Genomic DNA, 72,089 nt, shown 5'->3' with positions numbered 1-72,089 from the left:
CATGGGGCGGATCTAACTTGTCTTGGAGGTGGGTTGCTTCTCGCTTGAACCATTGTTTTTAGCGTGTTCATCGGCAGGTGGTCGCACTCCCATAATGTGTTAATCTGCATGGTAGTGAGATTCTTTGGGAGGCAATGGTTCCGTTTTTCGCTGGTGGTTGGAGTGTTCGTTGCAAACGTACTCTCCATTTTGTCGTGGTCCTCTCCCAGTCCTCCACCTTCCATGGGTGTGCTTTCCTTCTGGGGTGGCTCTGCTTAGATCTGGCTTCCGTTCCACGGTCGATGACTTGTTGTCGGTAGATCTTTCTTTTGTTTAGTTGTAATAAAGGCGTTGTCGTTTCTGCCTCTTTGGTGTCTTTTTTTGTTTTACTTTGGTGTTTTTGTTTCGGTAATAACAAGGGATGTCCTCCACTCGTGTCTCCTACATATTTATAAGCATTGTGGTGTATGATTCTGGGCTAGAGTTCTCTCTATGTCATGGTGTGATTGCCCCTATTACGTGGGAATTGATCTCAGTCAATTGGGCCAGTCCATCAACTATTTTGGTATTGTTTAACGAGCAATGGTTAAGCTCAAAGTTTTTATGTTGAGTGGGACTGCCCCTGTTTGAGTCTCGGTACTTGTATTCACTTTTATACTATTATGGTTTTTATTTGTGAATTTAGTCATTGATTTGGTGTCAAATTTCTTTATATTAGGGGCTATTTGTGTCTTGTGTATATTGTTTTATGTGAAATGAATTTTCCCATTTAAAAAAAAAAAAAAAAAAAAAAAAAAAAAAAAAAAAACTAACCCCTGTGAATAGAGTATTTTTCTGCATTCTATCATAAAAGTCTGTTTAAATGTTCATTAATTATTTGCTTCTTTTAGATTCATGGCAATTGACAAGCAACGTTGAGGTTTTGCCAGAAATCAAGTGGAATGTGTAACTTGTCAGTCGTATCTACATCACATTCACACACTCATAATTTTCAATGTATTTCTTCCATTCCATGCATTAATATCGTACAGCACTCCCACATTTGGGTCTACCCTGTCGCCAGCTGCCTGCATTATCTCCTACTTTATATTAAATTAATTCCCCTGAGCTAACAAAATTCAGTCTTCACAATACTATTTTCATGAGAGAATAATGCAAATAACATTTTTACAGAAAATAATTAAAATAAATAATAAATTTTAAAAATATTTAAATAAATAGCAGTAAATAAAAAATTTACGTGATAAATTATCTGTTTACTAGTTGTGAATAGAAAATTTACTTGATAAAATCTATTTACTGTATTCACTTCAAATAAATACTTATTCTTTAACAAATATTTCAAATATTTTTACATCTCCTATTACTTATTTTAATTTTGTAAAAATATTATTTATTAGAATTCCATATTTTCATTAAAAAAAACGAATTATAAATTGACCAATACATTTAATGGGTAATCTAATGCTATGGCACATGAGTTTAGAACTAGTGTAATTAACTTTTTTGTAGGGGAGAACTGTAATTAAGTGTACTCCAACGGAATAGCATGATCAATTTTGAACCACTTAGACACGATCGATCAGAGAACTTGGTTAATATAACCGCAACATAAATTTCAATGAATCTTCTGAGGAGCTCAACCATGTTGAGCCATCCTTGCTGCGAGAAGCAGATATCGCCCCTGCACAGCCGCAAGGAAGAAATCGAAGATCTCCTCTGGCCGGGGAGATCTGTTCTGGAGGATACATTAATCTGTTTCTCCCCACCAGAAGCTCCACATTCTACTCTCCGACCTCAAGAGACAAGAGCCTTGTCTTCAACCATAGAACCAGATGGATCATAACTTTTCTTATATGGCTCCATGTTCACCTCCCTCGTCATGAACGTCTTCCTCGCATCCAACACCCCCGCGTCATGAACGTCTTCCTCGCATCCGACACCCCCACTTCTTCAGGTGCCCTATGGCTAACCAAACGTCTTTAGAAACAGCACTAGCAATAGCAATCTGGGAAAGATTGAGAATTTCTTCTGTAGAAAACAACCATTTTTTCTAAATTACAGAGGTACGGGTAATTGACTAAAGCAGCGGATACCTATTGCAATTTTCAGTACATAACTGTGAGATAATCCACATTAACCCAAAATTTATAACTCAAAAATTAATAACAAACCCATCCTTCAACAGTGAACCATTTATAGCAAACATGAATATTAACACAAAATGAACCGCCCATTTCAGCCTTAATGCATTACTTGTGACTGGTTCCACGTATTGATGAGGCTTGTTTCCCATGAGAAAATGGTGGCGGGGGGGGGTTTTTTGCCAAGAAAAAATGGGGGAAAAGGGGGGGGGGGAGGGTACATGGGGGAAAACGACCAGAGACGAAGATGCGGGGCACCCTAATTTCTAATTCACTCAAATACGCCTGAATGCGCAGGCTACATGAGGAAACTGTGATGTTTTGATAGGACCTTCCACGGAAAACCCGCAGGGACTTACAGATGCCAATAAACTGGAAAGCTGAAGATCTAAATGCCCTTAAAAGACCAATCTTCATTAAAGTAAGTTTAGTTATCTTTAGGCTAAACCTGCAATGACTTGAACTTGTGACTATGGCCGTTAATTACTCTATCAACCACAACTATGGCTCCCTGGTTACCTTGCTAAACAACATATAAAAGAGCAACCGAGTATGTTAAACTATTCAGAAAGTGAACACTTCGTGGTCGCAGTCACCCTCGACTAAGAAAAACTGTGATTTAATGTTCAACGACAGATGCTTGGGAATTCTATTGCTAGACTCATTAAACTTTAATGTTGTACCTCAAGCTTCAACAAACCATGACTACATTTCTTCAAACTTTAACAAACTACAGTCATGAAGCTTTTACCGTCGAACTATGACTACATTTCTTCGAACTTTAACAAACTACAGTCATGAAGCTTTTACCATCATATATGTTCCTTCTGTTTTTCTCCACTTCATTCTATTGGCCATCACAACTGAAGTTCATCTCGCAAATGCAACCAAGTTTCTGCAAATCCTGAAACGTTCAAAATCAACAAAAACAGGACACGCGGCAGAGAATACAACTTTCTTTCCATCTTATGTAAAGTGTATTGACATGTACATGGTGATCAAACAAAATGAAAACATGGAGGCTAAAAGCAGAAGTTAGGATGCCATGCCTACAGTACATATGTTGTATCCTGTCACACGTGATGGCACCCATCCAGGGTAAAATCTCATAGCTTCCATCATCGTCAAAATATTACTACAAGGCATGCTCTAAGCTAACTTTGTTCCACAAGACTGTTTCAATCAGCGCCATGTCTAACAGCACGAATGCTCGGTCTTGATCTCGGCATAATGATAGGTCTACAAAAAACTAGAGTACACAACACCAGAGTCATGAACGACGCCATTGTAATCCATATAAATATGGTTTTCTTCCAATACCACAGTATCCTTCTAAAGAAGGGAAGTTCTGACGAAATAATTAAGGATGCATCATATAATTCAGGAATGCCAGCACCAGGCGGGTATTCTGCTCGTTGTTCAACTGTCACCTTTAAGCACGCAGTGGGAATAGCACCTTCGCTAAAACCTTTGAACTTCACATTCAGTGTTTGAGATTCTGATAAATAGCCAGCAAGAAGTGGAGCAATCTTAACAGCAGTTGACAAAAGGCGGATCGGCTCACTTCTGAACTGTATCATGCAAGGACGTCTTGAACTGGCAAGGATTTCACCGTTGCCAGAGAGAAAATCCACCCTCACCTACGTTTTAAAACAAAAAAGCCTAAGCATTACCCATATCCAAAATAAAAGTAAAAGAACAGGGTACAGACTAGTTAAAGTTGAGAAGAAATGGAATATTCAACTGCTTGCGGGAAAAGGGCATTGGGGAGGCAAAGAGAAACGATCAATAGCCCATTTCATTGACTTCTTTAAATATAAGGAACAGGGATCAATAGCCCATTCCATTGACTTCTTTAAATATAAGGAACATGGTATTCTTCATTATTGGATTCTTCTGCTAAAGAGTTCAATTAAGGATTTCCATTTTTCTTAGATTGTTCTTGCTAAAAAGGCTTTTCGTTTCATTGATTTATTTCGATGTTTCTTCTGATTTACTTTCTTGTGGAGGTTATCCTATCCTTTAATTAGCTTCCAACGTACTTCTTTACTGATATATTTTATCACTAAAAATATTTGTTTTCGAGACCCATGAGTGATATAATCTGAGCTTAGTCAACCAAAATATAAGAGTCTCCAAAACATTTTGGGGGAAAAAACTGAAATTCACTTCACCGGATTAAAGAAATACCTGAAACATCCAGGATTTCTGTTGTACTCTGACTCGAACTTAATCAACCGAAAGATAAGAGTCATCAACAAAATTGTGGATAGAAAAACTGAAATTCACTTTACTGGGTTAAAGAACTACCTGAAACATCCCAAGGTTTCTGTTGTACTCTGACTCGGGCAATGTCATCGAGACAATAGCCTTCACTTTGTGACCAGAAGGTATGGCCCGAAAACCGGTTCGCCTCCGATCTTCCATTTGTTTTTCGCAATCTATGTCACAACCGACACTGGCGCAAGACGTTATCGGCACATATGCTACCGGGCGATGCTTTGTGAAATCAAAGTTCAGAACTTGCTTCATCTGTAACGGTTCCTCCACAAAGTACTTCACCATTATCCCACTGATCACAAACGACGAAGCCAAAAGACCGAACAAAATGAAGCAGACGTAGCACGAACACAACAAACCCCATCCCCAACGCAATGCCACATTCGAAATCGCCTTGTGCTTCTTCAACCATTGGTGTATGTATGGACTAATCAACCCAAATGCCAATTCACACAATTTCCACAGTTTCCGAATAACACAATCTCTGCTACGCCTCATCAGTCGGAAAGGATCGGTCACAAACATGTAAACGTTATAAGTACCCCAAACGGGAAAAGTAACAAATGCAATTATCAAATTAATCTGAAATCCAATTGCTTTAATCACCAATACAGCCATAAATATGAGCAAGTTGTAGAGAGAACCGCCGTCGCGTTCCGCGGCCGAGTCAACCGAGTCGCCGACGTAGATTTGACTCGCGGTGGTAACAGCCGAATGCTCATCGTCCTGAATCGACTCGGATGATTTGTCCCCTTTCTTCTCGAAACTCCGATAATCTCTTCTCTTCTTGTCCTCAAAATCCACCCTTTTATCAACGATAGAATCAACCTCGGTAATAACGGACGAATCCAATGTCGAATCCTTCGATTCATTGACGGAGATTATAGTGGAGGCGGAACGCCGGCGGCGGAGGGTGACGGCCGTGGGAGGAGTCTCCGGCGAGGACGCTGAATCGTCGGAGAAGAAGACGAGGCAATCAGAGAAGGGGAATTCATCGAGGGCGTCGAAGAATGGTGCGTCGTCGTCGTCGTCGTTGCGGTCGGTGGAGGTCGGAAGGTCCATGGGCGACGGCGAGAGAGGGATCGAAGCTGATGGCTAGGGTTTCGTGGCATTCGAGGAGCGAGAGAGAGAAGAAGAAGAAGAAGAAGAATGAAGAATGAAGAATTATGGAAATTATTGTTGGCCGTAATAACAGAGGAAGACTGAGAATGGTGGGAATCTGTCGTACTGGATTTTTGGAGTTCGGATTAAGCAACTTCAAAGGCCTCGTGATTGTGGGACACCTAACTAAACTGATTTATTTCTTTCTTTTTTTTTCTTTTTTTTTCTTTTTTTTTTTTTAGAAAATTAACCAAATGGCTGTTTTTTACTCTTTTGTCGTATAGACACGGGGACTTTATCGTCTTTAAGAATATGGTTGTTTTTTATTTATTAACCGTTAAATTTATATTAAATTTAATTAAAAATTAAATTAAATTTAAAAAATAATACTGTTTTAACGTTGATATGTAAAGAATACACGTGTTTTTAATAAAGAGAAAATATTAAAAGATTGCCATAATTTTTATTTTTTGAACACCAAATTTTTTTTTATTTTACAAAAATGACCATGTTTTTATGGTAGTCAATCAATGATTGACCCACGGTCAATTAATAATTGACCGATTCATTATTAGTTTTATCAATAATTTATTATTAATAAATATGTAATTTATTGATTGAAATTGATTGATTATTAATTGATTATGATTAATTATTGATTAATATTAATTAATAATAAAAAATCATCAAATTAATCAGTATTAAATTGAAGTCAATAAACAATAGACCGTTAAATTAGACTATTAAGTTAATAAATTAACAGCCATTTTGATAATTTTATAAAACATAGACTATTTATGGAAAAAGAATCTCTAAAAAACGACCATTTGACTCTATATCCCTTTTAAGAAAAAGGAAATTTTAATAGTAGGAATTGTCCCTTTTCTCTTTTTCTTTACATGTTGGAATTACTTTTTAATCGTTAGTTTAATTTTTTAACCATTTTATTTGTAATTAGAAATATTTATGTATAGCACACTCAAAATTATACACATATAGACTAAATTAATGGTTAATCAAATCGTTAAAACAACAATTTTTACTAGTAAAATTTAAAAAAAAACTCAAAAAAGGGGGGAAAATGAGGGAAATATCAGTTTGGGAAGCTTATTAAACTTAATGGGAGCTCTTAAAAACATGTTTAGTTTATACAAAAAAAAAAAAAAAAAAAAAAAAAAAAAAAAAAAAAAAAAAAAAAAAAAAAAACATGTTTAGTAAAAAGTAAATTTTATAAAATTAGAATCATTCTCATCTCTCCTCCATCTCTCCAACAACCACCGTATCACTTTAAGAGAAAGATCGCCAACGAGAATCTCCACCTTGGTGGTGATAGATCTCCATACATCGAGACCAAACTTCTTCGTAAATGCCCAAATTCCTCCGCACATGGCTGCACAGATCTTCAAAGAACTTGACCTTTTTATCTATGCATGATGGCGCCGCCGTGGAGATCGTCTTAAAGACATCGTCTGCTTCAGCTTCAGCGGCAGGATAAAGGAGATGGAGAGAGAAGAGATAGAGTGGCGGATTATAATTTTATAATGGGAAATTTCATATTGGTATCCTATGTTTTAACATAATTATTTTTTAGTACCTTGTGTTTTTATTAGTAATTTTAAATTGGTAATTTGACGTTTTAAAAAATTATTTTTTAATATTTTTAAGTCATTTTTTAATATGTAAAATGTCAAATTTATTTTTTTCATTATTTTACCAAAAATTAATAAATTTAGAAAAAAAAAACTCTAAAAAATTATTTTTATTTTTAAATGTTTAAAATATTTTTTAGAAATTTTCTAAATTTATTATTAGTTTTTTAGTTAATTAATGAGAATGATAACTTTGACATTTTACATTTTAAAAAATGATCTTAAGATATTAAAAAATAATTTTTTAAAACATCGAAGTACCAATTTAAAATTATTAAAAATGTAAAATATTAAAAGATAATTATGTTAAAATACAAGGTGTCAATATGAAATTTTTCTTTTTATAATCAGAAATGGTGCTCGTAGAAAATAAAAAATAAAAACATGATAAGTGTTATTTACTATTTAACTAAAATAAATATGTTATTTACCACCTCAACTTTTATGAATTCTGATATTTACTACGAATTCTGAAAAATAAAAAAAAATAAAAAAATAAAAAGGAGAAGATAATGAATCTGTCATCCGTGTTTAGGGGATTGTTTTGGACCAAGAAAGCTTTGAGGTGGGCCGTTTCATCTTTCTGAGTCTTAGATCACAGGTGATATGGGCTTCTGTACCCGGAATGGAGAAAAATGTATATATAACCTTTTGTATCGTAATTTTGTATCTAGCAAGTAAAGTGATTGTGTTGTTAAAGGTGGTAGCGGTAAATTTAAGCTCATTTCAATTCTCAGAAGGGAGGAGAAGTAAAATATCATAGGAAATAACATGGTAGAAGGAGATTTTCTTTTTATGTTGTTTAGTAAAAATGAAAGAAAAGAGAAAAGAAAATGTAGTATTTAATGGGTTTTATAATTATACTCCCATAAAAATAAAAGGATGAATGAGGAGTGATTAAAGTTAAAATAGTTTTTTTACGTACTTTTTTTCTACTCAAAAAAGGGGGTCTGGCCGATAATTCGGCAATCTACTCAGATGACGGTGGAATGGAAAGGAATGACAATGGGAATTGATCATTGGTTTTGTTAAATCTCCCCCTCTCTCTCTTTCTTTCCAAAGTTAAAGAGGATTAGAAAATGGCCCCATATATAACTTTTCTTTCCCAATTTCTTCTCTATCAAACAAATTAATTAAGATATTTTTTTTCTTCTCTAGAATCTCTCATTTAATTTCTTTACTCTTCATTTTCCACTCTACTAAACATGGACTTAGTGCATGTTTTGTTTGAGAGTTCAAACCACCTCAGTTTTAGTTCAAACAATGTTTTTTCTCACAAAAAATTTAAATTTAAAATGTTCTACTATAATGTTTCTCTCACAAAGTTTAAATTTTAATTCAAACCACCTGATTTGAACCCTAAAACAAATAAGAAATTATTAGAGTTTAGATTTTAAATTCCGCTCCTTGAGTTTAAAATTTATTTAAATAAATTTAAACCACTTATAGTTTATTCTCTCTCTTTCATCTTCAATTTACTCGAATAATTTGAGAGGCCTTCAAATTGTTATTGTTAGTATTAGTCCACTTATAGATATGATAGTTAAAATTAACGATAAATTTTATAAATTTCTCCTGATTTTGTCACTTGTGTCAACATGCCTCTTGAATTTTAAAATGTGCACGTTTGCCCCTGAACTTTGTCACTTATGTCAACATGTCCCTGAGGTTAACTCCGTTAAGTTTTTTAACAGAAATGCTTATAAACACCCCTGATAATTGTCATTTGTGTCAATATGCCCCATAAACTTTAAAATGTACCTGTTTTGCCCCCCGAATTATGATGTCTCTAACTTTTTTCTCTCCATCTTGATTCTATCAGTTTTTTGAACGGAAATGTTGATATGGCCATTAAATTACTAATTATCTATGATATTTGAGGTTTATTGAATACCTTCTCTTCTAAAAATGTTAGTTAAGCACCAATTCCCAAAATATTAGTTTATTAGAGGCAATAAAGAGAGAAAAATAGGAGCAAATATGTATAATGTAATGAATTTTGTTAATCTTTTTTCTTAATATTTCACCTAGATAGAAGTGCTCGACATAAAACATGTTTATGCATTATATATATAGCATTTCTAAACTTAAATGCGTTCATGTCATTTATTTTATTATACATTTTAAAAAAAATCAACACAAACTTTGAGAAACCCATTAACTTAACAAAATTTAATGGTCAAAGATAATTAATAATTTAATGGTCATATTAACATCTTCTTTCAAAAAACTAGTAGAATCAAGATAAAGGGAGAAAAGTTGGAGATATATCATAGTTCGGATGGCAAAACATGTATATTTTAAAGTTCATATGGCATATTAACACAAGTGACAAAGTTCATGGGGTTTTTACAAGCAATTTTGTTAAAAAAAACTTAACAAAGTTAACCTCAGAGGGCATGTTAATATAAGGGACAAAGTTCAAGAACACAACATGCACATTTTAAAATTTATGGAGCATGTTAATACAAGTGGCAAAATTCATAAAAAATTTATAAAATTTATCTTAAAATTAATTCCGACGTTACCGAAGAAGACTTGTTCTAAAGGTACGGCAAAACAACTTATCACGTAGAAATTTACTTCTCCTATTTAATTTCTCTCTTTGTTTCTCAACTCTCTACTCACAAGTCACAAGGAAATCAAAATCTACAAGAGGCAGGTCACAGAGCTCACTGACACTTCTCCGCAGCTAGCTAGGTTAGGATGTTTAGTAGAGGGATTCGTTCCCTGATTCGAATCATGATTCGTGGTTCGCTACAGTATTTTTTCTCACAAAAAATTTACGCAAATCGAAAATGGTTCGAATCACATGGTTTGAATCCTCCAACCAAACGTCTTAATTTATGCTCGCCGTTACGATGCTTGTAATGTCCCAACTTGTTGGATGCCTATCAGGAGATATTTTGGACATCACAATGTGCAAAAAGTGGCTCAAAACGAAAACGAAGGACAAATAGTAAAATGGAGAATCTTTTACGTGTTATTTTGTTTCATCGTAAAAACAGTTAGTTTAATTATTACCGTCAGATTTATATAGATTTATATTAAAAATTTATAATGTGCTACAAAAATTATTGTCACTGTAAATTGTTAAAAACTTAGTCTAATAGTAAATACACTAGGTTCTTAAAAAATGATAAAATAATGAATTATTTTGCAATCCAAGCTCCACAAGAATGACACAAGCATGCAGTCCTGCAGCAACTTTAGTAACTAACTCACAAGTCATGTGTCCGTGGTACGAAGTGAACCCAAGTGAACCCTTTAAAAAACCTCTTTAGACTACATGATTAAACAGAAGTACTGTCTAATTAATTTCAAAGAGCTGTATATGCAGGGAACTTCCACGTGAAGTGGTAGAAACGTTTCTAGTGTCGGGAAAACTCACGTTTCCCATATTTGTGAGCCACATATTTATTATAACAATTATGTTGGGCTAGTGGGCTTTTATAAGTGGTCAAATTATCAGGGTACATAAGACTTATAATTGAGTATAGATTTAATAAGTGAATACTCTGATCTAATTAGATTTAATAAAATTCTACTGAAATAATATATAAAGACATATATATTATGGTCTCTAATAAGTTAAATTATTTAGCCGTTTTCTCATCTATCTCATCTAGAGAAAAATACCCCGTCAAGAAATTTTAAAAATTTGATTGAGGAAGACAAGATAATAATCAGTTCGTCAATTATCGTAGATTTCCGCTAGAGAATTAAATTGCTGCCATGAAAACAAATATTTATTTCTCACTTAGTTTTCTTAGTAATTTGACATGATGAATTTTATGAATATGGTGGTTAAAATCCATGTTTATGAATTAAAGCTAACATCTAATAATGAGAATTTTTTTTTTTCCTGAATGTTTCTAATAATTAGATTAATGCCAGAACATATACTTTACTCCAGCACTGCTTGCATAATTCACTGGACTGGTGGGGATTGGTTAGGAAGATCTCCATTATTGAACGAGGATTACAAAAGGTGGTACATGTGTTTGATGATTTGATCGTTGAAATTTATGCTTGGAATTATTCAGACGGCGTGCAATCATAAATAGTGATCTGTTTATAGATATATATATTTTTTGCTGAATCACTGTTTATAGATATGAAATTCTTTCAGTTCATTTCACCGATTCGAGTTTAAAATTTGAGTTTTGCTACAGTAAAAAGTTCTTATAAACAATCACATCTAACTTTTTTGCTACAGTGAAAAGTTCTCATATAAAATTACATCTCAACTCGAATCAGTAAAGTAAACGGGTCACTTTATAAGAGTTAATGATAAAATGATATCATCTTTTAGTGTTTGGAAATTCTAAAGTAATTGTACTCAGAAGTAGGTATACTCTATCAAGTAGTTACTGTATCAGTGACTAAGTTGATTCAAAATAGTAATTTAAATTAGAGTTTAAATTTTATGAGAAAAAACACCATAATAAAGTCTTTTAAATTTAATTTTTTTTTTGTAAGAAAATCCTGTTTAAATCACAGCCAGGTGGGTTTGAACCCGTAAAACAAACCGGCCCTAAAAATTTTACAAATGTGTGTCCCAGGCAGAAGAAGAGAATAAGAACAAAGATTATCATCTTTTGATTTAAAGCTCTATATTAATTTGGAAACAGTACTTGAACTTTCAGAATTGATTTTTCAAATAGGTATACTAATTAATGATCATACTCTAATACTTGTACCTAACAACATGAATTAAAGAATCTTAAATCTTATGAAAATTTTAAAAAGTACACTATACATGTTAGTTTTCTCAGTTTTTGCTACAAGATGGTTCGTGTCTTGTGACATGCGAAAGAGCATGTTGCTTGCTGATTTTTCTATCTTTTAGACTTTAGATGCGACTCTTAACGAGATTTATGAGATGTTTATTTTAAATAATTGTTCTTAATTTTGAACTATAATTCTTAATTTTTTATAACATTTTTCTTTCATAAAAAATTAAAATCATAAATTATAATTTTAAATATTGCAGGAGATAAGAGCCGGCTAAAGATCGAAAAGGGCAAATATTCTGTTATGACGTAAGCATTAAGGACCACTAGTGACCAGTTCCGTACGCTGATGGGGAGATTGCTTTCATATCTGTATCTCTATATCTCGATCTATATTGTTTTCACTTTCCACAAAACGTCACCGTTTTAGTTAGAAGTTCCCCCTAGCCTTTTTCCTTTTTCTTCTCTTTTCTTTTGCTTCTTTTTATGTTTTGGTTCTCCTTTAATTTTTCCTTTTGTCTTTTAGTCCCTTATCTTCTATTATTTCTTTCTTGCCCTCCCTTTTTTCTAATCCTTTATTTTACTCTTTTTTTGCCTTTTCCCCTAATTCTTATTTATTTTTTACTTTGGTCCTTTTTTAACTTTTTTCCTCCCTTCCTTAAAACTCTATTTTTTTTTCATTTTTTCCTTTCTTAATTTTATATTCAAAATTTATATGCTTTTAAATGCGTCTCATTTTTAAGCTTTGTTTTGAGAAAAAAATTATGTCCCTACGTCTATGCCTTATTTAGTTTCTTTAATTTGATGTTATTATGTGATTTTAAAATGTGATTTTCCTTTAATTTGCTTATGTTATAATTTCTTTCACATGTACTCGTGCTTAATTTTTTTTTCTTTTTTATTTTTGTTTTGCCAAAAAATTCTCTACAATGTAATCCATTTTTTAATGTACTTGTAAATACATTTTCACCGAGTGTTCTCATTAAAATATATTTTTTCAGTTGTGTCTTCATTTAATTTTTCTCTGTAATTTTTATTATTTTATTGGTGATACTTTTAAAGATGTTTTGTGTTATTTGTGTATTAACTAACTAAGATCTTTATTATTAAATGAATTAGAAAATAATAACATGGTAATCAAGACTTAACACACAAATTACTCTCTACGCACGTGAAATTTAACTAATAACCCAATAAGTGACAAATTATTCCCCTTCATGAAAATTGAGAAGATTAATGTATACATCAACAGAGAGATGCCAAGAGTAGAGAAATATTTCCTTTTTGTTTTGATTAATTAATTTAGTGCCAAGTGCTCATAGTTCTCGGTATCATATACATTTACTACTGCCCTTTATAAAAAGACAAGTATATACTTGTCAACTAACACAATCTTATTCCTTTAGTTCTATCAAACAATTGCTATAGTTGTCTTGGCTTATAGTTTACTCTCTCATACCCATCTTTAATTTACTAGAACGAACAAGTGCAACATCTTGTTTGGACTATTCTTATTAGGGTACCCGTTTTTCTTTTCGTGTATATTTATTTTCTATAGTAATTTTTGGTTATATATTGTACTAACAGAGTGTTACTGAATAGTTTAAAGCTGACCAAAGAGTATTTTATTGCCTGTTGGGTCTTACACTTTGGGTGCATTTAGAATTGGTTTTAAAATGATTTTATTTTCAATAAAAAGTAAAAATGAGATTGTTTTGAGAATCATTATGGGACCGATTCTGAAATTGTATTTGATTGATTTTTTAAGAGATTGTTTTGAGTATAATAAAAAAATGAAATCATATTTATTAATTAATATATTATAATATTATTGATAAGTACTAAAAAATAAAACAAAAAAGTGAAAATTTTTAACTATTTTTTAATTCTTTCACAAAAACCATTCTCACTGTTTTCGTTTTCAAAACATTTGCTAAACAAATTACATCGTTTCGTTTTCATTTTCATTTTTTGCTTATCGAAATACGTGAAAACCGTTTTTACGAACATTTTCAAACACGCACTTTGTATCTCTCTCTTTATTTCACCTCTTTCATCATTCTCTTTGTTTCTCACTCTCATCTCTCACTTATTACACCATCAAAACATATAAGAAGTAAATCACAAAGCTCACAGACACTGCTCCGCAGGCTGGCTATAAATTTTTTCTTCTGTATCTGTGTGCGGAAGAAAAAGAAGTGAATAAATATTACACTTAAAAAACAATGGCGTGCGCATCACATGCATGGGGCATTCAAAATGCAAACTTTAAAAAAGTAATTTGAAAATTCTAAACAACTTTCCCATTGCGTATATGTATGCTACAAGAACGTGGCTATATAATTAATTATGTAACTTGAAATAAACTAAGGACGTTCTTGTGCAGTTACTTAAATAGATTACAGTTATATTTTCGTTTTCCCTTTTCTGTCCACTGTGTAACATTAACATGCATTGTTCTTCCACCCAATATATATATATATATATATATATTAACACGTAAATACGAAAGGACATATATTATAATTTTTTTTATTTAATTCAAGAATACGGTAGAGGATTCACAGGAGAAAAACCGAAAGATTATTGGTCAGAGTACTATATATGTGTGTATTTTTGGTCACACACGAAAGTTTAATTCATGTATCGTAGGAAATTAAGGATGGGATAATATTAATTCCGGCCCCACGTAACGTCTGCCCAATGTTTTGTTCAGCTGCCATTTATGACTATAAACTATAGTAATGAGAAATTGACTTAATTGCAAAAAATAACATAATAATAATAGCTAATTACTTTGCTTATCGCATATATATATATATATATATTGTTCCCGTTGAACGTTGAACTTTTGTCTGCATGAATGTTAGATAAAGTGTCGCTTTAACTATTAAACAATGCAGAAGAAAAGTCGAGCCTCATGATATTTATTGGTCAAAAGCATATGTAGCTTATATCCAATAGCGTTACGTACTCATATACGTAGGTTTGTTCATGCAACTTATTTGAAAATCATTTTCTACCCAAAAGGAAACAAAAAAAAAAAAAAAAAAAAAAAAAACCCTTATTTGAAGATCATGAAGTTGAGTGATAAATCTCTCTCTCTCTCACACACAATTATGGCTTGGATTTGTGATTGATCAAATATGTGATATCTGATAATATATATATATACACACACAAATACATATACATATATATATATATATCTGTATTTGTGTGTGTTATACTCTTCAATACCGGTGGGAAACCTTTTTCTTTCTATAAAGTGTGGGCAAATATTTATGCACCCAAGCGTTGAATAGGAAAAAAAAAATTAATTAATTTTATAGTTTGCTCATAACACGAGATAAATCAAAAGCGTTTAGAATTTTGCAATCAAAGCCGAATGAGACATGACCAATGTTTGTTCTCGGAATAGAGTCTAGATAAAAGTTAAAACATGCATTAGCAATTAAAAGTGTCAGTCGCCGCCTAATTAACCTTATGGCTTATACTTTTTGACTAAAGAATATATATATATATATATATATGTGATGTGTACTGATAAGTTGTCAATATTTATTACAGCATACTTTTTCTTAACAAATAGGATAATTAACACATATAGTTCTTAAACTATTTATTAGGTGTCAATTTGATCTTATATTTTTAATTTTGGCGAAACAAATTCTTTGATATTCATATAAGTAACCGTACACAATTTGATTTGTAATCGTGCTTCATATAAGGCATAACAAATAAGGCCCACTATCATGGAAAACCTTGTTCCTTGATATTCTTTTTACATAATTTTTTGGAGAGATTCTTTAGCACGCCTAACGTAATAGTAGGTTAAATTTTTTTAACCGTTGAACCTGCATATTTTTTTTTTTTACGCGTTTTTATGCAGATTTAATAGACAAAAAACCTGACATACCAATATATTAACGTATCAGAGAATGTCTCCATTTTTTATTAGCCCAGGGAATTCTTTGTAATCGTGCTTCATATAAGGCATAACAAATAAGGCCCACTATCATGAAAAACCTTGTTCCTTGATATTCTTTTTACATAATTTTTTGGGGAGATTCTTTAGCACGCCTAACGTAACAGTAGGTTAAATTTTTTTAACCGTTGAACTTGCATATTTTTTTTTACTTTTACGCGCTTTTATGCAGATTTAATAGGCAAAAAACCTGATATACCAATATATTAACGTATCAGAGAATGTCTCCATTTTTTATTAGACCCAGGAAATTTAAATTTTAGCTCACAACAATAAAAGAGGAATGTGGATTTTTTTAATCTATTTACATTCTTTAGTACTTAAATTCAGAGCTCGACACATTAGAAAAAACTCATACATCTATTAAATACCAAGTGAGTTAACCTTAATTGGTAAACAAAAATATTGATTGAGCGCTACGTTATGCATGCAGTCCTCAAGTGGAAAGAATAAACAATTATGAATGTTATCGTTATCTCCCAATAAATTTACTCTCATCGCAATGCAAAAGTAAGAAAATTACCCATAGAGAAATATGATGAGTTTTTATTTTTATTTTTTTTATTTATATAGTATGAGGTCTATGACGTTTATTATATTAAAAAAAGAATAAAATTACTATGATTCTAACTTTAATTAACACATGGACACATTTATGCACCCAATCACATGAGTTATTTATTTATTTATTTAATGTGCATACTCATTATTGAGACTTTGTAAGGGAGTCTTATTAAATTGTAGTCTCATTACTTTGTTTTAAGGGAAACTTCATTCAGATCTGTATTATAGTTTCGAACTTATCTAAACATGTATAAAAGAGCAAAAAAAAAAAAAAAAAGTTAGTTTCTCTTTTAGCCACATGTCAATATCTCATTTTTACTCTTTTATTTTATGTTAACTTCTCTTTTTTACACTTTTGTTTTTATTTCTTATTTTTTTTCTTTACTTTTTCTTACTAATCTGTTTCTTATCTTTTTCGTAATTAAAATAATTCCTTTTAAATACATCACTATTTAATATTTTTTTAGAAAAAATACCTGAATAACTTTAATTTTTATTTATGTGACTTTTTTAAATACTTTTTTTCTCCTTTACTTCAATTAATGTACTTAGCTTTTAAAGAATGTCACCTATTTTAATATAGAATCAAACTGACAAAGTTATTTCATGTGTGTAACACATGACTTAACTAGTAGGCTCCAAAGTATTTTTAGTCTGAGACAGCCTAGCTCAAAGTTATTTTCTTTGAATTATTATTTCTTTAAAATTACCCTTAAAATGTTCAATTGAGTCGGCCCAACCTTGGACTGTCAGGCTTGAGGACCAGACTGAGCCTTCTTTCCTCCTTTTACGGTAAAAGTCAGGCCGACTCAAAAATCCTCTTCGGACTGTTAGGCTAGGACCAAAAGGGTCGAACTTTCACCTCTTAGTAAGTTCAGTGATAATATCCCGAATACCTAGTTTAGTTTTTTTTTTTATTTTTTTATTTTGGAAAAAGAATACCTCGTTTAGTTTTTAGTTATGAGGAAAAAATGATAAAAAAAAGCCATGCTAATGTAAATTACATTAGGCTTTATTCAGTTCGCCGATTTAAATTTTCAATTTGAGATGATATGTAACTTCATGGGAGAATTTTTAATTGTAACAGAAAAAATTAGATATAACTTTTTGTGAAAATTTTTATCTATAACAAAATTAAAATTAAAAATTAAAATCGGTAATTTAAACGAGGCATTAATATGTTAGGCCCCGTTCATTTCACCGATTTGAGTTTAAAATTCGAGTTTTGCTACAGTAAAAAGCTTTTAGAAACAGTCACATCTAATTTTTTTGCTAGAGTAAAAAACTCTCACATAAAATTACATCTCAACTCGAATTAAAAACTTGAATCAACGAACTAAACGGACCCTTATTTTCTTTACGCGTGGGAACGTAGATTTCTTTACATGACGAAAAAGAAGGTTAAATTCAACCTAAGTCGTGACATAAGGCATTTGGACCAGCTGCGATGTCTCAAGTACAATTTTTTTAATCACGAGCTTAATTATAACAAAGTTTTGGAATCATACCCATCGTACGACTTTCCAGGATGTGATTCAATCTTTGACAAACATTTTCCAAGTAAAAAAATAAAAAATTCACAAATCGACATTAAGCGATAAGGATGTGATCCAATCTCAAATCTCAAGTCATATTCTAATAAAAACTACCAAATACAATAGAAAATTACTCGACAACTCATCGCCACTAATACATTAAAAAATAACAATAATAAATAAATAAAAAGGAGAAGCATGTGTTCCAGGTGAATAGACAATTTCCGCATCTGGGTTTATTGAATATTATTATTCAAAGGTCAAATTGTGTACAATTACAGTGACCTTGCAAACCAACTGCTTAGCTCTAACCAGCTATTGGGTATTGTTGTGAAGATTCACCGTATACTAGAAAGTACATTTTTTAAAATATTTTTTATTATAGCTTTGGTATCCAGTTTTCTTCTGGCTTCTCTCAGAAAAGCTAACATTTTGTACTCAAAAGCTTCAATCTTTTTGCCATGGCGGCCAACAATCTTGTTGTTTTCTTCATTCTTGCAATGGCCTGTTTCGGGTTACTGAGATTTTGCGAGTCCAAGCTTCCCCAAGATGAAGGTGAGACCTTCTTTTGTCGTTTATAGTGCGGTGGTAAAGAAAAGAAAACGCTTGTTTTTTTTTTTTTTTTGTCGTTTATAGTGCGGTGGTAAAGAAAAGAAAACGCTTGTTTTTTTTGTGTGTGTGTGTGTGTGTGTGTGTGTGTGGGAGAACTCTGAACTTGGGTTGTTGTTCAAAGTAATCAATGGCTAATTTATTTTGCTTATACCGTGTATTTATTTTGGCCCGAATTTATGTCGGTCAAGTTTAAAGTTAGTGGTCACACGTACTCATATGGCGTATATTTGAACTATATATAACTATGAAAATATTATTCTCCTCAGGACTCTAATTATGTTTGGATTGCCAATTTTAGTGTTTTCACATTAGGCTTTTAGTAACTCTGAAGTGGAAATGTAATTCTTTTTCACAATTGGTAAGTAATCTCATAAGACATCAGAGCAGCTTGCTCTAAAGTTAGTAGAAAGTAGACCAGATTTGTGATTCACGTTTGGATGCATAATTATTAGGTTTTGAGTATCAATCACTTGGTAAGAAGATGTCCTTTAAAGAAGGAAAAAGAAAGAAAAGATATGCTAATACGTGTAGAATGGGTTCCTGAGATTCTGCAGTTACACTTCTTCACAAAACGCAGTTGTAATATGCTCTAAGTGGGCCAATCGCCCATCTAGTATTTTTGTTACTTAGGAAATGACCTGCTCTTTTTTGTTTGGGCTGCCCTTTGTAATATTGATGAGTATGACTTTTCAAACACTCACAATAACCTATTATGTGGATTTGTAACTTCTGGTTTCAAAATTGTAGGCAATCATGTTGATTAGTTTTATTGATGATGGGTCGTTTCCTAGTAGCTTAAGTTTTTAGGAGAATTTCCGGTGGTTCGGAATTCGTGCCTCCAGAATCGTACTCTCTAACTTATTACACGTTGGGCTGTGTGAATTTACATCCTTTTTGCATTCCTTATAGTTTGAATTCACATTTCACTTTCCTTGTTTTGGAATTTGGGCATTGTTCAAGCCCACAAAGGGATTGGGAGTATTAGAGTATAAAAACAGATTTTGGACCACTTCCTATCAAGCTTAAGCTTTTGAGAGAAATAACAAACCAACATAATTCACTAGTCTAGGTGGCTTCCTTTGCTTTCTCTGAGACTTGCACTTTGTCAGAGGTGGCGGTTTAGATACATTGCCAGTGTTGGACCACCTCTTTATTTGTTTAAGCTTTTAAGAGAATTGATGAACAAACATATATTTACTAGTACACATAGTAATTCTCGTTGTTGATGTATTCGCTATATATATTTTCTTTTATATGTTGAGTTATTCATGTTATACGACTTTGTCATCTAATGTAGCTTTTTTGGTTTAATGATTATGAATAGTTGACGCTCTTGCTCAAATAACTAGTACAATGGGTTCAACATTTTGGGAGTTTAATGCCACCACTTGCGACATTATAGCGGTTGGACTAACAAGAGAGCCACCCCAGGGATCTGAGGGTAACATTGGTTGTGATTGCACCTTCGAGAACAATACCGTCTGTCATGTTTTAAGCATGTACTGTTCCTTCATTGTTTACGACATAATATTACATTGATGAGTTATACATAATCTACATATTGTTGAGGTTTTTGCTATGCGTGAAATTTCTGTATCAGTTTATACTGGTTAGATATTGGCGTGCAATGAATGAACTCTTGTTATCTTTCCATATCTCATGTAAATTTAGACAGACTCTGCATAGTTTCATGTCCAGTGTAACGCCTCAACCCCCCACGGGGTCCGCCTTGCGGGACTCCGGCATAGTCGGGTCTTGTACTCGTTACTCATACCAATACTTGACTGAAGAACCTTATAAGGAGGGAGGTCTTGGGTTCAACTGTTGGGGGACGTGAAGAAATCCCTGAGGGTTGCTAAGTGCCCAGAGGGGACAGTACGTATGAGTAACGAGTATAAAACCTGACTATGCCGAGAGTCCCGCAAGGTGGACCCCAAGGGGGGTTGAGGTGTTACATCCAGTAAGTGCAAGTTATGTCAATTCATACAATTTTTGATGATGATACATTAGTTTTGATATAGATTTGCTCTAAAATGCGTTAGTGATAGTCATGAGATATTAGGAATGAGAGTATAGTTTGTTTTAGTCTTGCTACAATATGAGAGTATTCTATAATTGTGAATGAAGGCCGCCACAAATTCATTTCAATACAGAGTATATTCATTGTGAAGTATGTAATATATTGCCCTCTTCCTAATGTTAAAAGTATCAAAATCCCATCTTTGACAGAGTACTCAAGGGTTATAGTCTACCTGGCAAGCTTCCACCTCAATTGAGTAAACTTCCTTACCTCAAAGAAATGTACGAACAGTTGGAATTGCATTTTAATTTTTGTTGTCTATTTTTCTTCAATTATTATTTATCTTTAAGTTATGTACTCTTTTCTCTTTTCCTCTTTGCTCAGCGATTTTGGTTTTAACTACCTGAATGGTACGATACCACGTGAATGGGGTTTGACGAAATTGACTAACATGTAAGCTCTTTCATCCTTTCCTCTGTTATAGTTTGATTTAATTGTTCCATTGCAAGTGAACCAATATAATTTGCAGCTCTATCCTTGTTAACCGCTTATCCGGAGAAATTCCAAAGGAGTTGAGCAATATTACTACCCTCACATACGTGTAAGTTCTTAACTTTCCTTTTGCTCCGTTATTTGCATCTTTCAACCTATGGAAATTAGTTGTAATGTTGATTGAGGTCATTGTGAGTCATAAAACTAGCTTGTTCTCTCTCTCTCTCTCTCTCTCTCTCTCTCTTAAATGATCTGTGAAATGCTGACATTTTTCCATCTGCTGATCGAGAAATTTTCATTTCCATGTTCCATAATCGTATCATTTGTCACTTTGATAATTTTTTCCTGTAAATAATCAATCAGATGTCTGGATGCAAACCAATTCTCTGGAACTATTCCTCCTGAGCTAGGGAGATTGCCCAACCTGCAAAGTTTGTATGAAAATTTTCTCCTTTCAACTTCTTCTTCCTCTTTTTATTTTTTATTTTTTTATACAGTCAACAGTCAACATATTCTAAAGGATAAAATGAATGTTATTCAGTGGCTTTGGTATTTTAATCGCAGGTTGCTATCCTCGAATCAGTTCACTGGAAACTTGCCAACGACATTTGCTGATCTAGAAAATCTGACAGATTTGTTAGTACTTATCATATCTCAGCACCTTTAAGGCCTCTGGTTAGTACACTTATCTAGTATGTGCATTTGTTGTCCAATGCAGGAGGATGAGTGATAATAACTTCAGCGGAAGCATACCTGATTTTGTACAGAATTGGAAACAACTGCAAAGATTGTAAGATCTTTAGTTTCTTTTCCAACATTTTTCTAGTGAAGTATATTTGTTTTAAGTTATTTATATTTATGCTTAATTCTTTTGGTGGTGTTCAATGTTGCAGAAACATGGAAGCAAGTGGACTTGAGGGACCCCTCCCGTTAAATATATCTCAGTTGACCAAGTTGGAAGATTTGTGAGTAAAACATATTTTTTTTAATTATTTTTCTAAAAAAATTTATTCATTTCAGTTACAAGCTTTATACATTCTTTTTATCTGTTTGTCAAATCTAGTGTTTCCCTTTTCCTCTTATGGGGTCATATTCTATCTTTGAATGTAGGCGGATTAGCGATATGCGTTCTCCAGGGCAGAACTTTCCGATGATAAGAAGCATGGGAAGCTTGACAAGATTGTATGTTCAGGGTTCATATAATCAAATATCAAGAAGAGTGATTTTATGCCATCCACATTCATTTGTGGTTTATATAATGCAATTTAGTTGTAAACTTTAGGGTCTTGAGGAACTGCAACATTTCTGGAGAGATCCCATCATACTTCTGGACAATGAAGAATCAGGATACAGTGTGAGTAAAATCTAAGATCTGATGCGCGCAATTTTTCCAGATTTTAATTTATACGTCATGGATATATACGTATAACACCATGCAAGCTCCTTATCTTTTTGGCTCTCCTTATAGTCTCATTAAAGCATGTTGTTCAAACTATTGAAGTTTTAATGAGCCTGTACGAGAATGATGTTGCTATTGTTTATCCCTGTTGTTTTACTCTCTTATTATTCTGTTTTGCTTCTTGTTGGGTTTAGAAGATGTTAGATGATGTAGTTCATGTTATTACAAAGTTTCTTTTCCAGAGTAAAACTGTCTTCAACATGCAAATTGAATGATATATTACCGAGTATAATCTTTAAATTAGGAAGATTTTAATTCTATGCAATTTGGATCTGTCATTAACAGGGATTTCAGTTATAACAAGTTAGTTGGTGAAATTCCTGAGACATCAGACTTGGAGCGTATGCAATTCCTGTAAGTGCCATGTTTTCTGATCGCATAATAAATATGATTTGGCATTACAAACTATTCATGCATCCACTCAAGTTTATTGCTTGCATTTATACCTTGCGTTTTGTGCTTCATTTGTTTAGTGTTTTGTCTTCTACTTCAGATTTTCTAGAATCTAACTACAATTAGGTGTTGCTTTTTGTTAGCTTTTTGACCGGCAATATGCTAAGTGGAAACATTCCTGATTCACTCTTGAGGGATGGAACCAGTATGTATGTTTCTTGTCTATATTTCTTTTGATGTATTTCAAATTATTATTCTTTTGCTTTAAGTATATATGCGTTACCTTTTATTCCCACCGACATCATTTTTCTGGCCAATATTGAATTAATATGCGTTATGCTACTATATCATTTTTTTTTCCTGTTCTAATAGATAACATTTAACATGTATGGTTCCATACAGCGACCTTTCATACAATAACTTCACATGGCAGGGACCTGAGCAACGTACTTGTCAGGGTAGCATGTCAGTATTTTATTTTGATACAATCATTTGTTGTATTTGAAGATGAATCTGCATATGGGTTTTGAACTAATCGTCATTTCATGTCTTACTTAGGAATCTAAACCTCAATTTGTATCATAGCTCTTCGACAGAAGATAACTTGTAAGATGCTCTTTCTCTTAATTTTTGTGAGTTTCTTTTATGGTCTCATTGTTTCCAAGGTTCCTCCAAGGATGCTGAGGCTCAATGGGGTCAATTTTCAACAAGTGCTTGGTATATATTTTGAGACTAATAGATTTTTCTTTTTCACTATCTCAGAAGAGCTCTTCCATGCTTGAAGGATCTTGAATGCCCACGATGTAAGGAAATGCTTACATGTTCATAACATTACAGTCTTATGATGCATACTTTCAAAGTCTCATTGGAAGTATTCTTGATTTTTTTTTTTTTATAGTTATATTTATTATTATTATTTTTTTTAAACTTTCATGAAAAACTGAGAGGACATTCATATACGAGAAAATGCATTTCAATGGTTTTGGTTAGTTCAATAAATACTGCTTGAAGCATTCTGACCTTTGCTTCAGAGAATATTTTGCAATTGAAGAAATGTAAACTGCAAAAAGTTTGGGGTCTATTTACTTATTAGTCAAAATGTTGCATGGTCATTGGTATATTACTCAAGGTTTCTTCCTTATGTAATCTCGTTGTATTTCTTTTAAGGCAGATTCAACTTGTTGGCATGTTAATAGTGGCGGAGTGGCTTCTTCCATCAAGGAAAACAACAAAGAAGTTGTCTATGAAGGAGATGGAGAAGTTGAAGGTGGCACCGCAAAATATTTTCTAAATCAAGGGAGTTATTGGGGATTCAGTAGTACTGGAGACTTCATGGATGATAATGATTACCAAAATACACGCTATGTTGCTACTCTAACGTCATCGAATCTCTCTGATTTATATAGAACGGCGCGGATATCTCCAATTTCACTCACTTATTTTCACCGTTGCTTAGAAAATGGAAATTATTCAGTGAACCTCCACTTTGCAGAGATACAGTTTACAAATGATCAAACATATAAGAGTCTTGGGAGGCGCTTTTTTGATATCTATCTTCAGGTGCATAACATAATCTTGAAATTATAGACATTTCAGGTTCAAATTTTGTGTAATCTGAACACGGAGCAACAATTGTTGCAGGAAAGATTAGTGCGCGAGGATTTTAACATTGAAGATGAGGCCGGAATGGCACAAAAGGCACTAGTACTAAAATTGCATAACGTCACTGTGACAAATAATGCATTGGAGATCAGATTATTATTTACCGGCAAAGGTACAACGAGGATTCCTACAAGAGGAGTGTATGGGCCTCTTATATCAGCCGTTTCTGTGATTTCCGGTGAGTCATTCTTATGGATATGATTCTTCCTAATCCCACATTACAAGTTCTAACTTCTATGGATGTGCTTTTAACATAAAGGTCTATAAATTTAACGCCGACAATAGTATTTTCTTGTTAATTAATTGACCAACTATTGGCTGCACAGCATGTAACATGATAATACCCAGATCAAAAGAACAGCAAGTCTTTTTGCTGTGTCCCAGCAGATGATTACACTTTGTGAGCAGTCTTTTTTTTTTCTTTTTCTTTTTAGTCATATACTATAGATATTAGCATATCTTCCTATGTTTCACACGTTTAAGTCTTGTCATCTGGTCGTAACTATTAAGTAGGTGTTGGTTATTATGGTAAAGGGTGTGATAGGGGATTGAGAGGTTATCAAATGAAACTGTGATCGGCCATATTTAGCCTATGCTCTTGCTCTTGTATGCTTGACCTGTTTAATTTGCGCTTTTGGCAGAGTCCAAGAAATGCTCAAATGGTGGAAAGAAGGAAACAAGTCATATAATCATCGGCGTTGTAGTAGGATCACTCTGCCCGTTCTTTCTCATCCTAGGAATTCTTTGCTGGAAAGGCTGCTTCAAAGGAATAAACACGAGAAAACAAGGTGCAGTTACATAAAAATGTTATTCCAACTAATTGATCCCCAATGATTGCTTAAATTCATGCATGGTTTATTGATCTTTAATTATTTGTTCCACAATCTAAATTTCAAGAACTGAACACGCATAAATTTAAAACTAAGAGTGAATATTTCGTCTGCATATTGATTGGATAGCCCTTTTGGGGTGAGATCATCATGCTGATAAATTTGTGTGGCATATGAGCACTGTAAAGCAATAAGTTAAAAAGAATTCTAACGAGATCCTTGATTTAGTTCTTCCTTTGTGCCACCTTGGACAGATTTTAAAGGGCTAGAAATGCAGACAGGAACTTTTACCTTAAAACAAATAAAAGCTGCCACTGATGACTTTGACTATGACAATAAGATTGGAGAGGGTGGTTTTGGGCCTGTGTACAAGGTAATTTTTTGTGAAACATTTGTCTTTTTATACTTTCCTCAATTCATTTCGGATATCTAATTCTGATCATGGGTTGGAGTGCAGGGTCAACTACCTGATGGGACGGCTATTGCAGTTAAGCAGCTCTCATCTCAATCAAGGCAGGGAAACCGTGAATTCTTGAACGAGATAGGCATGATCTCTTGTGTGCAGCATCCTAATCTTGTGAAACTTCATGGATGTTGCATTGAAGCAGATCAGTTGATGCTAGTTTATGAGTACATGGAAAATAATAGCCTTGCACGTGCTTTATTTGGTGAGTTTGATGGCCTGTACTAGACCACATAAAATTTTGAAACTCAATTCAAATAGAGTTCAGGTTCATTTCAAATTTGGCCTTCAAAGAGTAGGGATTGTCTCACTTTGTCTCATACAATTTCAAATGGTACAAAACTGCCCTCTTAACTTATCGTAAATTGAAACTTTGGTACTTCTGTCAATAAAACTACATTTTTCTAACGGTTTTAAGTGCGTGTGGGGTCATGTGAGTCGTTGGTGAAAGGCAATAGGAGGGGGTGTGCGAAGCAGTTGTTGCGAGCGAAGGAAGAAGCGACACTTAGGGTTAGGGTGTTGAAGAATTTGTGATTTTTTCTCCTAATTTCTCAAAATCTCTTAAGTTATTTTGTTTAAATTTAGTTATTGCCCTTTATAAACTAGTCACGTGATGACATACGATTAACTTTGTTAAAAAATTGACGCCACAGTGCCGAAATTAGCAAAATTATAACTATCATAAGCTCCGGGGACAGTTTTGTGGCATTTTAAGTTGTAGCGTACTAGCGTGCAAATTGAGACAACAGTTATAATTCAGGTACCAAATTTGAAATTAACCCTGGAGTTAGTCATGTTCTATGACAAGATAAGAACAAGATTTTGAGTTGTGTTAGAGGATTTGGGTTATTTCTACTCTTTCAGTAATTGGGTCCTTTAAGATTGTACTTATTGCATCATTCATAGGTCGAGGAAATCAGCTTCGATTGGATTGGCCAACAAGGCACAAGATTTGTATCGGAATAGCAAGAGGTCTAGCTTTTCTTCATGAAGAATCCAGACTAAAAATTGTTCACAGAGACATAAAAGCTACTAACGTGCTGCTGGATGCTGACTTAAATCCTAAAATATCTGATTTCGGGTTGGCGAGGCTTGATGAAGAGGAGAAGACTCACATCAGCACCCGAATTGCTGGGACCATGTTAGTTTTCATGCCTTTTTATCTCCATTGCCATATTTATATAAGATGGCTTCACATTTAGAACCAATCCCAAATTTTTGGCAAAATTAAGATCTCATGAAACTTGACTCGTGATTTGCAGAGGATATATGGCGCCGGAATATGCGCTATGGGGTCACCTCACCTACAAAGCAGATGTTTACAGTTTTGGAGTTGTGACCTTGGAGATTGTCAGTGGCAAGAACAATAACAACTATATGCCGAGCGATGATTACGTTTGTCTTCTAGACTGGGTACTTGATCAACTTCATATCCCTGCATATCATTTTCATTGTCAAATAGTTATTGAGGAAGAAATTATTGCATGACAAACAATGTAACTCCTACGGTTGATATTGAGAAAATAAGTTAATATTGCAGGCCTGCCATTTACAACAATCTGGAAACTTTATGGAACTGGTTGACGAGAACTTAGGCACTGAGGTAGACAAAAAACAAGCAGAAATCATGATTAAAGTCGCACTTCTCTGCACAAGCTTGTCCGCTTCTCTTCGGCCAACAATGTCCGAAGTGGTAAGCATGCTCGAAGAAAGAACGGCTGTTCCAGAGGTGATCCCGGAACAAAATATCGGCAGTGCTGGAGATTTGAGATTCAAGGCCATGAAAGACCTCCACAAGCAGAGGAAAGATCAGAGTTTTAGTGGAAGCCAGACCCGGAATTCGACTGCCGCTCATACATTCTCCTCTTCCTTTCCTGGTTTGTATGAAATAAACACACAGTCCACGTCTTCTTCACCACCCTGAGAGCTGTCCTTATTGTCACCCCGGGTTACTTAATTCTGTACTATAATTATTTATTATTATTATTATTATTATTATTTTCCCACTTTTGTTGTTGTAGTAGGAGAGTAGAATGTGACTTGTAAGAAGAGTTTTTGTTTGCCTTTGCCTTATATTTCAGATCAATTATTTGTACATACTTCTTGAACATAATTAGTACGATGAAAGTAGGGGCTCGAGTACTTATTCAAAAAATATTTTTCAACGTTACTGTCATTGTCACTGTGGTGTCTTGTAATCTTATGTCCTACTTTCAGCAATATTATAAATCAAGAAATTGTAGGGTAAAGGGAAAAAAATGACATGAAACCGATTACACAAAGGAATTCCTTGTATCATTGTTGTACTCATTTATAGCATCCTCAATGTAAATAAACCACGTTGCGTGGTAAACATGAAAATGAACCAAAAGCATGATATTAATTTATAATCCATGAAAGAAAAATGTTGCGGAACCTTACATTGCGTTCAGAACTGAAGCAAAACGATTTTATAATTCCGTTATTTTGAACCAGGCACAATTTGTCGTGTTTTTTTTTTTTTTTTTTTGGACATCTTAGACGGGGAATTAATTTGCTGTATGAATTTCTAGAACACGGAACTGTCAAACTGACAACTTGCAATCAAAAACATTTTCAGCACAGCAAACACGTATTTACGAGAAATTATTCAGTAAATTGAGTGTATCATTTAATTTTATTTATTTGGTATACCAAGATAAGTATTTAACGTATTTTACGTTATTTTGCTCAACATATTACACAAGATAAGTACATTAGTATTAAAACCATCAATTCGCATATTTATATCAAAAATAATTTTTTTGAAGGGCAAAAAATATTTGATATTAAAAAAGTTTGAAAAATGCAAATCTAATATATTAGCTGGTTTACGTTAATTTTACTATAATTAAAATGTCATCCAATATTTTCTATAAAAAAGTCCGTCAGTATCATTTTGCGTAGTTGAAAAAAAAAAAGGGATGGGTCACTCTATTACTCGTTGCTCATCTATTGGAGCAGGGTGCTTCTCATGGTTACCTTTTGTTTTTCTTTTCAATCCACGTTCTGCCAAATTATGTTTGGTGGAGGGATTCGTTTCCTGATTCGAATCATGATTCATGGTTTGTTACAGTATTTTCTCTCACAAAAAATTCACGTAAATCGAAAATAATTCGAATCACATGATTTGAATCATCCAACCAAACGTCCACAGTGTTCCTTTTTTCTATAATAAAAAAAACTTAAAAGAAAATGAACTTTAAGGTAATAGGTTTCCTAAATTCAAGCGTAGAAACAATGTTCATAAATAATTAAGAATATTATTATTTAAATTTAATTAACATTGAAGATTTGGTGGAGTATTTATGACAATTATAACTAAACAACAAAAGTTAAAAAAAAAAAAAGAAAAAGAAAAAGAACATTAAAAAAAAGATCATTAAAGTAGATTGATATGGATAAAATTATACAAATATCAATAATTTATTAGACGGGTGTACCACGTTAATAAAATTACGTGATACACTTAGGTCCCGTTTATTTCGTTGATTCGAGTTTAGAATTTGAGTTTTGCTACAGTAAAAAGTTCTCACAAATAATCACATCTAACTTTTTTACTACAGTAAAAAGCTCTCACATAAAATCACATCTCAACTCAAATTAAAAACTCAAATCAACGAACTAAACGGGTCTTTAGTGTACTGAATAATTCATTTTGAATAGATTAATTTTTATACCTATCCTTGTTTTTATTAGTCCAAATAAACCGAATTTTCTTAATAAACTAAATTATAAATTAACGACGTGCACGATTCTTTCTCTGCGTTTCTGCTTTTTTGAAAAGTACATGGTGGGCGTTGGTATGTTTGAAACCCAGAGTAAATAAGCATTACATTCCCTCAACCCAATATATGTTCACACTAAATATAAAATTTAACCACGTGTCATAATTGAAATTTAATCTCATTAATTATTATATATTTTTTATTAACCAACAAATTTTGAAGACGATCCAAAACACGAAACAAGGTAGGAAAACTAAGCCAAAAATCCGGAAAGACCAACGAAGTCCTCATTTATTTTATAAATTTAAATTTTTAATTTAAATTAAAATGTAATTTTTTTTAAAATTTTTTTTTAATTATAATAAAAAAATAAATATAATATTTTTTAAAAAAATTTAATTATAAAAATTTAAATTAATAAAATAAACGAGACTAAAATGATCACTTCACATTAGTTTCGATCACAGTACAGCTCCTCCATTCCTGCATGAATGAAGACGCAATTCAACACCAACTGACTACGCAACATGTCCGCTTCACATATACAGACTTTTCAAAATCAAACTGCTCGAGTTTTTTATGTGGACTTCTCAAATTATTAATTTATGCATTAATTTTCACAACCGTATTATTGGTTAGTTGACAACTTGACGTACGTAAATATCATCATGTACTAATTTGCACGGTCCTAGCCCATTAATTAATTATGAGCGTTGGTTTTGAGAGCTACGTGTTCAAATCGTGTCTACGATATTTCTCCGTATTCAATTTTGGTGGCTAGAAATTATCGTTATATATAAATTAGTTGAGCTCCAAATGCTACACGCGTGAGGAGTAATTCGCGTGTGTTGAATTTTAATTATTATGTTATTATTATTTTTAATTTACTTAATAATAAAGATCTTAGTTAGCTTAATTAATACACAACCAAACACAAAAATCTCTATAATTATCGCCATTAAAATAACGAGGATTACAAAGAAAAAAAAAATTAAATAGTACAAAAGTAAACAAACAAACAAAAAAGTTTAAGCACAGGCACATAAAAAATAAATTATGTTAATAAGAGTAAAGTAAGGGAAAAAATATATTTTAAAATCACTCAATAGAAAAAAAAATATTAGAGAGAATGCACCATTAAAAAATAATAATTACTAATAACAAGGCGTAGAGAAATACATGCCGTAATAAAGAAATAAATAATACAGAAAAAAAAAATTTTAGGGAAAAAGCAAAAAAAAAAAAAATTACAGGACTAAAAAAATGGTGAGGGCGTGTATGGTTTCGATCAAAAAGGGAAGAAACAAAAACAAGACCAAAATGAATAAATAAATAAGTTTTAGAATAAAATGAACAAAAACAAAAAAAAAAGTTTCAAGGTAAAAATTAAAAAAAAAAGAAAAAAGAGGACTAAAATAGAGAAATAAATAATTTTTTGGGCAAAAAGTAAAAAAAAAATATAGGACTAAAAAAAGAGGGGGCGGGGGGTTACGGTTTTGATCAAAACATGAAGAATAGATAATTTTTTAAGACAAAATATAAAAAGAAAAAAAAATAAAACAAAGGACTAAAAAAAAAAGGTAAGGGGGAGTTTAGACCAAAGTATTGAAATCCCTTTTTGGTCAAACCGTGCAATATTATTCACACTTATATATATAAAGATGGATTACACACACACACAAGGAAGCAGCGCTAGCTACTTAGAGCATAAATAGACTGAAATTCTCTTCATGCGTGGCTTGTTCAATCAGCTTATAATCCACGAAAAACAAGTTCCAAATATGTTGATCTTTACCAAGTGGCCGTATCTTCTCTGTTTCGTTTTGTGGAGTTGCTTTGGACTCCTTACATGTACTTCTGATAATCCTCCACTGGATCCTGACGAACGTAAGTATGAACCAGTTCTTTTTTTCTTTTTTTTTTTCACACAGATCAATTATATATCAGCTTTTAATAATTTTATATTTCAGGAACATATAATATATATATATATATATATATATGTTTCATTTTGAGAAAAAAGTGAAATAAGGATCCAGCTATTAGCGCAAGCGACCATATATATATATACATATATATATATATATGTATATATGTATGTATACATACATATATAATTCCTATACCAACTAGTTTTCCATCGATAAAACTTATTGCCATCATTTATATTTATTGTTATTTTTTATTCTTGTTTTTTATCCTCCATTTATCTTTTGTTTTGTTCATCTCTCTCTTAGCTCGGCATTTTAACTCCTTAAACTTTGTGGTGGTTCTAAATTAGTTTTCTTTACGTATGGTTGTTAAATTTTAAAATTATTGTTGGCTTATTTCTTAACAACTTAAATTTTTAGGATGTATTAGTAAACTAACATGGTCTCAGAGCGAGAGATTCTGAGTTTAAATTTCTGTAATTATACTCTTTATTCTCTTTTAAATTGACACACATGTTGGGTTTTTAATATATATCGGGCTTAAATATTTACGTGGGGCTTTTCAATTAATTTACCCATATGATTGCTCATTATTTAGTGCACACGTGAGGGGGAGTGTTAAAGAATAAAACTATTGTTGGCCAACCTCCTAATAGCTTAAGCTTCTGAGATGGATTGGTAAACTAACAATGACAATGTAAATTAAGGTGATGCTCTTAGCCAATTGCCTGTTTTTGCATATAAAATTTCCAGAGATTGCCTACCTAGTTTAGTTAAAAAAGTTCAAGTAATTTGCAATCATGAAATCCTTTCATTTAAACAGTCTATCTAATGTCACGGGCCGGGCCAAATCTCCACACCACACCATGGAGAGGCTTGGTCAACCCTAGGGGTGAGAATGGGCGGGACGGGGGCGGCTATGCTCCCGCCACCCCATTACCCTACTCCTATTTTGTTCCCTATACCCGCTTCTAAATTTGTCTAAGATCGGGGTCAGAGAATCTCCACTGAGAAAACTATTCTCATACCCTACTCATTTACTCATTAAGAAAGAAAAATTAAAAAAATCTCATAATATATTATAAAACTCAAAGCAAGCATCATTAGATTAACTATAACATTTAGGAACATACTCATTAATGTCTCATAAAATTATTTATAACAGATATTGATTAGTCAGTTGTAAATCATCAAATTAACTAATGATGAACTAAATTTTGTCAGTGATAAACCAACAAACTAACGAGTGATAAACTAAAATTAATCAAAACAAATACTATTTTATAAAACTTCGACCCCCTTTTTTTTTGAAAATAAACCCCTAAAAAACTAGCCATTCACTCCCAAATCCCTAATAATAGATAAACATCAAAATGACAACTCCACATTGTCCATATACTCTGTGTCCATCATGTCCATCATGCAAATAGATAGGAGAGCTAGAAAAAAAAATGGCAAAGGCAGTCTTCAAAGAATTTTCAATTTTGTCGTCTTCCAATTATTCCATTGTCGATCGGGAGTAAGACTATGACCCTCACGTTTATGACCCTTTTATTTATTAACAGCCACAAAACTTTCCGTGATTTCGTTTTGTCTTGAGAGTGATGAAGAACGAAAATTGGTACACGTATTGCCATACATAAAGTTAATAAGATGCTAGATATATTCTATCCAATTACATTTTTTTTTTTAAAATATAACAACATATCATGTAGAAATACGAAACATATATAACATGATATTTATCTGACATAACACACTTACGTCTAATACGACACAAAGAAATTTAGTTATCCGACTATTGTTACACATTTCTAACATTCACATTACGGTCAAATGACTAAATTAAAGGTACTTAACAATAAGTTAAGCTAACTAAATTTCTTAGTAGTGTTGCACTTTTTTAATGACTGCGTAAGGTTAAATAACAAAAGCGTAGTGCCGGAGAACTAAGGCTCCGTTCATTTCGCTGATTCGAGTTTAGAATTTGAGTTTTGCTACAGTAAAAAGCTCTCACAAATAATCACATCTAACTTTTTTGCTACAGTAAAAAGCTCTAACATAAAATCACATCTCAATTTGAATTAAAAACTCGAATCAGAGAACTAAACGGACCCTAAAGATGTTTGAGTATTCGTTGCATTAAAAACAATATCTATCTAATTAACACGTCTCATTAAAAATTAATTAATTTGCAGTGAAAACTCTCCAGCAAGTTGCCGCTACAATGGAGGCCGCCGGATCTGACTTGAAGTTTGAAAGCAACAATACTTGTGACTTCAAGAGACCCGAGACGAACAGCACCATTGAGTGTACCTGCCTCGACACTTACTGCCATATCACGGTGTTGTACGTCTAACCTTCTCTTAATTAATTTAGGGATAAAATAATTTTAGTATCTTTATTCTAAGTAAACATGCTTTTATATCCTGTGTTTTTTAAAATATTAAGGGACTGTTCGGCAGCCTCTTTTTTGAGTCAAAAACTCAAAAAAAGCAATTTGAGTTACAATTTTATTTAAGTTCGTATTCTTTTAAGTTTGAACTCGAGTTTGAGACTAAAACTCGATTAAAGTTTCCCATTCAACTCGAGTTCAGAAACTCGAACTCAAATTAATGAACAATATTTTTTCTATTCTTAAAAATGTTATAACTTTTTCGTTTTAATTCTGATTGAGATGATTTTTTTTCTATGCGTTCACAACGAAAAGACGAATAAAACTTCACCTATATATTGTATTAAAATTTTTCATCAGCATTGAGTTTTGATTAAAATACTATATAAATTTAACTTCAAGTTTTGACTCATTCAAACACAAACTAAAAAATATTCTTATCTCAAACCATAACTCAAATATACACAACTAAATACAAACTCAAGTTATAACTACAACTACAACTCAAGTCATAACTCAAACTCAATTCAAAATTTACACTCAAGTTACCTAACTCAAAAACGCCAAAAGAACATGTATCTTGTGTAATCTAACGTTATGAAAAACATTTTTTTTAGTATCCCAAATTGATTTTTAAGACATAAAATATCCTTTTTACTCTTTATTTAATTAATAAAAAATTAATAAATTTTAAGAAAATTCTGAAAATATTATAAAAGATTTAAATATTATAAAAATGGGTAGATAAAAAAAAAATTAAATGCAATAACCTATTCTTACTTCTTCTACCTCAATCCAGATGAAGAAAAACTGAAATCAACACAAACTTCAACAACGCAGATCAAATTGAAGCTCAAAACTTCAGCAAGACAAATGGGACAATGACTGTTCTTTGTTTATCATTATAAGTTTTTACTTTCGTTCATCCCCCACAAGATACCAGTTTGACAGCCGCACAACCCAGATCTACCCAGCCGCACAACCCAGATCCATTCCCTCCCTTCAGATCTACACCTTACTGTTCAGTCCATGCCCCGTCTCGCTGTTCTGCTCAATCCCATCCAATGCCTCCACTCAGACTCAGGCCCAACCTCACCGCTAAGATTCAATCCGCCAGTCTTGCCCAGCCCAAACCATGCACTAGTTCCGCCAAGATCCACGAGTAACCCCACGACAAACATGTTTCTTTTTTTTTTTTTTAGATTGTTCGATTCTTGAGACCCATTTCTTTGTGGGTCAGATGCGCTGGCGAGGGGAGGGGCTGGGACGGCACCGACGGAGCCAGCATGAGGTGGTGACAGCAGCGACGGTGGTGAGAGCCAGCATGAGTTGGGCACGATGTGGGCGGGTTGCGGGGGACAGAGGGTATGCTGAGGATGGGCCGTGAGGGGAGGGACGATTAGAAGGGTTGGTCGGCGGAATCCAGGCACTAGGTTCCGATGATGGTGGGTCGGCGGCGCATTCTCAGATCGACTTCTGTGTTCTTAGGGAAAAAAGGACCTTTTATAATTTTCTTTTTCTTAAGTTTTTAAATGTTTCAAATTAGATAAAAAAAAATATTAATTTATATTTAATTAATAAGAGGGTAAAAATGATATTTTATGTCTCAAAAATGAGTACTAGAGCATAAAAAACAATATTTTTTAAAACGTCAAAATATCGTTTAACACAGAGTATTAAAAATATATTTCGTATAATACATGATACTATGATTTTATCTCATTAATTTATATGTATTAACCTTACATTGCAATATTTTTCGGTACAATTAATGAAGAACAAAGGTTAGCATGATGATTTATTATATATTACTTCCTACTAGATCTCTGTTTGGCACTGTGGCAATATATATATATATATATATATATATATTGCAATTAGTTTCTTTACCAATTAGTGAAGATCAAAGTCAGACATTCACTTGTTGTTTCTTGGAGATCATGTATTTCTTTTTTTTTTTTTTTTTCATAATAAGATATATTTTTTTCGATTGAGTTTTATTATTTGAGGGTTTTAATGAGGCATTTTTTTTTCTACTATATATTTTGAACAAAAATCTTTTTATATATTTATGTTTTTCGTTTTTAATTCTGTTGATGGATTTATGAGCATTTTCGAACCTTTTTTTCCCTCCAGTTCATTTGGTAGAACTTCTTTTATATATGTATGTGAATTCATAATTAAATCGCTAATTTGGGAATCCATTTTGATTCCTCTTACTATATGCTCATTTGAAAAGGGGGAAAAAAAAGGTGAGCCCATCTAATAATGATCAGTTTTAGAGTACTATTTGATTAATTTACTAGGAACTCATATACATTGAAATGATCTATCTATCTATATATAATACAAGTGTGTGTGTGTGTGTATAATGTTCTTCTTGCTCAACAGATCTCTGAAAGGCTTTAGTCTAAAAGGCAGGATTCCAAGCGAAATTGCCAACCTCAAACATCTTGGAAAGCTGTAAGACCGTTTTTCATGAATGCATTACTCTTCTAACTATTTTCCATCAAAGTACTGCTACGCTAGACCACGTGAGTGGTTCTGTACTTCCTTTTAAATTTCTTCTGAAGTTTTTTAGTGAGACAAATGGGTTATTGGTCTCGGCTTGATCTTTTGGAAAGTCCTCCCCACTTAGTTTATAGTTTTTTTTTTTTTTTTTTTTTTTTTTTTTTTTTTTTTTTTTTTCTGCTAAGGCCCCATTTAGCTCTGTTTCGTTTGCAAGTTTGAATCAATCTTTTTAATTTGAACTGTAAAATATGAAGTGTAATCAAAATTGATGTCCGTAAATACAAGTTGAAAACAAGAGTATGTGAGATTCGAGTTTTCAATTCGAATTGAGATGTGACATTTTTTTAGAGCGTTTCACTGTAGCAGAAAAAGTTAAATGTGACATTTTCTGAGTGTTTTTTACTGTAAAAACATAAAACTGAAAACTCAAATCGTTGAAATGAACAATGCCTAAATAGTCTGAAATTTTCAAATTGTAAAAGGTGGATTTGGGATTCTCCAATTGGAATTGCACTTTAAAGTCCGAGTAGCATTCCTACTTTTGTTTCCAAACACCCATTTGAATCACTGGTTGATGTACACTGCAATTCATGAGTGTTTAAACCAATGAACTAAATGCACACCAAGCTAATTGGTTTTTTGGATGGCTTATTATGGATTTTATATTATTTTTGTTCAATTGTAAGAATATTAGTGGAGCGGGCTTTACATAGGGTAGAAATTTCAGTGGAGAAATTGTACTCTATTTAAAATTTATGCTAGTAAACAACCAATTTACCATGTATAAAAATTAATAGGTTTTTTATGTTTTGAATTTTGAAATTTTCAATTTTATCATTTTTTTTTCTCTTTCTCTTTAGATCACATTTTCTCTCTTTTCTCTCTATCTGTCATTTGTGAATTTACTTTTCTCTCTCTCATCGCCAGCCGTAAATTTAAAATTTACAGTGTAAATTTATGATTTACCATCAAAATATAGATTGTGTTTCTTAGTAAATCATGGATTTATAATGTAAATCTAGGATTTTCTATCAGAACACAATTTCTGTTTTTTCGTAAATCTTAAATTTACATGGTAAATTATTAGATCACATATTGTGTTTATTTATAAATTTTTAGATTTATAGTGCAAAGAGCGAAGAGATAGAGAGAGCCAAAATAAATTTTAAAATTTCATTTCCTTTTCTAATTACGAGCATTTTTGAAATATTAATTTAGTGTAAATGACCTATTAAAATTATTTACTAACTAATTATAAACCTTAATTGAAATGTACTAAAATTCTTTAACCTTACCTATTTATTTTTATTATCCCTCTAGTTATACCTATTTCTCTCAATCACCCATCTCACCGGATGCCACTAATTAATTGGAGTGTACTATAAGATTCTTTGACCTCGTAGTATTGCCCCCTTTCACGAGGATTTAAGCGCCTTTTTTATTATTTATTTATTTATTATTATTATTTTTTGCAGTGATCTGACCCGCAACAACCTTTATGGCTCGCTTCCAACAGAGTGGACTAGATTGAAAAACTTGAGTTACATGTAAGCAAAATTATATGGTTCTTGTTCAATTATGTGTGTGTATATAGGATTAATTTTATAAATGTCTCATGCTTCTGAATTTTAAAAAGGGTTATTTTGCTCATTGAAATTTGAAAAGTGATTCAAAGCATCTCTTCTTTCATAAATACCCCATGAGTTATTAATTTTTTGTCAAGTTTTTTCCTAATCTTTTAAAAAATTGAGAAAAAGTTGACACAAGTATAATAATTTAAGAGATAAGTTGGCTTAAAATTAATAGTTTGAGGGACATTTTTAAAAATATAAATAGTATCACATCATCACATTATTAGTTTTAAATATGTGGAGTACCTTGAATTAGAATACATTATTAATGGGATAAAATAAATCCTTTTTGAAATTCAGGGCGCATTTATAAAATTAATCCATATATATTTAGTGTAGTAGGAGCTAACCCTTCGAACTTTCTTTGCCCTTCTCTCTCACAATTTTTTTTTCTGTTAAATGTATGCAGTTCTCTTACTGCCAATCTCTTATCGGGAGAAATTCCAAAGGAGTGGGGAAACTTCACTAATCTCGCTTACTTGTAATGCTTCGATTGATAAAATTATCGTACCTCAAGTTTTCTTTGTTTTTGGCTTTTATCTTTATTGCCATTCACTTGAAACTGATTATCAATTTGCAGAAGCCTAGAAGCCAATAATTTCTCTGGTACTGTCCCTGAAGAGCTTGGGAAATTGGTCAACCTAACAGATTTGTAAGTCATATATATGTGTGTATCTATATATATATATATATATAAGAGTACCTTTATAGTTTCTTCATGAATAAGTTTATTAGAACTCGGTTGGTAACTTTGTGCACTGAATTTCATATATTATTAGGATACTCTCCTCCAATAAATTTGTGGGATCGTTGCCGAAGACACTTGTTAACCTGAAGAAGTTGAAGAATCTGTAAAGCTCTGATTGAATTATCTAATGCATATTTAATCGTCTTGCATGTTTTAAGATACATTGATATTGTTTATCCTTGGCTACATGGGCAGGAGGATAAATGATAATAATTTTGAAGGTAGTATACCAGAATTTATTGGAAAATTGACTGAGCTCGGAAGATTGTAAGATATTTCTCAATGATATACCTGATTAATCCTAAAATTAATAATTAGCACTTTCATATCTAATTTGTTGCATTATTACAATAAAATGAAGGGAAATGACTGCAACCGGAATGAAGGGACCGATCCCTGCTGACATCTTTCTCAATTTACCAAAGTTAAAGGATGTGTGAGTAAATTAAACTTTGTTGAACTAGCTTTATTACCATGTGAATTAAAGGAGTGATGAGAACTGATTTGTCCTTTAATGTTTTATTTATTATTATTATTATTATTATTGTTTATTTTTTTGGTAGGAGGATAACTGATATGGAGGGAGTGAATGCTTTTCCTACATTTAACAACACTAAGAAAATAGAACACTTGTATGTAGCATACAAATTTTTAAAAAAAAAATGTTTATTATTATTTTTTAATATTTACTTCAAATTATGTGCTCCAAAGAATTTAATGAGGAAATATTGAATCTGTCTTCAGGATTTTGAGAAACTTGAATTTATCTGGACCAATCCCATTTGATATCTGGCAAAAGGACACCGATGATGACAAAGATGATGATCGTGAGATGCTGTAAGTTTTTATTAGAGTTGTTACGTTGCTTTAAAATTGTGTATAATATTAACTGGGATAAATTTTACAAATTGCTCTAAATTATTTCACTTGTGTTAACACGTCTCTCAAACTTTAAAACCCCTTAATCATTTATAACTCGTCTTTAATTTATTCCTCATAAACTTTGAAACGTGTTAGTTTTTGGATTGAATGGTAGAGTTGTCTTAATTTAGGAGTTAATGCATGCTATTCCCTCCAAAAAATTAGTTAGGCGCTAACTCTTAGATATATTCTCCTAAGAACAGTTATTCAAAAGCAAGAAAACAAGAAGGAAAAAAAAGTAGAACACTAGAATTCAATTGAATTAGTTGACAGTTTTAAGAAGAATTATTTTTATAAATGACTCTTAAAATATGGACTCTTTTTCAGAGTGCTCTCGATTTTATAAAACAGTTCAAAACATCTTCAAAGTATAAAAATTAAAAGATCATTTAAGACGCCATTCTTCATCCACCCTGTCTATTATTCTAACATAATTATTGACGTGGCATGTTGTTAATGATAAATGATGTTTTGTTGACATGTCATGTATTAAAAATTAATTAAAGCCATCAAGTTCTAATTAAATATATCAAGATGACTAATAATAAAAAAAAATTATTTGAAAAAACAAAATTCTATTTTTCTCTCTTTCGTCCTCTTCTCCCTCTTCCTCTTATCTCTCTACAAAATAGGATGTCGTTGTCGTTGGTGACACACTAACGTCAGAGAGCTCAAGGAGTTGTGGCTGTCTCGATTGTCACAATGACGCTCCGGCGCTCACATGTTTGTCGGTCCGTGATAGAGCTAGCTGGCTTAGGATGGGGCGCTGGCGAGGGGTGGGAATGTGTGATAGGGGCGGCTATAGAATTATAAGCTTAATCAAATCTAGGGGTTTTTTTTTATTATTTTAATTTCAATATAAATTTAAATAGGGGCTGAGATTAGATGTATTAGATCAAAGGGTGATATTAACTAGGGTATTAGTTTTCTATTAGTATTTTTTCATAATTTTTTTAAGCCTTTAGTGGCAATGCCACATTATCACATCCGTCTAAATTACACACAGAAGTAGAAAGAAAATGTATTTTGAATGATTTTCTATATATCATGTGGTGTTTTGAATGGTTTTAAAAAATCAGGAACACTTTGAAAAAGGTACATACTTTAACGGGGTATTTATGAAAATAATCTTTTTAGGAAAATGATAAATTATACCTCTTCGCGTATATCGCCTGTGTCAGTCATGTCTAAAAAAATATTTTAAAGTTTAGAAGTTAAATTTGGAGATGTATATTATACATCAAGAAACAAAAGAGATACATTTCAAAATTCGGGATACATGTTGGCATAAATAACATAGTCCGGGGAGATTCATAAAATTTACCTACTAACTATTATGGGCGTGGAAAACTTTTAAGTTTCAATGTGTGTGTATGTATTTTTTGTTGGTATTTTGATTTAACATTGCAAGAGGGAGACAATCCATTTAAACTAACAAAATATATAGAAGCAAAAAAAAAAAAAAGAACAAAAGACTAATACAAAAGAAAAGAAAATGGAATTAGAGGTACACATCATATTGCAAAAGATCAGTAAATATATATATATATATGTAAATATATATTTTCACTGAAAAATATTGCAAGACAGACATCAGAGTACTAGGAAGCTTTGGAAGGGAATTGGTATTTTAATGGGTGCCAAATTATTATGTATTAGTTTCACTATAATACTAATTGTCTCCTTTCAATTTATTCACAAAAATATATATAGTATTACTATATATCTAGATAATGTATCATTATAAGGACATGAATTAATAACCACCTAGCTACTTGAACTTCCTTCCCCAAACATAACCCCTACAATTTCAAAAAAGAAAAAAAAAATCCAAGAGGAATATTTGCAAATGATCTAACTTCCTAATTAATTATATCCATGGACAAAATAGTTCCATATGTTGATGAGGAAAAAAAAAAAAACTGTCTGTATAATATATGACCTTAGAGTCAGGATCTGTAGATAACGATTAACTTCCAGCTAATACAACGGTTATCTATTTTTAGGAAGGCAGCCACAAGCTATTACAATAATATGATCCACTGAAGTGGTTGAATTGGTACTAATTAATTGGATCTTAATTAATTAGAGAGCTCCTAATAATGGAGAATATTAATAGCAGATTATTCACACGAGTTTACGCGTTCTTTCTTCATGTTTACATTAATATTCATCTAGTTCTGGTCACCTGATCTTTGGTTGGTTAGACAAGATTCCAGGTGATATAAATTCTTTTCTATATAATATTTTTAACGATTAAAAGTTAATGTTTTGTGATTGTTAAATTTTCCCAGAGACTTGAGTTTCAATAATCTCGAAGGAGAACTACCTGACAATGTAACCACCCCACTGAAATTTACGTAAGCATACCGATTGGAACAATTTAATCCAAGTTTCTTACATTTCTTAGAGAGGGAGAGTTTAATATTTCTTTATTCCCTTACATTCTGGTCATTTAGAGCCAATGTGAAACTATATATATATATATATTTTATTTTTTTGGGTTGAATAGAAGAGGACAATGTTAAACTTTAATTTCCCATGTTATTGTCAGATTTTTGGGTGGCAACAAGCTAAGTGGAAGTATACCAGACTTATTCCTCGTTTATGGTGACAAATATTTTGTGTACGTTTCGAACTTAGACGACGTGCTTTTGGTGGGATTCGACTCATGTTTTTATGATTATATATTTACGAGATAGCTGTTTTTATAAGATTAAGTATGGCGTCTCTCTTTAACCTGCCTCACCCTTATCAACTGGACTAACACCAGTTGGCCAATTAAAATATCATATTAATTAAGGGTCCATTTAAAATGTATACTCAAATTATGATTTTTGATTCTGACGTTTGAAATTTAAATTTTGTGTGTGAAGAAAATGCTATAGTAGAATAAATGATTTGAGTTCGAGTATATGAAATAAACATACCCTAAAATATTGTGTCAGTACATCAGCTAAAATGTCACGTAATTTAAAATATTATAATTGAAATGACATGTATGACATCAAAAGGAAGAATGAAGGCAATATGGAAGTGTTATTTTTTTAGGCTCAAATCATCTGTTTAATTTTTAATGTCTTAATTGGTGTATAACTGATAATATTATGACATGTTATTTAATATATTTTTATATTAAAGTAAGAAAAAAATTAATTTTTACTTAAAATTTTTAAATAATGTGGCATACTCTGATTAATTCGACAATATTTTTAGACACTAAAATTAAACAAGTGATTTGAATCCTTTTTGTGTTCCACAAAATGTTTCTTCTTTAACTTACTTTTTAGACATGTTCTACAAAGTTTTATGTATCAAGTGAAGGGTCTCCTTAATCTCCTTGATACATATATCCATATATACATATATACATATATGTGTATATTTATATATAAGATGAATATTAATAATTTCCATCATAGCTAAATTTTCTCCGACTCATTATATTCCTACATATTTTAAGTTTCTATACTCATTTTCATGAGTATTAACCATATTTATGGTATCATTAATGTCAAAATTTAACTGATTTTAAACCATCTTCAGCGAATGTCAATGCCAATAGACTTTTTACTTGTACTTTTTATTGATAATTCTCTGCAGTGATCTTTCCTACAACAATTTTAACTGGTCAACTGACAACTGTTATAAGCAGAGTAGATATGGGTGAGAAACTGAATAGTCTTATGATAGTTCATTACTATATATTATCCTTCTTGCGTGTAGCTAATTTAGAATTTGTTTCCCTTTCTTCTTTCTTAAAACTGTACCGTCAGGTCTGTAAACACATATCAAAGTTCCTCAATATATATATATCATTCTCCTTATTTTGTGGTCTATTAGAGCCTCTCAAATATAATGTTATAATTAATGTGCCAATTACAAATTTAATATTTGAGTACAACAAACACTATATGATACAATGCTATTTATTGTGTTAAATTTCCTATTACTATACTTTGTGACAAATTTCTCACTAAGTATAGCAAATGGATAATTTGACATTTGATTTCTATTTATTTAAATATTTACTTTTTCATGTAATCAATGCAACTTTTATATTTTCTAATTAATAAGAGTTATTTTTACAACTTTCAAAAATGATTATGAGAAAATAAATTTAACATTTATATTGGAACAAAAATAAAAATGACATACTATATTATACTTTTTAATACTATATATACAATTAACATTAGTATGCATCTACATTGTAGATAGTCCTATATCTCGTCCTGTTACTAGCATACGAATCTTCTACGTACACATATTTGTGCGTGTGTGTATGTATACGGTGTTATTAATTCACACGTTTGCTATTCTTGATGTTAAACGACAGAAAAGTACTTCCATGCTCAGATAGACCGACCAATTGTTCAAAATGTAAGTATTGTTCTTGCTACACACGCAGACACACACATGAGTATTTGTGCTTCTCGTGCAATTATATCGATCTAAAGGGGAACATGATCAATTTTATTTCCTTATAAATAAAAGTCGAGCAGAGTAAATCCTCCATTCGAATTTATTTATTTTAAAAAAAAAAAAAAGGAAAAAAAAAAAAAAAAAAAAAAAAAAAAAATCTGAAACCAACCATAATGGCTAATGAGACAAGAAATACTAATTAAAAAAAAGGGGAATATGTGAGCTCAATTTATAGAAAATATAGAGATAGATGTGATAGTTATAGTAATAGTAATATGCGTCTAAACATCTTACCTTTTAACTCCTAATTAATGTGCCAAATAAGTTGTCATTCTTTGATTTATATGTATTATATATTTTTAAAAAGGAAACATTTTATTAAAAAGGAAAAAATAAAAAAGACGTTAGAAAACTAAAACAAAAGAGCCTAAAAAAATTAAGAAAAATAACAGCAAAAGCAAAAGCAAATAAACAAAAGTAAGAATATAACAGCAAATAAGCAACTTATATGTGAAGAAACGAAGATTAAAATTATCAAGTATCAAGTAACCTATAAAAAATGACGATTTATTATATTCATTGGTATACATATGGAAAAACAAGAAGAAAATCAGATAAACATAAGAATACAATATTACTTAGAATAAAACATAAAATTAATTAGAAAAAAAAGCAGTATGAAAAATTCTTCTGTCAACATACACACAAACACACACACACACACACACACACACATATATATATATATATATATCTATAAATTGCACGGAAATAATAAGATTTTACAAGATTTAAAATTGAATTTAACGACTCTAAAGTCTTTTTATGAAATTAATTAATTAACTTTTTTCATGACATGACCATGTCCCTTTTAATTAACATTTTAAAATTTGAACTTTTCCATGTAATATTTATAGAAATTTATATTTATAGCTTGTTTAATGAAAGAAATAATAATAAAACTATGCACTCAATCAATAATAAATGGCAACTAAAAAAATACTTCGAAAATTTTTTCAACTCTCTTATGTTTTTACTTTAATAATAGATGGCTCCATTTGAGCATAAAAAAGGCAAATGATTTTAGGCTAATTGGTGGAATAACAAATTAAAAATATGCACGCATGACATGTGACAGATCGTCAATCGCTTCACATTAACTGTGGCGGGGGCAATGAAACCATTAAAACTGGCAGTGGTAGGCTTTTATATGAAGGTGACAACGTCAATGATAAAGACACTGCTGCAATGGACTTCATTCAAACATACTGGGGATTTAGCAACACAGGAGAGTCCATGGACAACGATATGGAAGGAGACGATCAATATCGTTTCAAAAGCAGTATTGAGTATAAAGGGGATTTTGGACCCTTGTACTCTACAGCTAGAAGATCTCCCCAGTCTCTCACCTACTACGGATTTTGCCTACAAAATGGAGTTTACAAAGTGTCACTTCATTTTGCAGAGATTATATACACAGTCACGGATGACACTGAATATAACAGCCATGCGAGACGCGTATTCGACGTATATATTTAGGTATTAATTTGGATATATATATATATATATATGTAGTAATACTCACTCTTAATGAAAGTAAATATAAAAGAAATAGATGTTTATATATATATATATATATATATATAAATACATAGAAGTAAAGGACACACATAACTCACGAGTAGTCCGACCACGAGGCACTAATGGGAAGTAACATTGTGCCCTATAAGTTTCCTACTGAGTGATCGTATCCAGGAAACTACTGGAACGCTAACAATCTTGTGGATTTAAAAGGAAAGGAAAGTTGCTAGCTAGTATGTTTTGTTAAGTTGTGGAGCTCAAATATTGTTGCTTTGACAATACTTGCCTAGAGACAATATGCGGATTGACCTTAATTCACGCTAGTAATTTCGGATGCCCTAATTTCTCTTATATAAAGCTGGCACAGATTTTAGGGTTAAATATTAGAGGGGGTCAGGGAAACGTCAGAGTTAAAAAATGTAAGGTGTGTGATTTTCATTTGTAAACATCCTCATCATAGTTAATTTTTATAACTGTTGAAAGTAGACGTAACTCTCGTATTAATGATGAATTATTAAAAATCTTATGTGTTCTTACTTTTTGGTTTTTTTTTTTTTTTTTTTTTTTTTTTTGTTTTTTTTTTTTTTTCTTTTTTTTTTTGCGATTTTATCGTTCTCTAATAGGCGTCTAATTCTTAAGACGTTTTGATGTAAGCACTCTTGAACTGAAACAATTTTTTGCAGGGAAAGAGAGAGATAAAAGATTTCAATATAAATGATAAAGCCAATAGGACTGGTGAACCTGTTGTAAAAACCTTTAGTAATGTGAATGTGACGGACCACACCCTTGAGATCCGCTTGTATTGGGCCGGGAAAGGAACTACGTGCATTCCTAAAAGGGGACATTATGGTCCTCTTATATCTGCTATTTCTGTGTGTCACAGTAAGTCATTTTGATCCACTAAAAAAGTTATGTCTGTTCTTCCTTTCTACTCTAATATAATAGCGAGAAAAATTTCAACATAGAACGAGCAATATCTTTGGTCCAACGCACTTTGTCATTAGTTGCATTTGAACCCTATATAGGAAATTTTGATTCTCGTTTTACTATTGATCATAATTTATTTTTGTGCTTTTCTACTTTTCAGGTTCCAAAGATCATTGTGAAGGTGAAGAATTCTGACAGAAATATATATCTTAGTCATTTTACATTTCAGTTTCATAATGTAAATATATTATACGGTGATAATTTCTGGGTATTTGCATGCAGTACCTGAAGCAAAAAGTAGAGCATCTATTGTGATAGGTGTTGTGACTTCAGTCGTATGCTTAATCTTCTTCCTCGTCGGTCTAATCACTTGGAGAAATTATTATCTGCACAAATATAGAAGAGAAAGATCAGGTTTGTGATCGAAGATTCACTTTTAGAATGTGAAGTTGCATATATCCAAAGTTAATTTGCATGTGTCTGGTCACATTTCGAGTCTTTTGATTCACATTAACAAAATATATAAAATCCTATTTATTGCTCCGATTCCATTGTCAGACCTTACTGGGCTAGAGCTAATAAAGGGTTCCTTCACTTTGAGGAAACTAAGAGCTGCCACTAACAATTTTGATCCTGAAAACAAGATTGGAGAAGGTGGTTTTGGAATTGTTTACAAGGTATGATTGACTAATTATAGATCGGTTTTCCCTGTTACATGTTGAGCTTTCCCTGTCAATTTCAAGAATATGTAAATTAAAAAAGTGTATTAATGCCAATGCAGGGCAAATTAGTAGATGGTACAGTTATTGCAGTGAAGCAACTGTCTTCGAGATCGAAGCAAGGAAATCGTGAATTCGTGACTGAGATAGGCATGATATCCGGTTTAGAACATCCTAATCTTGTGAAGCTTTACGGATGTTGTATCGAAGGAAACCAATTACTGCTGGTATACGAGTACATGGAAAACAATTCCCTCGGCCATGCTCTTTTTGGTAAACTTGTTATCATTTAGCCTTCCTTCTGTATTGTACATTATATGAAATGCCGGTACTAAAATGCTATCGAACAGTAACACTAACATGGTATAACACAATTTAAGACAATGTGCAAAAGACACCCACAAGATTGTGTTTTATTGACATTGGCAAACTTCTTCCGATCACGGAATATCACCTTGTCATCTGATCATGGTGCAGGAACAAGTGGTCTGAAACTGGATTGGACAACAAGGCTCAACATTTGTGTTGGAATAGCCAAAGGTATTTGCTTTCTTCATGAAGGGTCGGTTCTCAAGATTGTTCATAGAGACATCAAGGCCACAAATGTGCTGCTTGATAGGGATCTTAATCCTAAGATATCGGACTTCGGTTTGGCTAAACTTCACGAAGAGGAAAACACGCATATTAGCACTCGCGTTGCTGGAACTATGTGAGTCAGATGTCTTCATAAGTTCTTACATCTTAATGCACAATGCCTCCAATAAGTAACTTCCCTACTATTCGGATCCTGATCTATTTGCTTCTCTTGTTAGAGGATATATGGCTCCAGAGTACGCACTATGGGGTTATCTCACCGAAAAAGCAGATGTATACAGCTTTGGAGTGGTCGCATTAGAAATTGTTAGTGGGAAATGCAATACAAGCTACAGACCTCAAAATAATTGTGTTTGCCTTCTTGATTATGTAAGTTAGGAGAATGTCTGTTTCTAATGTTCCTGCATGATTTCAAGGCTGTCCATATATATGTAGATGTGCATATAATGCTTGTAATTTTGGTGCGTCTAGTCTTTGATAATTAGTTCATTATTCTCTTGCAGGCTTTTGTTTTGCAAAAGAAAGGAGACTTGTTGCAGATAATGGACGAAAAATTGGGAAGTGAATTCAACGAGGAAGAGGCCAAAAGAATAATCAAAATTGCCCTTTTGTGCACAAATGCCTCTCCAGCGCTAAGGCCTACGATGTCGGAAGTGGTCAGCATGCTCGAAGGAAATACCGTAGTTAAGGAACTGATCTCGGATCCTGGAATTTATGGTGATGAGTATGGAAATGATTTGAGATTTAAACCACTCAAAGCTTACCACCAACAAGTTCAGAAGAAGAACAATGAAGCAGAAAAACAGGGCAAAAATTCTAATTCGGACGCATTACAAACCGAACCTTCCACAAGTACTTCTGCACATGATCTCTACCCTATAAATCCTGAATCCTTGACCATTTCAGGCCAAGATCTCTACCAGATCAATACGGAATCCGTGACCATAAGTGACAGTTCTACTTTCATGTCACATCATAGTTCTTGAACTCCATACTAAGATCCGCAGAAGAGCAAATGGCTGCATTAATCTTAATACATCTTTCTTTCTTTATTATTTAAAGAATTAACTTAAGTGTTGCACAATAAACGAACCGAAGATATACACATGTGATAGGATACTAAACATTTTTTTTTTTTTTTTTTTTTCTGAAAATGGATACTAAATATTCTTCGTTAGGCTCCATATACGGTGACCAAACATTTATTTGTCCGACTGTACTGTAGAACGTTTTGTCATAATTAAAGCTTTCATTTATAAGACGTTGATCTGTTACTTTTCTTTTGTAGTTTTTTGTTTCGACGTTTTGCTGTGAGCCTTTGGGCCTATCTAATGGAGAATTTATTTTTTAGTGTGCATGAATTTAGATATTTATTTTTTATTTTTGATAAATATTTATTTATTAATTTAATTATTTAATTAAAAAGATTACAAATCAAGAATAAAAGATAAAAATCAGGATTCGTATACTTTTAAGAGATATTTATGAGGATTACTCTTTCTATTTTATATTGATTTTGTTTCTTTTAAAATATTTAAAGTGGAATGCGGGGAAACAGGATAAATTTTAGTGAATGTGAACCTAATTCGGATGTGTTGATAATTTTTTTATGTCTTCCAAATCTAAATTTGATGGTGGGAACTGAGAATTGAAAGAAAGAAAAAAAATAATAATAAAGGTTTCCTGATGCAATTTTGTGTACTTACAATAACATATGCGAATACATTTTCGTTTATTTTTTTTAATGATTGATGAGAGACGGATAATTGATATTAGGACTATTGGAACATTTAGGATCCGTATAGTTTGTTGATTTGAGTTTTTAATTTGAATTTAGATGTGATTTTATATGAGAGTTTTTTACTGTAATAAAAAAATTAAATGTGACTGTTTCTGAGAACTTTTTACTATAATTTACTGATGCCACAATAGAGAGTAGGTAATTTCTCTAACTCAGTGACACATTGATCACCTCACTAAGTGTATTAAACTACGTTAAATTAGCAACGCACTTAGCGATGCTATAGCGGTGTTAGAAAGTTAATTTGCTGACGCCTTTGAATACTTACTGACACAATTAATGTGTCAAAAATCACACTTTTTCTAATTGTAAATTTAAACAGCTATAAAATTTACAAGATTGAAAACGATACAAAAGACGAAACAAGCTAGGGTACGAAAAGCAAAGCAAATATCCAACGCCAATTCACTATCCAACATGTCCGCTTCACATATACGGACTTTTCAAAATCAAACTATTGGAGATTTATGTAAACTTCTCAAATTATTAATTTCTGCATTAATTTTCACAATCGTATTATTAATTAGTCGACGTACGTCAATATCACCATGTCCTAATTTGCATGGTCCTGGCCCATTAATTAATTATGAGCGTTGGTTTTGAGAAGCTCTCAACTTATTATTTGATTCATATTCACATTTAGTGTTGAAATTTTAGACGGGCCGCCCGTGATAACTGAAAAGTCATAATTTTTGTTCGAGTACCAAATCCGAACTGTCCAAAAATTTGGGCTGCCCGACCCGACCCGAAAATTGCCCATAGACGGGCTTCGGATAGGAGGTGCCTGCCCGTGCCCGGTCGGGCATCGGGCTGCCCGACCGGCTGCCCGAATTTTAAATTTTTTTTATATTATATTTTTATGTTGTATAAGTATTTGTATAATTACAATGTGTATATTACAATTTGAAATTTGAAATGAACACACGAACTATATAAAAAAATTACTTCTTCATTGATTTTTAAATTTATAATTCATGATTGCCTCGTTAAAAACTTTACCAAGAAAAATCCAATTGGGATAAAAACTTGGTAAGGAAAAAAGAGTACAATCATTGTGGGACGAATTACAAATTTGACGAACTTACAAAGTCTATACAAGATTACAATAAATACTATACAAATTAGAAATTACAAAGTAAATAAATATTTACAAATTAGAATAATAAAATTTAATTTGAACCAGAAGGATCGTCTTGAAAATTAAAAGGTAATCTATTAAATTCGTTAATCTATTCTTGGTTTGCCGGTGAGATTGTATCGTATAAGCGTTGGTCAGAACAATCCCAATCCTTGATGCATACCAAAGCTTCAACAATATCCTGCTGCAATGCGTTTCTCCGTTCTTCAAGTATTCGGCCGGTTGTACTGAATGCTTGTTCGGCTGCAACAGTGGAGACCGGGATCGAAAAAATATCCATTGCCAGTCGTGTTAGGATCGGTCAAGTTAATGCTCGTGCCCTCCACCACTCAACCAAATCAAACATGTCACTACTGTCTATAACTAAGCCCTCACTCAGGTACGCCATTAACTCATTGAATCCGCCGCCACCTCTTGATGAAGATCCACTCTCAGATTCTTCTTGACCTTGAGTCGTCGTCGTCATCATCTTCTTCTTCTTAGACAACCCGAAAACATTCAAGAATGAATGCGGATTGTCGTCTCGTTGTTGCGGTTGTTCAACACGAGGTGTGTTTCTAAACCTACTTTCGTAAGAGATGTATAGAGAATATATTTTTCCTTTATAATAGGAAATTGGTCAGTAGTGTCGATAGCTAAAAATTCACCTAAGTTATATAATCCACTTTCTAAACCTTCTAATTTTAATCTAGGGTAAAAAATAATACCGAAACCATACAACATGGGTAATTTAGACCAATATTTTTTAAACTTCTTTTCCATAGAGGCGATAGGAACTCCTAAAACCTCGTGTGTCCTAAATTCACTAAATAAAATAGACATTCTTAAAAGTTCTCCTAACGCTAATGGTGAAGTTGGGTAATAAGTTTTACTAAGCTTTAAGGTAACTTCGTGAAATCTACCTAAAAAGTTATGCAAAAGTTCGACAATTTGCCAATCAGTTTCATCTAAAAATCCTGTTCCTAATTTTGCACTAACATAATTTGTTATAGCATCTTTATATGGGATGCATTGTTCAAGCATTATGTAAGTGGAGTTCCATCTTATGGGCATATCTAAGGCTAATGCTCTAGGATTTTGATTACATGCTTGTAGAAATCTAAACCAATCTTGTATTTTTTGATTACTACTTTGAATCTAAGCAATGTTATCTCTAATTCTTTTAATATGACATGACATTGATTTTAAACTGGACTTTACTATTAAATTAATTATATGACATGCACAACGTTGGTGAAAAATATCATTATTACTCAAAAAACTTAAATCATTTTCAAAAAGTTCTATTGCTTTAGTTTTTGCAGTTGCATTATCTAATGTTATGGCCATTATTCTATCTCTTAAACTATATTCATCAATAACAGATAAAATTGTGTTATATATTAAATCGGCAGTATGTGATCCTATAACACATTTGAAACTTAAGATTCTCTTATCCAAATCAAAACCTTTATAATAATGTCCGGTTGCAGCTAAATAATTCTTGTTGACAATGGTGGACCAAATATCTGCTGTTAACGCAACGCAACCGCTAGTAGAGTGTAAAAGGTTAATTAATGCTTCATTTTCTTGTTTATATAATTTAAATGCATCTTTCCTAAGAGTAGTTCTAAAAAAAAATTGTGCATTAGGATTTTGTATAATTTTAATATAACGTTGCCAATTTTTTTGTTCAGTAAAACTTAGTGTTTGATCTAATGTGGCTATTAATCATGCCATTTCCATACGATCAACTTGCGGATCATATTTTCACGTGCTTAGACCGCCGGTTTGGCGGTCAAACGATAATTACGTTTGGCAGAGATCAGCTCCGCCTCCTAGCTTTTGAAGTCACTTTTCAGAGTGTCTTCTTAAGTGTGTAGTGTCGTGAATAGTGTTACCTTGTAACTTCTCACCACAATATTTACATTGAGCTACGTATTTAATGTTAGCGTTATTGTCGACCTCCTCGAATGTGTTAAAGTGCTCCTAAACTGCTGAGGTGTGCTTGCATTTCTTCTTAGAACTTGCAACACTTGCACTAGCACTACCGCTTGCCTCTCCTCCACGGCCACTTGTGCCACCACCATTACGTTCCCGACCTTTAGTACGTCCACCAGGGGTCGGATTTGCAGTTTCATCAGCAACTCTTTCCATAGTTTACGATTCTTGCGTTTGAAAAACATTAAGAAATTGCCCTTCTTCGATGTTGAATTGGGCATCAATGGAAATATCACCACCATAGCCAGAAGAAGCCATTATGAAAAATAAGAGAGATTGAGAGCGCTTTGAGAGAGCTTAAGAGAGATCAAGAGAGATTTAAGCGAGATTAAGAGAGATTTGAGAGAGATTAAGAGAGATTAAGAGAAATTGAGAGAGAATGAGAGATTTTGGGTGAGGGAAATGGTTGGGAGGAGGGGGGTATTTATAAGAAAATTTTTGGGTTGAAAAAAAAATTTTTCCCCCAAAAATTCGGGTCCAACGGCTAGTATATTTTTCGGGCAGTTCGGGCAAAATTTGGGCAGGTCGGGCAATGGTAAGAAATCTGACCGTTGGGTTCAAATTGTCGGACAAAATTCGGATTCGGGCAAAAAAGACCCTTTTTGTTCAAAATTCGGGCAACGGGCACAAAAAATCGGGCAAATTCGGGCAACTTCGGGTATTGCCAGAAAATTCAAAAAAATTCCGGTGGACGGTGGGGGATGACTTCTCCACGGCGGCGGGCAGTTGGGGGAATGAATATTTTCGGGCTGCCTGAACCCGTACCCGAAAAAAACCGTGGTCGGGCGGCGAGAGGCCCCTGCCCGCCGTGCCCGAAAATTTTCGGCGGCCCAAAGTTGCAACACTGTTCACATCATGTCCGATATTTCTCCGTAGTTATTTTTGCTGGTTTATGTATGGGCATTGACTTCTTCCGGCCAGTATTTCTACTTCTATACTATCCATCATATATGAACAAAAATGATCGTTATATATATATTAGTTGAACTGCACGTACTATAGATGTGGAGAGTAATGCGTGTTTTGAGTTTTAATTACTTGTTATTATTATTTTTAGTTTATTTAATAATAAAAATCTTGATAATTAGTTAGTTAAAAAGACCAACACACATCTTTAAATAAGGCCTAAAGGAAGGAAAATGCATATCGGAATAAAGTTTTCCAAAATAAAGTTTTGAAAATGAGATTTATTTAAAAATTAAAAGCATTTAAAATTTGAATATAAATTCCTGAAAAGGACCAAAATGCAAAAAAAAAAAAAAAAAAAAAAAAAGGGAAAAAAAAAAAAGGCCCAAAAAGAACGGGAAAGAAAAAAAAGGCCCAGAAAGTACCAAAATAAAGAAATAAATGAGTTTGAAAGCAAAAGGAACCAAAACAAAAAATGTTCACAATATCCAAAAACATCCGTAATATCGGTGAATATCCATGAATATCTAGAACATTTATGAATATTTACACAAAATGTCTAAAAATATCCGGAAAATTTTCCATTTAACAGAAAAATCAAATTTTTTTTAGTTTTTATTTTTATTTTTTTTTATTTTTCTTCAATAAAATGTGACAAACTAATACAAAGCCATGATACATTTAGCTTTAAATTTCCAAAGAACCTTCAAAAGAGATGCACCACAATGTAAATAGAATCACTTTAAATCCAAAGATCAATCCATCCATGTTGATAAGCAAATTGCTGATGGCTGCAATAACTCCTTTTAATTATGCTTCAAAAGCGAAAGAAATCAAAGTAAAAATAATTGGAAAAGTCAAAAGAAACTGGCACTCCTTAGAGTGTTTTTCTAAAGATATACATACGTATTTATAACATTTCATGATCACAATATATTCATATATATGATTATTTCTTAAAATGTAATTTTCATATCTCATATTTTTCGATGTTATAAAAGAGAAAATAAAATGGAAATGTCAAAAGAAACTGGCACTTCAAGTAGAATTTTCCTCTAAAGATGCTTATATCTGTGATCATGAATATACATATATATGACTTATCTTTAAAATGTAATTGTCACATCTCATTACTGATGTGACTGTTCAGGTTATGGTCCAGGCTCAAATGAGATATATTTTTCCAAATCGATTGATCATACATTCATACTCTGCATTCAAGATATGGTGCGATCAGTGCCACTTTCATACAAATATCGAGGATTTCCTGCGATCAGTTTCTGGGTAGCACTCTCGAGAGTCGAGACAAGTTGTCGGTTGTGATGTTGACTTTAGGTCCACCGTACTGTTCTATTTTCCCCTTGGCATAGCTGAAAGATTAGTCAAAGCAAGTTCTTCAGTTTGAGTTGGAAAATTCCAAACGAATTAATAGATAATTATTGTCCTCTTGTATACGTAACGATAAGTATTGATAATTAGGGTATTAAGTGGGCATACCCTCATTGCCTCGTGGGAATTTGTGTGTAACATGATACTAATGTGGGTAGGCATAAAAAGTTTACTAAATATGGCTTTATTTATATTACACAATAACATTCCAATTACACAATAATAATGACATATATAATATGGATGTCTGTCCCGCTTACATTGTTGCACCTAAAATTATTAGATTTTTACATAATAAATTTTAAACTTTTAATTTTAGTAAATTGCACCTTTATAAATATTATGAAATTCACGATTTAAAACACGAAATTCGCACGTAAAAGGCAAAAATCGTCATCTTTCAAATTATATTATGTGAAAATCTCATTTTTTGAACTGTTAATTTGATAATATAATCCACTATTGATCTTCAATTACAATTATATTAAAGTTTTTGACACAAAATGGAAAGTTTGAGATCCATCATGCAAAAAATAAATACTTTGATGTGCATCAGTGCAATTTGTTCTTTGTGTTTATATCATGGACACTAGAGCTGATAGAGATTTTTAGTTTTTAGATATAATTGCTTGGTATGATATGTGTCACAGTTTTATCTTTTAGTAGTTTTATCACATGGTAGTTTAATTTGTCCAATTGAAAAAGGCAATTCAGAAGTAGTACAAAGTTTAATTTGTCTATTTGATAAAAAAAATGCTTTATATGGTAAATAAGACTAGCACTAAAATTGAACATATATATTTTTTTATACATTTGTAAAACCGTTGATTTTATTTCTTAAAGAGTAACTAGTTGTACGCTGGTGTAGGTACGCATTTATAACGGTAAATTGTTTGCACGTTGCATGGTTGAATAACGTCGCAAGATAGGAGAGCGACACGTAATGGAATGATTAATGTTGTCATAAAAAGATAGATTGGAGCCAATTTTGAAACTTTGGGTTAAAGTGAGATTTAATGTAAAGTTTGAGATATATATATATTTTTTTTTCTGAGAAAATCCTGGGATATTATTTAGAAATAAGAAGATATATATTATAGTTGGCACGTGGAGGCAACTTCCTAGCCCCGTGTCAAAGTAGCCAATGCCACCTGGCAACTTCGGCCCTATGTCAAAGTAGCCAGATTAACAAGATTGAACACGATCAAAAAAACACGAAACAAGCAAGGGTAGCAAAAGCAAGCCAAAAATCCAATGCCAATCCACTGTTCAACAATGAACTTCTCAATTAAACTTGCAACTTCCTGATGATTTGCTCAATTTGATCCAGAAACTATATTTCCTCCCCCTCTGCCACCACAACACCCTATGTAAGATAATGATATAGGACGATACTGACGATGATGTTCACCCCATGATATCAAGAGATCCATATTATTAGATTTATAGTTTAAACCTTTAATTTAATACATGGATTTATATTTTAGACTTCTAATTTTTGATGTTGATAATGTGTTTGAAACTATTATGTATGTTTTTTTTATTATTAGTTAATATGAGCCTTCATAATTATGTTATTTTCTTGAGATTTATTAATAATTTTATATTTGAAATGATAATTTATAATTTAAAAAATAAATGTAAAATATTAATTTAAAATCAAATTTTTGTTTAAAAAATAATTCAAAGAATGGTTTTTTAATAATGAATCAAAAGTTGCTGAGGCATTAGGTGTAAGTAATATTAATGTTTTAGGAATTTTTTTTGACGCATGATGGCGTTGGGAACTTTATATTTTAATAACTTACTGACGGCAAAGGGCGTCAATACATTTCTTTGAAAATAAAGGGTTGTACATTTTTTTGGGTAATTTACCGATGCTAGAATAGAGCATCAGTAGCTTCTCTAACTCAGTGACGCGTTAAATTAGTGACGCACTTAATCATGCTATAGCGGCGTTAGGAAGTTAATTTGTTAACGCCTTTGAATACTTACTGACTCAATTAATGAGTTAAAAATTACACTTTTTCTATTTATAAATTTAAACAGCTATAAGATTTACAAGATTGAAAACGATCCAAAACACGAAACAAGCTAGGGTACGAAAAAGCATACAAAAAATCCAACGCCAATTCACTATCCAACATGTCCGCTTCACATATACGGGCTTTTCAAAATCAACCTATTGACGATTTATACAAACTTCTCAAATTATTAATTTTTGCATTAATTTTGACAATCGTATTATTAATTAGTCGACGTACGTCAATATCACCATGTCTTAATTTGCATGGTCCTGGCCCATTAATTAATTATGAGCGTTGGTTTTGAGAAGCTCTAAGCCGATTATTTGATTTATATTCACATCCTGTCCGATATTTCTCCGTAGTTATTTTTGTTGGTTTATGTATGGGCATTGACTCTTCCGGCCAGTATTTCCTACTTCTGTACTATCCGCCATATATGAACAAAAATTATCATTATATGTATATACATTTATATAGTAGTTGAACTCCACCAGCTATAGATGTGGAGAATAATGCGTGTGTTGTGTTTTAATTACCGCGTTATTATTATTTTTAGTTTATTTAATATTAAAAATCGTAATAATTAGTTAATTAATACACAACCAACACACATATCTTTAAATAAAGCGCAGAGGAAGGGAAATACATATCAGAATAAAGTTTTCTAAAATAATGCTTTGGAAATGAGGCATTTAAAAATTAAAAGCATATAAAATTCCGAAAAGGTCCAAAATGCAAAAAAAAAAAAAAAAAAAAAAGTTTGTAACAACCGATTGAATTAAAACTGTTTAATTATGTTAATTGTAATATATTAGTGTTGGTTTTTGAAATGTTTTCGAGTGCGGAAGCGTGGTAGTGTAGATCGTGTATAACAAAAAAATTTCACAAAACCTTTTAAATACGCTATAGATTATATTAATTTATGCAATAATAAATTAATCACATTAATTTATGATAATAAATACCTTGACGACAATTAGGCAGATAACTTGATTTCTTTAGCCAATGAACAATCCTCGCTCCAAAACTTTCTTAGAATACCCAAGTCTTCAACCCCTTAAAATTTGCAAGACGATGAGTGTGGGCTCGAGGTAAAAACTATCGGAAACGATCACTCACTAATTTTATATTCTTTCACTATCCTGATTTAATATATAATTAATTCTTAATTAATTATCCGTGAGTGAAATAAAATCCCGATAATTCATCTTGTCTTGTAAATAATTTAAGGACGACGTGGGGACTCATGGACCTATAATTCTGAGCTCTAATAAAATTAATAATTAATTAAACTATTCAATTAATTAATTAATTATATTAATTTCAAAAGTTACTCCGCCAAAACCTTTGAATTGTACTCTCAAAATTATAAATATAATTTACTTCTAAGAACTTGAATTGTCCATTTAATATAGTCACTACATATAGATCGATCCTCCACAAATAATTTATAATTCGAACTATATTAAATCCGCTAACCTCTCTAGTTACATCTTTATCCGCTAACCTCTCTAGTTAAAAAATCCGCTAACCTCTCTAGGCACCATCGGTCGATTGGTGGCTTTGTTTTTCACTGTCACCAAACAACCTCGGTCGACCAGTTGGCACACGTTTTGCCTCAGACCCTTTGAAAAGCTCATTTTTAAGCCAAAGTTCTTATAGGAAAATAATTTAATCTCACTTAGAAAATACAAGTGAGTAGATTAACGACATTAATCCTTTTTCATTCCATTTTCTTTGTTTGAGTTCCAATTCTTGAAAATCTTAATTTGAATTACGGGATTTACTTGCACACTTTGATTTAAAATCAACGCACTCTAGTATAATATAATGGTACATAACCGAACCTGATCATGTGTTTGAGTTTTAGATTTAACTCTAAAACATTATTTTGTTGGCAAAGCTAGCGGCACGATCGAACGCTGAGCTTTGGGGATAGACAGAGTTTGAACAACATGAAGTTATCCATAGAACAAATTGCCAAGACGTAGGATATTCTTGTACATATTTTTGTTAGCCTTGTTTAAAATGTTATTTGGCCTATGGAAATATTTTAAAGACAACATGTTTGGCATTATTAAGATTTGAAAAAGAACATCTTGGAAGGAATAAGTTTTGAGAAAGATGACATGATCTATGCTACCAAATTGTCATTGTGATATAATGAGGTTTTAAAGATAATATTTTCTTAAAATGATATATTTTGAGAAATGGTAAATGCATAATGGCTTAGAGATTAGGTTATAGAGATCATATTTTTAGGGGCAGGTCCCAAAAACCCGTACGGGCCAGTCCATAGCGTGAGTGGTGATATCATGACTTTGCACTATAAGTATATTTACTCCTTCCATTATTTTGCTTATTATCACTTAAATTTTGTTCAGGAATAAACTTATGGACTTCTCCTTGTTCATTTAAGAACTGTTATGCCGAATGACTAATATGAATTATTTATGTTTAAATTATTCAGTTTTTATAAATCACATCATATTGGGGTTTCCACTCATTTTTCTCTATTTTCAATGTCTTTAAACCTCACTCCCAGGCGGTACTAGAAGTACCGCTGAGTAGGCAGCAACTACTGGAGAAGCTAGATCGCGCAGCTTCGGGTGAGGAGTTGTATTTACTACTCTTGTTGTATTTCTGGTTAAGGCATGTATCGATTTCTGGACTTTATTCGATTTCCTGGACTATAATCTTAATACTCTTAGACTGTGGTTGATGTCAGCTTTTACCTTTCCTAGTTTATTTATGTATGCTAGACGGTTTGGATTTTCATGTAAAAATTCCAATATGATGCCAGAGGCGGAGATTTGAGAAATTTGTTTTCTTATGAGATTATGAAATCCATACCATTTCCCTAAAAATCTCCTTGGTAATCCGCTTTGATAAATTAAGGAATGAGTAGACTTAGGATTATTTCCATCTCAGGGGAAAAATAGTCATTTGCCAAAAATGTCCTCGAAATATAATTTCTTTTAAATTATGGGTTTGTTTAGAAATTTTACAAAATTTACATCCTTGAAATTATTTTCATTATTACTTAAAAGATTAAATATTTTTCTTAAAACGGTTTTATTTCTAAACGAACATCTATGTCACTAACCCCGTTTTTGGGGTGTCACAAAGTTTTAGGGAAAAAAAAAAAAAAAAAAAAAAAGACCCAGAATACCAAAATGAAGAAATAAATGAGTTTTATGGCAAAAGTAATCAACCCCATCCTTTAGGGTAAATAAATGGATTTTTTTCTTAATACAAGCTAACTGCTCTTAAGATTCAAGTCTCGGAAATAAATGGGTGTCTTTATTGCAATGTCCTAATTACGTACTATTCTTGATATCAATTTCTTTCATTATTCAAATAATAAACAAATATATGTGTGTGTGTGTGTGTGTATATATATATTAGTTGAACAAATTACAAAGACTAAAATAATACTAAAAAAAACTTGAATTGATCAACATAAGTGATGTGGCTGAGTTAGATGGAGGGTGTAAAATGAGACTTTTCCAAAGAACATAAAATGTAGGTGGCACGTCATTTGAATATTGAGGGGACATTAAGATATGTATGGAAAATCAACGGAAGCGGATGAAATTGACCTTTATTCATTTTTGGGCGAAAGAGTTTATACTCATTATCTGTGGAAGATGCAAATCAATCAAAACATTAATTCGTTTTTGTTCTTATCACCCCTTTTTCCTCCTCCTATATATTGATAGATAGAGATAAATAGAAAAATAAAGAATTTATCCTGAGTGCATGAGTCTAAATTTTTATTTATTATTTTTTTAATAAATACTATTTTATTAGTGTAATTATTTAATTAAAAAGATTATGAATTAATAATAAATGATAAAAATCTTAATTCATATACTTTTAATAAGTATTTATTAAGATTACCTTTCTAAATAAGTGGGCCCGGACTTGACCCAGATTTTTAGTCAATCTATGATCACGAATAGAAACGAATATTGAGTTAGATAAGGTGAAATGGACATATGCATATGCAATTCCCGCCTGTAACTTTGGACTACAGTATTTCTTTGGCAGAATCTGGATTTTATTTCCAATATAAAATATACCTTAATATAGAATAATAACTTCGCAGATAATAATAATATTTTTAGAGAATGTCTTCAGTCCGCAACCGTACTGTTCCAGCAAATGTTAACCATTTTTATTCTCAATGTAACATTATTTGAATAATCATGTAATACTTATTTTATTCAAGTATAACACTCAATAAAATTATAATCTATTATCATCTCGTATCTTGTTTTAATTTTATAATCTATTATCGTCTAATTTCACAAGGTGATTGAAGGAAGAGAACTATGTTATATACGTGTGTTAAATTAGCCTGTTTTTACAATATTTCTCAATAGCATTCTCTCCTTTTCATTTATTTATGTATTTATTTTATTTATTGAACTTGGACAGGGGGTTTGAAACTCATCACTTGTTTTTACATATTTCTCATCTTCTAGACTCGCCAAGACAAGTCATTTCAACATTTATGAGTGCTGAATTCCGTGGAGCTTTGTGTCTTTTTTAGTTGGTGGAGAAATCAACATCGCAACCAAGTCCTATTACAAGGTGGAGAAGATCTAGGTACTTATATTTATATATGCGCCATGCTCTTCCAATTCAGGAAAAAAAAAAAAAAAAAAAAAAAAAAAAAAAAAAAAAAAAAAAATAGTGCTATACTTTATTTCGTGCTTCGCATCATGAGAGTACTAATTAATATTGAATAAGTTTTGCACTTCCAATCATGTTTACGTTTTCTACGAAGAGGCAAGGGCGTCTTTTGTTTTATTGTATTTTGTGGAGTACTTGCTTTGGATTTCCAATATCTGCTCAATCCTTACATGCTGATGAAGGTCAGAACGTAATAACTTTATAAGTTTTCTTCGTTTTTCCCTTCTTTTATTCTCATTTTTCGTATGTGAGAAATAACTTTATAAGTTTAGTTCCCTATTATAACATGTAGCGTCTTTGGAAGCCAAGTTAATTAATTGGAGTATGAGGGGAAAGAAGTATTTAAAAAAAACACACACAGTAATAAAACAAAGTTATATATAGGAGCTTTTGATTAAAAAAAACTTAAGTAGGAACATATTTAAAAATATTTATTTTTATCAAACGAAAGTAAGAGAAAGAAAATATTTCAAGAAAGGATATTGAAAAACAAAAAAAAAAAAATGAACTGCTAAAGAATATATTAGGAAAAAGAATAAAAAGACAATAGGAAAAAAAAAGAAGAAGAAAAAAAAAAAAAAGAGGATAGGAGTTTTATAGGAGTTTTATTTTTATTTTTATTTTTATTTTATTTTTTATTTTTAAAACAACTTAAACAGGGACATAATTGAAAGGAATTATTATAATTAAAAGAAAATAAAATAAAAATTTAGTTTAATAAAGATTATTGTAAAAACATGAATTGCTAAAGAATAATAGAGAAAAAATTAAAAAAAACAATAAAAACAGAAAAAGAGGAAAAGCTCGAAAAAAATAAAAATAATGCGAACACATGACCTCTATAAGAGTCAAGTTTCTGATTGAGATGATTTTTTTTCTATGCATTTGTAACGAAAAGACGAATAAAATCCCACATATATACCCTATTAAAATTTTTCATCACCATTGAGTTTTTATTAAAATACTATCTAAATACAAATTTAAGTTTTGATTCACTCAAACACAAACTCAAAAAGATTCTTAATTCAAATCATAACTCAAATGTGTACATCTAAACACAAACTCAAGTTACAACTTTAACTTAAGTTATAACTCAAACTTAATTTAAGATCATCACTCAAGTCATCATAGCTTAAAAATACAAAAGAACAACCCTTTAGGTCCCGTTCACTTTGCTGATTTGAGTTTAGAATTCGAGTTTTTCTACAGTAAAAAGCTCTCACAAACAATCACATCTAACTTTTTTGCTATAGTAAAAAGTTCTCACATAAAATCATATCTCAATTCAAATTCTAAACTCGAATCAGCGAAGTGAACGAGACCAAGTTTTGACGAGTAAAAATTCATCAACTAAAAAATTAATCTCTTTGGGAACACTCAATGATATTTGTGAATTGATTTAAAAATAAATACAAAAAATATAAGAAAACACCAAAATTTATAATAATTTGACAAAATCTCATTATCTATATCTACTTATAAATGCATTAAATCTTAAAAATTACAAAAAATCTCTCTTAGAGTAAAAAATTATGCGTAAATCTTAAATGAGAAATTTTAACAGAACTGCTAACATGACATGTCATTAAAAACTAAACAAAAGATATCAAATTCTAATTACATATATAAAAGAGATAATGATTAATTTAAAAAAGAAATTTAACTTAAAAGCAATTAAAAATCAAATAAATCAACTAATTATTTATCAAAACTAAATCCCCCCCAAACAAAAATTCCGTCTTCTTCTCTCAGCAAATGAAAATGGCAGCTCTAATCTGTATTAGAAACCAGTCACCTTGCCGAAGTATTTCCGAGCACAGGCCAGCCTCATCACCGTTGTGGCGGAGCAGCCGCGTCGAGCCCCACCTTCGCCGAATTCCAGATTCATGCGAGCCTGACCCGTCTTCGCCGCAGCAACCCTTCGCAAGCCTGGCCATCCGCCGTGTAAGCCCCGTCGAGCCCACGTCTCTGCTGCGCGAACCTAGGTCCGTCAAGCTGCCACGAGCCCAGATCTATTCTTTACCGTACTCCACCGTGTTAGATCTCCCTTCTCCCTGGCATCCCTCGCGAGCCGATGCAATATATTTTACCAGCAATTTCACGAATTTCACTTTATTGACGATGTCAAGATGCCATTATTGAGCTTGATGTTCTTATTGCTTTTTTTTTTTTTGGCAAGTCAATCTTGAGGACTAGTGCTTAATGGTCTGAGTGAATTATGATCACTTTATGTTGCGATACACTGGTGTGAACTTTTTCGTCTGAAACATATTCTAGTGTTGAAGGGGATTGGTAAAGTTCTCTTGTTGGAGTTTTTTTTGGTCTAAAATTAATTTAAATTTTTATCTTTATATTCGGAATATTTTTATTAATTTTTAATGATTAATCTTTTTTAAGCTTAATTAAGTTTTAATATTTTAAAATCAGTGTCATATCATGAGATCTGTTAAGATTATAAACGAATGTAAATAGAATGAGTAATTTAATATGTTTTTTATATATTAAAAGGTGTTTTGAAATGTTTTGATAAATTAAGAGACATTTTTTAAAATAGGATACATGATTTAAAGGGTATTTATGAAAATAATTCTTTTTTTAATTGATAAATTGCTATTAGCTTTGGAAGGTACACTTATGATCCCAGGATGAATTATGAAAAATATTAAAAATAAAAAATAAAAACCGAGAATCTCTGCTTTGTTTAGTATTTACGAATTAATGCAGTCTTATACAATTTGCAGTACGAACACTTCAACAAATGGCCATCACAATGGAGTCAGGGTCGACTTGGAATTTAGACAACCCTTGCGGACCTCAGCGCACCAAAAATGTGAATATTACATGTAAACTTGGAGGCAACAGCGGTGTCTATCACATTACCGAATTGTACGTTGTTTCTAACCTTTCAAGTTTGGGGTGTTAGCACTAATATCCGTCCCAATATTATGAGAATCATCTCACTTTTGCACTGAATTTTTATGTTTGACAAGGAAAAATAACTAAACACTCTTGTGTTTAGTCTAAATGTCACTTTTATCCCTTTTAATATTCAAATAGCCAAAACACTCCTATGTTTATAGTATCAGTCATAAAATACCTCCTGAAGCAATTAAATTGTTAAATTACCAAGATTATCCTTCCCTATACGTACGTATAAAATGTTCTTTTAAGTATCAATAAATTAAAATTTTAAAAATGTTCACTTTTCAATTAAAAAAATATTTCATTTATTTTGAGAATTTTTTTATTTTCTAAAATTGATTTTAATTAATATTTTGGTTTAATAATGTTTTGATTTTTGAATTGTATTTTCGGTTGGGAAGGATCATCTTGGATTTAAAAAATAATAATTGACTCAGGGGATGTTTTGACATTGATTTTATAAACGCAAGGGGGCCTGTTTTGGGCAGTTTATATAATAAGAGGAAAAAAGTTGTATTTAAGTAAACTACAAGGGATGTTTTAGGTATTTTCCTTTTTAACAAATTACAAGCTGAATTTTGGTTTTTTCACAGCTTTCGTCCATGACACTAAAAATTATTAGAGAAAGGAATTCTAACATTTCTTTGAGACAATTACTTTCAATACATAGTAACTGAAATTTTTATATAAAAAGTTACTTTAAATGTAAATTTTTAGTTTTTAACAACCATGAAAAGAATATTTTCATTTAGTGTAAGTATTGCTGTAAAAATTATTTTAGTTATTTAGATTGGGAAGTGATTCTCTGTGTTAAATTTCAGAAATCATTCACCAATTTTGCTACAGGGATCAAAACAATTAAAAAACAAAAATTTAGTGACTAATTGTCAAAATTAAAAATTTAATGACGAAAGTAACACAATGCTCATAATTCGGGAACCAAAATGCTAATACCCCTTTAAGTTTCAGCATTATATTTGGCTCCTAAGAAAGTTGTGAACTAAAATTGTAGAACTGGATGAATTCGAAAATGCATTAATATTGATAATATAAATAATATTCGTTTTTTTTTTTTTTTTTGATAAAGGGAAATTTCATTACTAAAAGGAAATAAATAATATTCTTTGCCATTGTACGTTTGGAAGAATATGAAATTATGTTTATATATATATATATATATATAGAAGAGATTACTAATGAAAATATCTATAATCCTTTTTTAAATATATCCTCCACAAGAAAAATTTTCCAATTATATATCATCCAACTATCAATGCGATATTTAGTTAAGTAAAAATATATTTCTTCAGCATTTTTCTTCGTTTGCTAGGCGTTTGAAAGACCTACATCTTTCGGGGAAGCTTCCGCCTGAACTAGTCAATCTTAAGTATCTTAAAAAAGTGTAAGTTTTATTTTTTTATTATTTTTTTTTCTTCCCATTGGCTTTTCCACCACCCATATCTTTGTTGATTTCTCAAAAGCAGTTGCTATATATTTCGGTACATATTCCATCCACTTCAAAAGAATATCGGTTTTATTTTCTTGGTAGTGATCATATATATATATATATATATATATATGTTAGAGAATTGGTACTTCATTATTTTGGACTTTGCAGTGACTTCACCCGTAACTTTCTTCACGGCTCACTTCCGCCAATATGGAGTACGATGGAGAACTTGACCTTCATGTAAGTATATATCGTTTGGTCTTAATTACAAGAGTTGTAAAAAAACATGGCAAAATCTAGCTCTTGTTTAGTCGTTTTGTTTTATCTTTCCTAAATGGAGCTGACCTACAAAATTTTTGTGCAGTTCTCTCACCGCCAATCGCTTATCAGGAGAAATTCCGAAAGAGTGGGGAAATTTTTCCAGTCTTACTTACCTGTATGATTCTGTAGATTCTGTTTTGGTTTTTTATGATAATATATTCTTGTGAATTCTTTGTCTCACATGGAAATGGCAAACCCATTTTGTCTGTTTTGGTTTTTTATGATAATATATTCTTGTGAATTCTTTGTCTCACCTGGTGTCTAATTAATTATGTTATGTCACGTCATTTGACAGATCCAAACATTAAAGCATGAAAAAGTTAAGGTTAAACTATTTTAATTTGTTAAATTGACATGTTACAATGTGACTAGTTAGATGTCATGTTTGACATCAAAATTGGAAAGGAGATCCAAATCCCTTCTTACTGGTCAATAACTAAAATGCAGGAGCTTTGAAGCCAACAATTTTTCTGGTAATGTTCCCAAGGAGCTTGGTAATTTGGTCAGCCTAACCCACCTGTATGTAACTATTACCTAGATTTTCCACTCTTTTATTTATTGCCCAATATATATATATTTTTTAAGTAATAAACTGAAGAGATAAGACTAGCATTAATATTGTTTTCATGTAAGATAAATATTATAATTAAGACAAATAACTTCTTTTCGCTGCTAGCTAGCTAAATTTTTGTTTTTTTTGGTTTTTTTTTTCTTTTTAATTTAAATTTAGGATCTTTTCCTCAAATAAGTTTGTGGGAAGGTTGCCGGAGACTCTTGCAAACCTTAATAAGTTGGAGGAGTTGTAAGTTCTGATATTTGTTTGTATCAGTGCAATATTTATAGTATGTATACCTTAAATATAATTTTAACATGACCAAATTCCTTTTGCTTTGTGATATAACAGCCGGCTAAGTGATAATAACTTTGAAGGCCCTATACCAGAATTCATAGCGAACTTCTTACAACTTACCAAACTGTAATCTCTCTCTATATATATAATCTTAAACTTTATTGATGTCAAGAGCTTTAGATAATAAGGGAAATTTCAACATATATAAATATATATATATATATATATGTATATCTATGACCCATTTCGTTTACATTTTCTCAAAATGAAGGCAACTGTGCGCAACTGGATTGGAAGGACCTATCCCTGCAGAGATTTTTCAACATTTAGGAAACTTAAAAGAGCTGTGAGCAAACACTAACTTGTTGAATATATTTCACTAAGCGCATGCTTAGTGAATAGAGTTAGGCTTCGTTCATTTCGTTAGTTCAAATCATAACTCAAATTTTTACTAGAGTTATTTCTCTCACAAAAATCTAAATTTAATTTTTCTACTACAGTGTTTTCTCTCATATGAATTTACTTTTTAACTCAAGTTCTTCACTCGAACGAGCGAAATGAACGAGGCCTTAATTGTAAAGAAGTTGAATCATGAGTTGCTTAATTGTTTGTTAACTCGTGTTTTATAGGACGATTACTGATATGGCTGGTCCGAAGTCTGACTTTCCGGCTCTACGCAGCAACCGGACGGAGATGAACTTGTATGAAACAATATGTTTGTGACAATTAATTATCGCTATACAACTATATATCTGTTTCTATGCTGCGGATTTCAATTGAGATAACCTGCAGAAAACTTGTTCCTCAGGGTATTGAGAAACGTGAATTTATCTGGAACCATCCCCGATGAAATCTGGAAAATGATCTCTCAGATGAACATGCTGTAAGTTAAATTTCCCTTCTTTGATTGTCTTTGTTTAGGCTAGGCTGTTTTGTTCTTTTAATACTTTTCAACTTAATGGAATTTAACTTGATAGGCGAGTTAATTAATCTTTTTTTACTTAATTGATGAGAGGGGATAAGTAATTGAGAGTCCCGATAAATCACTATACCGCTTCATGTTCGTGCAAAAACCTAGAGCTGGCCCATCAATCCTCGTCCAAATATCAAGGAACAACCAGATAAAATCAAATGAGGTTGAGAAATCAATGGACCTATTGGATCAACATGTCAAACTTAAGTTCACATGAGCTTCACATCATGGTTTTAGATCAAGAGATCAATTTTTAGTATCAGGCTAAAATTTATATGAGCTTCACAGCACCTTTTTTTTTTTTTTCTTTTCTTTTCTCTTTGATGGACGTTCTTCAAAAGGATCAAGAATCAATAATCAAAAATCAAGTACCAATAGATCATGGCACTCTTCACCAGTGTTTTTTGATAGGGTTAATTATCAAGAGATGAATAATCAGTTAGAATAAAAAAAGAATCAAATGGGATCAAGAGAATTAATGTGATCTTTAAACACTGGTGAGGATTTTGCTCTATAGTCTTTCTGACAAGCTCCTTTCCTTGTTTCAATGCCCCGCTGATCCCCGCATGACTCATCATTCAATTGCCAGCTAAAACCCTCGTTCTTGTTCATTTATCAATCATCACTCCCTTCTTCACACTCCCCCCAAGATCACCCTTTCAAATTCAAACCTCTTTTTCATTTTATTTTTTTACAAATATTTCTCCTTTAAACGTTATTATTCATAAAAGACAATGCGGGTTTGTCTTCTCACTAATTATTACATAACAAGATCATGATTGCTTCACTTTCTCACCTAATGGCTGATGGGAAAGAAATGATTATCATTAGTAGTAAATACACCAACACCTGTGATGACTGAGGCCTTGTCGTCAAGCTCGACCTCTTCAGTTGGTCTCTATCCGGCTACTTCCCACCCGACATATTTGGTGGCACGGAGAGGAAACGATTGAAGGGGGGACGGGGGTTGAGACAGAAGGGGGCCTACGACATGGTCTTTCTCGGTGACCGGAGCCATGGGGTGGGGAGGAGATGGCCAGCGGCCGATAGATGAGTATTGGAGACAGGTCTGCAAGTTTGGTGGTGGTGTTGGGCAAGTCAAGATCTATGGTGATGGTGGTGTGGGTGGGCTGTGAGTTTGGGTATTATGGTGAGATTCCCATAAATATGATTCGATGGCGGCTGGCGAGGTGGGGTTGCGATGGTAGTGGATATGCGACAGTGTCTTGAGTCTTGGTGGGGCTTTGAACAGTGAATGAATTTTGATTTAAGTTATCTTTTCTTTTGTTTAAGTCATGAGTTTTGTATGATAATCACATTTCCGAGAAAATAAATAACACCATATTGGGTGTTATTCAAATTACCCCATTTTAAGGTAAAATGAATCCCATAGGATTGATATTTCTGAGAATTTAAAAATCACAACTCTTGTACCGAACATAGTAATGTGTGAAGATTCTCAATCCCACTCAAAGATTATCCCATACTAAACGCCTCCATAGTAAGTATACTTCTAAACTTGATACTGGTTGCATGTTATACATTTTCTGTTTTGGCTGGAATCTGGTTGTGCATATAATATATTATTATTAATTATTTCCTCCATGTTTTCTATGATTTGAGACATGCCCATGCCACAAAATTCATCTGTAACATTAACATCTTTTGGAAATTTTTCTCAGAGACGTAAGCTTTAATGAGTTGGAAGGAGAACCATATGCTAAGTCCGTCACAGCAAAATTTATGTAAGCAGTCTGCAGTAGTACTCTTGACGCTAATTTTTATTTATTTATTTTTTTTTTTATGTGATTGTTGCTTTTATATTACGTACCGTATTTGAGTTAAGTCTTCGCTGAAATATTATTAACTCATTATCAGGTTTTTCACGAGCAACAAGTTCAATGGAAGAGTACCCGAGTCATTCCTTGACAATTCTCAGACTGACGATATGTATGTTCTAATATTATTGGCATAATTTCAATTCAAATATATATTTTTTTTGGTAGCTCGTCATGACCATAATTATTTCTCCTTTTTGCATTCGATTTGCAATTGTTTTAGATGATGTTTCTTACGAGGATTGTATATGGTTTAAATTATGGTTCTTGGTTACGCTACAATACTATTTTTTTCATAAAAAATTTGAATTTCAAAAGTTAAAATCAAAAACCATGGTTTAAACTCATGAACCAAACTTATCCTATTTGGGTCGTTTTATGCTGCTGGGGCACTTTTTCCTGGCACCGTACAGGGATAGTGAAATTTTATGTTAGAATTTACAAACTCAAACGATAAAATTGCAAACTCAAATGATAATTTGTGAAATTTTAAATTTTACGATCTATCATTCGAGTTTGCAAGTTCTCGTAAAATTCAAATTTTACAAATTGTCGTTCGAGTTTGTAATTTTATTGTTTGAATTTGTAAGTTTTAACGTAAAATTTCACAAATTATCGTATCTCTCGGTACGGTGCCGGAAATATCCCCCTGGCAGCATAAATTTTCCTTTTTTTTTTTGTTTGAAAAGAAAATGCATGATGTAGTCTCAACAACAATCATAAAGACAGTCAATCTTCAGATTATAGTTTCAATTTTTTCTTAATATATATTTCTTTATTTTAAGAAACTGCGAGTGTATCACATACCAAAAGTGCCACGCAATTTTATTAATTTGGGTTTGTTTGCTTTTGATTTGGTTTCTCTATATTTTGCTTAGCTGTTTTATATTTTGGTTTGTTTAAACTTTTTTCTTTTCTTTACAATAAAGTTTTTTTCTTATTAAAAAAAAAGATTATAATAAAAAAGGTGTAACAATAGTTTGTCGATAAATTAAATTTGTTTTACATAAACAATAATTATTGAACGAATTACACATCTGTCCTACATGCATGCACAAAATAATTATGAATATAAAAAATAAATAAAATACATAAATAAAAGTGCGTGTAAAGGTTTCTAATGTTTCTATCTTTTCCAGTGATCTGTCCTATAATAACTTTTCTTGGTCAGACACCCCATGCAATTTGGCAAGGTGATAACTGACAATACGCTCTCAAGATTGCCACTTATATTAATTATATTTGTAGCTTGCATATGTAGCTTAATTTCTTTTCTAAATCTTTCAGGCTGGACAGAGTAAACACGTATCGGATTTCATCCTTCAACAGCCAGTAAGATTGTTATTCTCTAATTGCGTGTTCGTTATTTTTTATTATTTATTTTTTCTAAAAAAATGAAATTTTCGTATCAATTGTTAAAAGTGTCCATATTTATTCGACCGGTTAGCATCAATTAATGTCTTATAAATTCCATTCCTCGTTTCAAACAGACAGAGCCTTCTTCCTTGCTCGCCTACATTCAATTGCCAAACATGTAAGGTTTTGTACTTTTTTTTTAATCTTTTTTTTTTCCTTAAAAAAATATTACTAAGTATAACGATAAACGTCGTATTTATGTGCATTCTTTAACTCATTAAGAAATAGGATTATAATTACTTAAGTATTTCTGAATGAAAGAAAAGTCATGAAGGTTTGGACATTTAGTAATATGATGACATAATTAATCTTGGTTAAATCGTGACAGACCGCAAATCTTC

At 31.9% G+C, this 72,089-nt stretch overlaps 4 protein-coding genes across 4 annotated transcripts in view; 3 read left to right on the top strand and 1 right to left on the bottom strand.

The window, feature by feature from the left end:
* Positions 1-2,690: 2,690 nt before the first annotated feature.
* Positions 2,691-5,660, bottom strand: LOC21387049 (seipin-2). The gene is made up of 2 exons (XM_010114110.2): positions 4,434-5,660; positions 2,691-3,763 (listed from the first exon to the last, which is right to left on the bottom strand). Exons 1-2 carry the CDS (start codon positions 5,463-5,465, stop codon positions 3,302-3,304), a joined length of 1,494 nt encoding a protein of 497 aa, XP_010112412.1. The 5' UTR covers positions 5,466-5,660; the 3' UTR covers positions 2,691-3,301.
* A 12,697-nt stretch (positions 5,661-18,357) lies between these two features.
* On the top strand, positions 18,358-28,065 carry LOC21387048 (probable LRR receptor-like serine/threonine-protein kinase RFK1). Its single transcript, XM_024176066.1, has 24 exons — positions 18,358-18,531; positions 19,913-20,087; positions 20,818-20,889; positions 20,993-21,061; positions 21,138-21,209; positions 21,464-21,535; positions 21,665-21,736; positions 21,819-21,890; positions 21,994-22,065; positions 22,211-22,282; positions 22,383-22,454; positions 22,845-22,913; positions 23,096-23,161; positions 23,355-23,417; positions 23,511-23,558; positions 23,715-23,755; positions 24,124-24,512; positions 24,594-24,792; positions 25,256-25,402; positions 25,699-25,817; positions 25,902-26,112; positions 26,814-27,048; positions 27,170-27,320; positions 27,448-28,065. The coding sequence occupies exons 1-24, from the start codon at positions 18,438-18,440 to the stop codon at positions 27,829-27,831; spliced, it is 3,036 nt and encodes a 1,011-aa protein (XP_024031834.1). The 5' UTR covers positions 18,358-18,437; the 3' UTR covers positions 27,832-28,065.
* Positions 28,066-31,348: 3,283 nt separating this feature from the next.
* LOC21387047 (probable LRR receptor-like serine/threonine-protein kinase At1g29720) lies at positions 31,349-49,316 on the top strand. The gene is given in 25 exon segments (XM_024176065.1): positions 31,349-31,540; positions 33,783-33,933; positions 36,371-36,442; positions 37,966-38,037; positions 38,531-38,602; positions 38,702-38,773; positions 38,901-38,972; positions 39,065-39,136; positions 39,231-39,305; positions 39,433-39,501; positions 39,614-39,706; positions 42,085-42,150; positions 42,345-42,416; positions 43,394-43,456; positions 43,567-43,624; positions 44,101-44,173; positions 45,354-45,754; positions 46,480-46,678; positions 46,884-46,904; positions 47,006-47,137; positions 47,282-47,400; positions 47,505-47,715; positions 47,920-48,151; positions 48,255-48,405; positions 48,540-49,316. Coding segments are annotated over 25 exon segments (3,258 nt in total). The 5' UTR covers positions 31,349-31,383; the 3' UTR covers positions 49,023-49,316.
* Positions 49,317-61,976: 12,660 nt separating this feature from the next.
* The window catches only part of LOC21387046, a 24,845-nt gene continuing 14,732 nt past the window's right edge, over positions 61,977-72,089 (top strand). Inside the window, exons 1-17 of the mRNA XM_024176064.1 lie at positions 61,977-62,160; positions 64,720-64,864; positions 66,231-66,302; positions 66,519-66,590; positions 66,715-66,786; positions 67,119-67,190; positions 67,402-67,473; positions 67,576-67,647; positions 67,793-67,867; positions 68,151-68,222; positions 68,330-68,404; positions 70,177-70,239; positions 70,373-70,444; positions 71,472-71,525; positions 71,620-71,664; positions 71,823-71,866; positions 72,077-72,089. The exon at positions 72,077-72,089 is cut by the window's right edge and continues 367 nt beyond it. Of these exons, the coding sequence (XP_024031832.1) occupies positions 62,052-62,160; positions 64,720-64,864; positions 66,231-66,302; positions 66,519-66,590; positions 66,715-66,786; positions 67,119-67,190; positions 67,402-67,473; positions 67,576-67,647; positions 67,793-67,867; positions 68,151-68,222; positions 68,330-68,404; positions 70,177-70,239; positions 70,373-70,444; positions 71,472-71,525; positions 71,620-71,664; positions 71,823-71,866; positions 72,077-72,089 (1,199 nt within the window). The 5' untranslated portion in view covers positions 61,977-62,051. The remainder of the gene's footprint in view (positions 62,161-64,719; positions 64,865-66,230; positions 66,303-66,518; positions 66,591-66,714; positions 66,787-67,118; positions 67,191-67,401; positions 67,474-67,575; positions 67,648-67,792; positions 67,868-68,150; positions 68,223-68,329; positions 68,405-70,176; positions 70,240-70,372; positions 70,445-71,471; positions 71,526-71,619; positions 71,665-71,822; positions 71,867-72,076) is intronic.

The sequence above is a fragment of the Morus notabilis genome, unplaced genomic scaffold (genome assembly GCF_000414095.1).
Source record: "Morus notabilis unplaced genomic scaffold, ASM41409v2 Scaffold1688, whole genome shotgun sequence".
NCBI lineage: Eukaryota > Viridiplantae > Streptophyta > Magnoliopsida > Rosales > Moraceae > Morus > Morus notabilis.
The sequence above is the reverse complement of the archived record's forward strand: the minus strand, read 5'-3'. Positions and strand labels throughout refer to the sequence as shown.

Coding starts and splice junctions, on each gene's coding strand:
- LOC21387049 (XM_010114110.2), bottom strand. CDS start 5,465: ATGGACCTTCCGACCTCCACCGACCGCAACGACGACGACGACGACGCA. Junction 3,764..4,433: donor GAAACCTTGGGATGTTTCAG/GTAGTTCTTTAA, acceptor TTTAAAACGTAG/GTGAGGGTGGATTTTCTCTC.
- LOC21387048 (XM_024176066.1), top strand. CDS start 18,438: ATGGCGGCCAACAATCTTGTTGTTTTCTTCATTCTTGCAATGGCCTGT. Junction 22,283..22,382: donor ATGGGAAGCTTGACAAGATT/GTATGTTCAGGG, acceptor TGTAAACTTTAG/GGTCTTGAGGAACTGCAACA. Junction 23,162..23,354: donor TTGAGGGATGGAACCAGTAT/GTATGTTTCTTG, acceptor GGTTCCATACAG/CGACCTTTCATACAATAACT.